Here is a 72089-nt window from a genome sequence, read left to right as displayed (position 1 = left end):
AAACTATTTTAAGATGCTTATGTCGACTGTCTCTGATTTATAGTGAACAAGCATTTTGCATTTATAGATAGAACTAAGCTAATGCTAGGCAATATATGTGACAATCTCAGTGCTGTATGTAGAACAGAATGTCTGCTGTTCATTTGTATTTAAATACTTTACATTACATACAGTTATGGCCGAAAGTGTTGGCACCCTTGAAATTGTTCCACAAAATGATGTATTTCTCCCAGAAAATTGTTGCAATTACACATGTTTTGTTATGCAAATGTTTATTTCCTTTGTGTGTGTTCGAACAACACAAAAATACAGAGATAAAATGTGAATTGGTCATAATTTCACACTAAACCCCAAAAATGGGCCGAACAATATTGTTGGCACCCTCAACTTAATATTTGGTTGCACACTCTTTAAATCTTGGCTTACTCACTTACATTTTGACAAACTGCAGTCCAACTTTTTTTTTCTCTGTGTCAGCAGTGGGGTCCTTCTGCCATAGAGTTTCATTACATTCAAATATCAACGGATAGTTCGCGCTGACACTGATGCACCCTGAACCTGCAGGACAGCTTGAATTTCTTTGGAACTTGAATGGGGCTGCTCATCCACCATTCAGACTACTCTGCATTTCAACTTTTCATTAATTTTTTTTCTGACGTCTACATCCAGGGAGATTAGCTACAGTGCCATGGGTTGTAAACTTCTTGATTATGTTGCGCACCGTGGAACATCATGATCTCCTGAAATGGGCTTGTAACCTGGAGATTGTTGATATTTTTCAACAATTTTGGTTCTCAAGTCCTCAGACAGCTGTCTTCTCCTCTTTCTGTTCTCAATGATTAGTGTGGCACACACAGACACTCAATGCAAAGATTGAGTCTTCTCCCCTTTTTATCTAGTTTCAGGTGTGATTTTCATATAGCCCACACCTTTTACTTGCCCAACGTGAGTTTGAACGAGCATCACATGCTTGAAAAAAAGTTGTTTCCTTTCTGGAAAGGTGGCAACAATTTTGGCACATTTTTGTAGTTTTGTGTAAAATTATGCCCAATTTACCTTTTTTTTCACTTTTTTTTGTGTTGTTCAAATATGCACAAAGGAAATAAACATGTGTTTAAACAAGTGTGTAATTGCAATAATTTTCAGGGAGAAATTCTTCATTTTCTGGAAAAATTTCAAGGGTGCAACACTTTCGGCCATGACTATATGTATGTTGGTAAAGACTTTGTATGCTATGGTAATTTTAATTTTCAAAATTGTTGTACAATAATTGAAGTAAATAAAAACATAAATCCATTTATTATTGTTTACCTCAATAGCATTTATTATTATTTATGTATTATGTTTACTTATATAGCGCCTTCACATTTCACAGTGCTTTACAGATATTGTCATTTCTATCTCCATCTTTATTCCCTGTCAGTATGTCTTAGGAATGTGAGAGTAAACCAGAGGAAGACCATACAAAAACTGGACGAACATACAAACTCCTTGCAGATGTTGTCCGTGGTGGGATTTGAACACTGGACTCAGAGCTGCAAAGCAACAGTGCTAAGCACTGAGCCACCATGCTGCCCATACTGCAGATTTCAGGAGACAGTTTGCAGCAACCTACAAGCAATTATTTTCTCTTTTGACAGCTTTAGGTGAAATGACCTAATAAATAGTGATGGGCGAGCATACTCGCAAGTACTCGGTACTCGCCCAAGCATCTCAGTACTCAAGATGCTCAGAGCTCGCCAAGTACTTGCGAGATGATAGGACAGATGCTCGGATCCCCTCCCTGCATGTTTGGCGCTCTTTAGTGCGCCAATCAACATGCAGGGATTGCTTGCCATTCATTGTAATGCCGCCGTCATGATGGTTGTGGCATTACAGTGATTGGCTGGCCGCACAGCATCATCAGGTCTATATCAGACCTGGCGCTGCCGTGCTCGTCACAGTCATTCCGAAATCAGGCAGAGTAGGGAGAGGTGCTGCTGGGCTAGGGATAGATTTGCTTGTGTATTAGGTAGTATAGGGAGAAAACACTTTCATTACACATATCCATCTCAACAAACAGTCCTTCTGATGACTAATCCATCTGCAGCGATATCAGGCACACAGTGTATATAGGCAGTCAGTGTATATAGCAGACTGCAGTGCAAATGGCACAAGAGGCTCCATTCCAGTTCTGCCTTCTGCTGCTGTTAGATATTTCTAGACAAAGGCCCAGGTCTCAGGGACCAGGAATAATTTGTTTTTATCTTAATTCTCATTATTTGCTTAAAAAGCAATCCAGAGACGTTTTTCTGCGCCATTTGCTTGTTGGCACTGCAGAATACAGCCAGGTCCTTTCCATATTACAGCGCTAAAAACAAAGCTATTTAAAACCATGTTTTCTCCGTCACACGGATCACATATACGTTTTCAGAAAATACTGCCATTTTTGGCCTCCATTCACATTTTTTTTCAGTTTGTCAGCCAAGTTTTTGACACCAGTTTGCTGTTCAAAATAGTTACCTGCAGGCCAGGTATTTAAAACTGTGTTTTCTCTGTCACACGGATCACATATACATTTTCAGAAAATACAGAGATTTCTGATCTCCATTAAAAATTTGTTTCAGTGTGTCAGTGAAGCAATTGACACCAGATTGATGTTCAAAATAGTTACCTACAGGCCAGGTATTTAAAACTGTGGTTTCTCCATCACACGGATCACATATAAGTCGCTCCAAATTCTGTCATTTGTAGTGAGCGTGGAAAATATTGTTCTCCATTTAAAATGGGCAAGACACGTGGCAAGGGACGGGGAACTGGACGTGATGGTGATGGTGCATACAGAGGCGGAGGCCAAGGCCGTGGGCAAGCTGAAATTGTGCCACAACAAATACCCACATCTCCTCGCCCGACCTTCCTGTCCCAATTCCTAGGGGACCGCAGCACACCACTATTGAACCCAGAGCAGTGTCAAAAGGTTGTTGGTTGGATAGCGGATAATGCTTCCAGTCACTTAGCCACCACCACTACCATCACCCTGTCTTCCACACGGACAAGTCTCAGTAGCCGTGAGTCTGGACCACATTTTCCTCACCCTGATCCTCCTTCCTCCCACCATGCCGAGTGCCTGGAGACAAATTATCCCACACTTGGACACTCTGAAGAGCTGTTCACTTTTCCATTTATAGATTCGGGCCTCTCGCCCAGTCCACTTGAAGCGAGGCAAGAGGAGATCGCATGTAGCGATGCCCAAATATTTGAGCAGCCACGGTCGCACGAAGGCAACTGTGGGAAAGTGTCACAAGAGGTGAACTATAATGAGACACAATTGCCAGAAAGTCAGGAGGAGGTCAAGGGTGCGGAAGTGGAAGACGAGGTGGTGGATGATGTAGTAACTGACCCAACCTGGCAGGAGGACATGCAGAGCGAGGAGAGCAGCACACAGAGGGAGGGAGGCAGATCAGCCCAACAGGCAGGAAGAAGCAATGTGGTGGCCACAGACAGAAGGCAGGAAACCGTTCCCCGTAACATTAACACGAAGGAAGTTGCCAGTACAACTGTTAGGTCTTCCCAAGACTGGTTGTTTTTTAAAGACTCTGCCGATAACCCCAAAAAGGCCATTTGCACCACCTGCCAGGCCAGCATCAGCAGGAGTGGCAAAACGACCAGCCTGACCACCACCAGCATGATCAGGCACATGGCAGCAAAGCACCCGACTTTGTGGGCCAAACCCCAGGGTCGAGGAACAGTGTCTGCGGGTTGTACCATTGATTCTTCCACTATTGTGCATGCAAGCCAATCCCCTGTCCATGGTGCATGCGAAGATGCCTCCTGCCTTGCACCTGTCATTGCACACTCTCAAGTAGCAGCATCAGGAAGCACGTCCACGTCCTCGTCCCAGCGCAGCGTTCAGTTCTCCATACCCGAGTCCTTGGAACGCAAGCGCAAATATGCAGCCAACGCCCCACAAACCACACTATTAAATTCTCACATTTCACGACTGCTTGCACTCTAAATGCTGCCTCGTGGAGACGGAAGCATTCCGCAACCTGATGGCGGTGGTCGTCCCTCGGTACTCAGTCCCAGCCGCCACTATTTCTCCCCATGTGCTGTCCCCGCATTACACAAGCAAGTGTCCCAAAACATTAGCCGTGCCCTCAAAAATGCAGTTAGCGGGAAAGTCCACCTAACCATGGAAACGTGGACAAGTGTATGTGGGCAGAGATGGTACATCTCGCTGATGGCACACTGGGTTAACATAGTGGAAGTCGGAACCCAGTCGGACCTTGGGACAGAACACATCCTCCTGACGCCAAGGATTGCAGGCCCTAGGTCAATCAGGTTTGCCCCCACGGTGTACAGCTCCTGCACCTCATCCTCCTCAGCCTCCTCCTCCTCTTCAGCCTCCATCTCCGAAATGACCACATCAGTCCCAAGCTGGAAGCACTGCAGCACTGCCTCGGCCAAGCGGCAACAGGCTGTGTTGAAGCTAATATGTTTAGGTGAAAAATCGCACAATGCTGAAGAGTTGTGGACTGCTCTGAAAGAGCAGGCAGATCTGTGGCTCACACCGCTGAACCTACAGCCAGGCATGGTTGTATGTGACAATGGCCTGAACCTGGTGGCGGATCTGTGGCGAGGCGAGCTCCCACACGTACCATGCCTGGCCCATGTGCTTAACCTCATGGTTCAGCGGTATCTCAAATCCTACCTGGAGCTGCCAGATTTGCTTGTTAAAGTACGCCACCTGTGTGCCCATTTTAGAAAGTCACCTACAGCTTTTGCTGCCTTAGCCGTGCTTCAGCAACGTTTGCAGCTTCCGGATCACAGACTGGTGTGTGATGTCCCCACGCTTTGGAACTCTACATTGCAGATGTTGGGAAGGATTTGTGAGCAGAAGAGGGCAGTTGTTGAGTACCAGCATCAACAAGGTTGTCGGTATTCAGTTCAGACCCAACACATAAGACCTCAGGAGTGGACATGGATGTCAGACATATGTACCATCCTCCAAAACTTTGAGGACTCCACTAAGATGGTGAGCGGCAATGACGCCATAATTAGCATCACCATTCTGCTTCTCTGTCTTCTGAAATGCTCTCTGCTCGCAATCAAAGACATTGCATTGCAGGCGGAGCATGATGAGATGGAGCAAGGTACCATACAGGGTGATTACACACAGCCCAGCCTCATCTCATCCCAATGTGGATTGGGGGATAATGAAGAAGAGGAGGAGGAGAAAGAACAGGAGCTAGTTTAATGCGCTATAGACGGTACTACCTGCACAGCTGTCATACCATCTGTTCAGCGTGGATGGCCTGAGGACAGGGAGGAGGAGGAGAGCATGGTCAGTCATCCTCTTGGTGATGACACGAAAGTCTTGCCTGTTAGTAGTCTGGCACGCATGGCTTAGTTTATGTTACACTGCCTTTTCCATAACCCTCGCGTTCTCAAACTTTTTGGTGACAGTCATTACTGGTTGGGGAAACTTCTAGACCCACGCTACAAGGAGAGCTTTACATCTTTTATTCCTGAGGCGGACAGGTCTACGAAAATGGGGCTGTACCAGAATGCCCTTGTTGCGGAACTATTACAAAAATTCCCATCTGAAAACACTGGCAGCAGAGATCACACTTCGTTGGACAACCAAGGAGTACAGGCGAGAGAGACACAACTCCAATCCAGCAGAGGCAGGGGAACACTGTCAAAGTTCTGGGAGAATTTTCTCAGTCCCTCATATCGCACAAGCCCTGAGGCGCGGGGTACTCTCACAAGGAGTGCAAAGTTTGGGAAGAAGCTGAGGGAGTACCTTGCTGACCGTACCAATGTCCTCCGTGATTCCTCTGTGCCTTATAATTATTGGGTATCCAAGCTGGATACGTGGAATGAACTGGCTCTCTACGCCTTGGAGGTCCTGGCCTGCCTTGCCACCGGCGTTTTATCAGAGCGGCTTTTTAGTGCCGCTGGTGGAATTATAACTGATAAGCACATCCGCCTGTCAACTGAAAATGCTGACAGGCTGACTCTTATAAAAATGAACAAGGGCTGGATTGGGCCAGACTTCTCAACACCACCGAATGATAGCAGAGTAACATAAACTCAAATCCAGTGTCTTTTCTTGAGAGGTGTATTCCCATGCACCTTTTCACACCCACACATGGGTATAAACTTCCTGATTTTGGCTATTTGCTGTTGTCCTCCTGCTTCTCCTCATCCTCCGCCACCATATCACCAGGGTGACCGTGGTCTGTGATCCAACACCCATATAATTTTTTTAAAGGGTGTTTATGATGCCCGTAAAAAAAAATTCTTTATACAGTATGTTCATGTATACCCCCCAGGGGTAAATGTTTCTCAGCCCATATACTTAGTGCATGGGCATTACAAGTATAGGAGACCCGCTCCTTTCTAATGGGAACATTTTTTCATGAGGCCCAACTTCACGTCTCTTCCAAGGGGTTTTGGAGTGCCTCCAAATTTTTGGCAACCCTTGCATTCACTGCATAGGTCAACACTATGGGAGACCCACTTCCTAATAATGGTAACAATTTTTCATGAGGCCCTCTACGTCTCTTCCAAGGGGCATTGGAGTGCCTCCAAATTTTTGGAAACCCATGCATTGACTGCATAGGCAAACACAATGGGAGACCTACTTCCTAATAATGGGAACATTGTTTTCAGAAGGCCCTCCTCTAAGTCTCTTCAAAGTGGTATTGGGGTGCGTCCAAATATTGGGCAGCCCTGCCACTCACTGCATACGCAATAACAGTATAGGAGACCCACTCTTTAGTAATGGGAACAATAAAACATAGTCGGCTGATGGCTATCTAAGAAAAGTGAGGGCCGATTGCTGGCCCTTTAAGAATAGTAAAGGCCGCCTGATGGCCCTATAAAAATAGGCTTTGTGACTTTCAGAGTCCCTCCTTCATAAATGAAACACGATGTGTCTGATGGTATCTCACAGACCACATGGCCAGATAAGGTTGTAAAATGTTAAAATGACATTTCCTGGTGAATGCATTTGTCACGGTTGAAAGCAATGCAAAAGTGAAAAAACGTATCAGAAACGTTACGTGTGAACATAGTCCTAGGTGTGGAGCAGCATTTTTGTTTTTGGTTATTTATTTTGCTTTATATACAAGTCAGTACCCTGGAAAGGATGTTCCTTAACATATTTCAAAGGAAAACCCATTTTGGTTTTATTTTGGTATGTTTTATTGTGAGTCCGTAAAAGTGGCATAATACCCCTGACAACGTTGTTGACAGAAGTGACCTGGGAGTCAGAAATGCTTCCAGGGGTCTTCCCCATGCTGTCCCCATGTCATTTGAGCACTATTCACATCGATTTGGGCAATGTTTAGGCCCTCTGCAGACCACGGGGGTGAGCCGCCAGGAAAATGTTCCAGTTTCCCATAGACTTACATTAGGCTCATTGCTCGGGTTGAGCACCCGAGCATTCCAATGTGCTCGACCCGTGCACCCAAGCATTTTAGTGCTCGCTCATCACTACAAATAAAGTGTATATAAAGTATAACAAGTTATAAAACAAGTATAAAGACACCAGTGATCAATCAGAGGTAGGCACAGACAGCAGAGCCAGACTGTGCATGTACAAATCTGAGCCTCTTGCTCTTGAGTAGTACTACATTAAGAATGATTGAAACAATGAAGTGTTAGCTTTAATCCACATAACACAAATATTGTTTTTATTCTCCTGGTAACAACCTAAAGATGCTTTAAATGTAATTTGTCAGCTCATAATAATCCCCCGGAACACCCCTCTGGTTACTAGTGTGTGTAGTTTAAAAGAACAGAAGTAGATCTATGTCTTTATTAAGCAACAATACTGCTGTTTTGCAGAGAAATTCACTTTAGAAGTAATATACAAATGAGGCTGCAAGTGCTCTGGCAGGAAAGACAATTTACACTCCTCGGATGCTAGCTTCATTTTCATCTTAATTCTGCCCTCCACTAGGTGACTGACATGCTGCAGCAGTGCCACGTAACTGATAATCACCCAGTGGTGGGCAGAAAATGAAGCTGGGAATCGAGGCAGTGGAACTGCTCCTGATATTAAAATTTTCCTAGACAACTGAAAGAAAAAATTAATGGATGGTAAAATGTTTATGCACATTTGCCACGCTCCTCAATAAACCACGCTCCCAACAAGCCCACATTCCTTAAGTAAACCACGCCCTTTGAGATGTCCAAAATAATACAGAGGTAAGAGAACATACTGAGAAGTACACACAGCATAAAGGGTTCAGAGAAATTGCAATGTGCAGTGTATCTATATATAAACACATACACAGATACTGGTAATTACACCCAGTATACAGGACAGGTGAAAGAGGATGTGTGGGGGGAGTCTTTATTCAAATAAACTTTTTTTTTATGTATGTGCGTCTTTTTATCTTTAAATAATGGGTTAGTAATGGGGGTGTTTAATAGACACCTCTCCATTACTAACCCCAGGGCTTGATGCAAGCAGTGAGTTTTGAAAAATCACAGCTGAGATCAACTCCAACTACCATTACCCCGATTGCCACTGCACCAGGGCAATTTGGAAGAGCAAAGACAAAGTGTAAGAATTAGTGCATCTTATGTGATGCGCCACTTCTGGGAAGGCAAAGAGCTGGTACTTTTAGGATGAGAAGGACCCAATTACCATGGGCCTGCACAGCCTGATAATATCAGCCCACAGTTCTCTGCTTTACCTTTGCTGGTTATCAAATGTAGGTTGGATCCCACATAGTTTTTTTTTTATTTATTAGGTTAAACAAAGCTAAACACCCTTGAGTGCCACATTAAAGGCAGGGGGCTTACATAGGGGGGCTTACTGAAATTATATATCGACAGGATATCTATCTATTCTATCTATCAATTCTATTTATGTATTCTATCTATTTTATCTATCTATTCTGAGGGTTGTGGCTGTGAATTACTGTACTTTGCTGATGAAATTTCTGGTTTCCTTTGTGATGTGTGCATAAAAATTGCATAGCATACACATGGTCCGTGTGCTGTCCAATTTTTTTCTCACACACATTGACTAGCATTGGCAAGTCTCATCCGATATACTCAGTCAATCGCAGCAAGCTGTGATTTTTTCCTCAGTCCGATTAGCGCTGAGGAAAAACTTGCAGATGAGCACTGTCCCATTGAATACCATTGGTCAGAGTGCAATGAAATGTTTTATCGCATTGCACTTGTCCGATTTATACACTCGTGTGAGCGAACCCTTACACCCAGTATACAGGACAGGAGAAGTGGTACTGTACAGTGTGTATATACAGAATAATACTGGTACTGAGAATTACACATAGTATATCGGAACGGAGAAGTGGTACTGTACAGAGTTTAATTACACCCAGTGCATACAACTCCCTACTATATACTGTAATTTAGACCAAACTCTATATACTGTATACATAGCTTCATTTAATATACTATACTACACTATATAGAGTAGAGCTGTATGTATATATTACAGTGAGAAGCTGTGCATATGTATATAATTTATGGTGCGGACTAGTGTTGAGCCACCCCCGTAGTGTTCGAGTTCGGTTCGGTTCGTCGAACACCCGTGTGTTCGCCGAACTGTTCGTCGAACACCTTCGAACACCGTTAAAACCAATGGCAGGCAAACAAAAACACATAGAAACACATAGAAAACACCTTCAAAGGTGTCCAAAAGCTGACAAACTGCTCAGAAGACACAACTAACACATGGAAAAGTGACAAGTACATATAGTCAAGCGAAAAGAAAAGAGGTGGAGGAGTAAAAGGAGGGGGAGACACAGATATAGGCATGTCATGCCCTTCTAAAATCCAAAAAGTGAGAAGCCGACACGTTCAGTCCGCTCCTGCCCGTGCCACCTCCGTGTCGCCGGGTTTGTGCCAGAGCCGCGGTGAACCCTGACGGCCAGCCCCCCTCTCCCAATACTGGTGCCTGTCCGCTGGTGGGTCGAGCGAGCCCCCCTGTGGTGGAGGCAGCTCTAAGCTTTTTAATTTAAATTGTCTCTCTAATTTGAATAAATACACTTTAAATCCATTTACAAGGATCTATTGGAGGGCAAGTCTCATGCCAGCAGCCGCGTAATTCCAGCTCCAGTAGCGTCCACTAAAGCTGCTGCAGTTAAAAAGCTTTTATAAGGATCGAGCTCGGCTGTCCACCGCAAGGCATCCTACTGCCAGTCCGAGCCCCTATGCCTTGGGGTGCCTCCTGATGCTCTTCACTGAGTATCCCGTGGTCCCGAAGCATTTCCTTTGAAAAAATGAAGTGTCCAAACTACAGGTGGCGTAGCTTGCTTAACAGCTGGGATAATCCGCTGACTAGCAGACCCTGCTACTAGGCACAAAGTATTTCCTGGGCTAGATGCAGTTAAAAATTTGTAATTAGATACTCTCGTTGGATGCTGAGAAAGCATTCCATAGAGTCTCCTGGCACGCCATATATGATTCTCTTAAAAAGCTTGGGGTAGGGGTCTAGGGGACCCTTTTATAGCCAAAATCACGGCCCTGTATCGCAATACGTCACCTAGGCTGAAGATAAATGGAACTGTAGCACCCTGAGGGCTCGGTTGCTACAGAGGTATTGCACCTCACCCAGAGGTGTGATATCTCACTCTCAGGTAAGGATGTAGTGTCGATCAGGACCCGACACCTGCATGCATTACACCACATTGCCGTGGGGCAGGGCGACCAATATGCCCCTGAGATGGGCACGACAGTCCCTGTCCCTGGCTGGAGTGGGGGGAGGGAATACTGAGGAAGGGGAACCCTGTAGTGCAGGAGCAGGGAGGAAGCCGTTACTGGGTGCATTGAGAAGGGAGTATAAAAGGTGGGCACCATCTTAGTTCAGTGCAGAGAAGTCTGAGCAGAAGTGGCAGGGAGCAGGGGCTCTGCATGAGCTCTGCTCCGGAGGCGGGCCTAGTAACAGAGGCCCAGGCCTGGAAGAGGGAGAAGGAAGGAAGAGGAGCGGAGAAGGCACCAGGAACGAGGAACGAAGGGATCTCAGGGGTGCGGACGGGCGAGTCGCCACCGCACGCCCGAATCCACCTGCGTGGAGGGGTCAGGCCAAAGGGGGAGACCGGTCCCCGAAACTAGTGGAGGCAGGAAACGACCCTCAGCTAGAAACAGGAGGCTGTGACATTTTATGTGGCGCAGCCCCTCGCTACACCCGCTAGGAAGGCACCACATAGGGTCAGGGAAACTGGCGCCAAGTTTACCAAGAGGAGGCCCGAGGCAGCCGGACAGAAGGGTTGGTAAGAAAGGCCAGACAAAGGACACACAAAGGGGGTCCTGTGAAGCACTCCAAAGTTATCTGGGAGTTGTCTGAGCCCCTCACCTGGTGAGCACAGTACGACGTGGGCAGCCGTTACCTGCAGACGTGGTCTGGATAATAAGAACTGTGAGTAAAGGCCCTGGACTGCATCAGTGACTCCGTGTCATTACTGCTGCTGCCCTGCACCATCACCCCCATCCTCCGCATACACTGCCCTGAGGCTATACTCCTCCCGTGGGGAGTTATGCTACGCTCTGCTGCACCCACAACACCAGCCTCAGTGGTCTGCCCTGGAGCGGCGGTTCACTCTGACCGCAATCCACGGGTGGCGTAGTCGGACATTTAAACATCAAAACCACATAAATAGTTCCGCCACTGGTTTGACCGCCCTGAGCCATGGAACCGGGTTGCCGCCACGGAGACTACAACCACCAGCATCCACCAAAAAGGGTCCGGCTCCGGGTGTCCCAAGGCCCAGGGGGCGCCTCAGAACATTTTCATCACCTTTCACAATCACCAATGGGACAAGGCAGGGATGTTCTCTGTCCCCTCTCTTATACATCCTAGTGACGGAGCACCTGCTCTCATCAATTCGCCATAACCCCAATATTAGGTGGATTGAGGTGGGAGGCACCGAGTACAAGTGCTATCTATTTGCTGATGATGTCCTAGTATATATCACTCAATCACATATATCCATCCATGCTGTTATGGCTGAAATAGATCACTTTGTTAGATGGTCAAATTTTAAAATCAATGCAGCGAAGTCTGAGGCCCTCGATGTCTCCCTCCCCAAATCCATATAGGATCCCATCCAGTCCAACTTTCCCTTTGCCTGGCCCTCACAGGGTATCAAATACTTAGGAATTCCTATTCATAGAGACCTCTCCCATCTATGTTATCTTAATTTTGGGCCCTTTATTGAACAACTCCATACAGACCACGGTTGGCAAGTTAGAACTGTAAGATTCACTACGTGAACCACTGGTGTTTTGTGGAAAAGCACATGTACACTGTGGTCCAAATTATTATGCAAAAAGTGTTTAGGAGTGATAAGGGAAGAATTTGTTTGTTTGTCAGTTAAACTCATTGATGGTGATGTGTGTCATAGAATCATAGAATCATAGAAGCATAGAATGGTAGAGTTGGAAGGGACCTCCTGGGTCATCTGGTCCAACCCCCTGCTCAAAGCAGGATTCACTAGATCATCTCAGACAGATGTCTGTCCAGCCTCTGTTTGAAGACGTCCATTGAAGGGGAACTCACCACCTCTTGTGGCAGCCTGTTCCACTCATTAATCACCCTAACTGTCAAAAAGTTTTTTCTAATATCTAATCTGTGTCTCCTCCCATTTAGTTTCATTCCATTGCTTCTAGTCTTTCCTTGTGCAAATGAGAATAAAGATGATCCTTCTACAATGTGACAGCCCTTGACATATTTGTAGACAGCTATTAAGTCTCCTCTCAGTCTTCTTTTTTGCAAGCTAAACATTCCCAAATCCTGCAACCGTTCCTCATAGGACATGGTTTGCAGACCAGTCACCATTCTGGTCGCTCTTCTCTGAACTTGCTCCAGTTTGTCTATGTCTTTTTTAAAATGTGGTGCCCAAAACTGTACACAGTATTCCAGATGAGGTCTGACCAAAGAGGAGTAAAGACCGATAATGACTTCACGTGATCTAGACTGTATGCTTCTGTTAATACATCCCAGAATTGTATTTGCCTTTTTTGCTGCTGCATCACACTGTTGACTCATGTTCAGTCTATGATCTATTAGTATACCTAAGTCTTTTTCACATGTAATGTTGCTTAGCTCTATTCCTCCCATTCTGTATATGTTTTTTTCATTTTTATTGCCCAGATGTAGTACTTTGCATTTTTCCCTTAGCTCTATTCCTCCCATTCTGTATATGTTTTTTTCATTTTTATTGCCCAGATGTAGTACTTTGCATTTTTTGTGTCAGGGCTCTTTATATCACTGTAAGCAATTGCAGACACCTGTGCTAATTAGTTTGGCAGGTGTGTCCAATGAAAGGCAAGACTACTTAAGAAGGCTGTCTCACATTATTAAGCAGCCTACATTTTCTGCCAAAATGGGAAAGAAAAAGGATGTGTCGGCTGCTGAGAAGCAACAAATTGTGGAGTGTTTAGGTCAAGGCATGACTACAATCAACATTGTGCGATGATCAGGATGAAGTGTCTTGGCAATCAAGAAGTATGTAGCTGATTCACAGTACACACGTGTGCGTGCTGATAAGGGCAAATTGAGGACTCTTTCCTACAGGCAATTACGTCAGGTTGAAAGAGCAGTGGCAAAAAAGCCTTGTCATAGCAGCAGATAAGTTTTTGAAGCTGCTGGTGCCTCCAACGTCCCCCGAACAACAAGATGCAGGGTCCTTCAGAGGTTTGCAGCTGTGCATACGCCATCCTGTCGAGCTCCTCTATCCACTTCACACAAGCAGAAACGGCTCCAGTGGGCCAAACATTACATGAAGACTGATTTCAAAACTGTTTTGTTCACGGATGAGTGCCGTGCAGCGCTCGATGGTCCAGATGGATGGAGTGGAGGATGGCTGGTTGATGGACACCCCACGCAAACTCGGCTACAGCGCCAACAAGGAGGAGGTGGAGTAATGTTTTGGGCTGGAATCATGGGGAGAGAGATTGTCGGCCCCTTTAGGATCCCTGAAGGTGCTAAAGATGAACTCCATAATGTATGTGGATTTTCTCAAACAGCACTTCCTGCCATGGTTCAAGAAGAAGAACCGTGTATTTCACAGCAAGATCATTTTTCTGCATGATAATGCACCATCTCATGCTGCACATAAAACATCTGCATCTCTGGCTGATATGGGCATAAAAGGGGACAAACTTATGGTGTGACCCCCATGCTCCCCTGACCTCTACCCCATTCAAAACCTTTGGAGCATCATTAAAAGGAGTGTCTATGATGGCGGGAGGCAGTTCAAATCTAAGCAACAGCTCTGGGAGGGTATTCTGTCCTCATGCAAAACAATTGAAGCAGAAACCATCCAAAACCTGACAAATTCAATGGACGAGAGAGTTCAGAAGCTCCTTTCGAACAAGGGGTCCTATGTGAAAATGTAACATCACCTAGAATAAAGTTTTGAGTTGAAAACTGCTTGATTTCAGTTTCTAACAACCTGCTAATGCTTATAATTTCAAAAATGACAATTTTTTTGGTCTTTATTAAAATGAAAAGGTTGATCGAAAAGTTTGGGGGATCTAAGAGTGTGGCAACCCAGTAGTCATGATTACTTCGAATTCTGACAATATGAGGGTCATGCTGCAGGTAGTGCAGCAAGAAGGCACTTATGTGTCTTGCGCATCTCGGAGCCCCAAAATTATTTTCCGGGCTAGATGCAGCTAAAAATTATTATTAATTTTAAATCTGGAGAAGCTTTAGTATAGATGGCCTAATAGGATCAGTGCTGCACACTGCTACAAAGCCCAAATTATTTTCCAGTCAAGATACAGATAAACATGATTAGTAATTTTAAATCTGGTGGAGCTTATTATAGATGGCCTAATAGAATCAGTGCTGCACACTGCTACAAAGCCCAAATTATTTTCCAGCCAAGATACAGATAAACATGATTAGTAATTTGAAAGCTTAAAACGGTTGGTAGGGTGATTTTAACCAATCATCAAGCTTTTACTCTCCCCAGGATGACACAGGGGTAGAAAAGTCGTTTCGGATCCATGATTTGTTCATCTTTATGAACGTGAGTCTGTCTACATTATCAGTGGAGAGCCGCGTGCGCTTATCTGTCAGCACACCACCAGCAGGGCTGAACACACGTTCAGACAGAACGCTGGCTGCGGGGCATGACAAGATCTCCAAGGCGTAAGTGGCTAGCTCCGGCCATTTATCCAGATTGGAAGCCCAAAAAGAGCAAGGGTCCAGTGACACAGTCATGGCTTCAATGTTTACTTGGAGATACTCCTGTACCATCGTCTCTAGGCGTTGACTATGTGTCAGACTTCTTGTCTCCTGTGGCCTTGCAAAGGATGGGCTAAAAAAGTGGTGAAATGATTCCGCAAAATTGATGTTACCAGCAGATACTGTGTTTCTGTTACGGTTTGAGTGCTGAACACTTGACGGTCCCACGGTTGGCAAGTTGCAACTGTGAGATTCACTACGTGAACCACTGGTATTTTGTGGAAAAGCACATGTAAGATTCTGCAACAGTCTCTGCTGATACTCCTGCATGCGTGCATCCCTTTCTATGGCAGGAATAATTTCTGCAAATTTACTTTTGTACCGGGGATCTAACAGTGTGGCAACCCAGTAGTCAGGATTATTTCTAATTCTCAAAATTCGAGGGTCATGTTGCAGGTAGTGCAGCAAGAAGGCACTCATGTGTGTTGCGCATCAAGGAGCACCAAGTCCCTGTTGTGTTGGTGGCGAGGTAACAATCATGCTTCCTTCCTCTGTCCTCTCCCCCCAACCTCGCACAACAGAAATGTGATCAAGGTCTCCCTCATCTGATGAGTCTTCCATCAGTTCGTCCTCCACTTCTTCCTGGGCTCCTGCACCTTCCTCACTAGTTTGGCTGCTACCATGCACCCTGGTAAAACCATCTCCCCCACCCTCACATGCCTGCCGCCTTGGTGCTGCCGACCGTCTGGACCTTGCAGATGTTAGCCCTTCCGCATATAACTCCTCCTCCTCTACTTCCTCCACCTCCTCTTGTGCCACCACCTGACTCCGAATTCTGTTTAACATGTGCTCCAGCATGTAAATCACCGGAATAGTCATGCTGATAATGGCATCGTCAGCACTAAACATCTTCGTCGCCATTTCAAAACTGTGCAGAAGGGTGCATAGGTCCCTGATCTGAGACCACTCCTCCAGCGTGATTTGCCCCACCTCTGGATCTCGTTGGCCCAGGCTATACGTCAGAACGTATTGCACCAGGGCTTGTCGGTGCTGCCACAGTCGCTGCAACATGTGCAGAGTTGAATTCCACCAGGTAGGCACATCGAATTTTAGCCGGTGAAGTGGCAGGCCCAACAACTTCTGTAGAGATGTAAGTCGCTGAGCTGCGGGATGCGAACGGCGAAAGTGAGCACACAGCGACCGTGCCCTCTGCAGAAGGCCATCTAATCTGGGATAGTGGGCTAAAAATTGCTGGACAACCAGGTTCAACACGTGAGCCATACAAGGCACGTGTGTGACATTGCCCCGGCGAAGGGCCCCACCCAGGTTTGCAGCATTGTCGCACACGGCCTTCCCTTGTTTCAGGTCCAGTGGAGACAACCATTCATGAAATTGGTTCTCCAGAGCTGACCACAACTCCTCAGCTGTGTGACTCACATTTCCCAGACATTTCAATGTAAAAACCGCCTGATGACGTTGAGCCCTACTGCCAGCATAGTAAGGAGGTGTGCAGGATCCCTTCTGCGCAGTTAGAAAGCTTGTGGCATGACCAGACAGGCTTTGGGTGCAGGTGGAAGACCGAGAGGAGGTTGAGGAGGCAGAAGCAGTGGAGGAACTTTGACATAAAGAGGATTGACGCACAACTCGTGGGGACGGCAAGACTTGGACAGCAGCCCCTTGTCCTGCTGTCACCATAGTTACCCAGTGCCCAGTCAGCGACATGTAACGCCCCTGTCCATGCCTACTCGTCCAAGTGTCTCTGGTGAAATGCACCCTGTCACACACAGAGTTACTCAAAGAAGCGGTGATGTTGTGTGCGACATGCTGGTGGAGCGCAGGCACACCTTTCTTTGAGAAGTAGTGCCGACTGGGCATCTGGTACTGGGGCACTGCGACGGACATAAGATCTCGAAAATCCTCTGTGTCCACCAGGCGGAAAGGCAGCATTTCTGTAGCCAAGAACTTGCAGATGGTGAAATTCAACCTCTTAGCTTTCTCATGGGTAGGAGGAAATGGTCTTTTACTTGTCCACATCTGAGGGACCGAGGGCTGGCTATTGTGCTTAGACGGGGTTGATAAGGGTGTCCCCGGCAAACTGCCGGTCTGTGAGGAAGATGCAGGCGGACATGTTAGGTTGCCTTGATCCAAAGGTGGTGCTATCGATGTCGGACAGCGCTCAACACCAGCTGGTGTTACCACCTCCAAAGAAAATGATGACCTGCCAATCACGCTGGCTGTTGCGGGTAAAGAGGTGGCAGGTCTGCGCCCCAAAACAGGTGTGACTGCTGTCCCCCCAGTCACAGAGGATGAAGAGGCCGCGGATGCACAAGATATGGCAGACGGTGGTTGGCCCGGCCGGCTAGGCCGCATTGTAGCACACTGAGCTTCCCACTGCAACTTATGCTTCATGTCCATGTGAGGGTTCATGCATGAAGTACTCAAACTATGTATTTTTTGGCCTCTACTTAGCTTTTGCTGACAAATGTTACAGATAACACGAGTTGGGTCATCTTTATCGATCTGAAAAAATGCCCAGGCTATGCAAGGCTTAGCACCCATGGGACCTGAAGAGCCACCACGACTTGTGGTGAGAGGCAGAGTTGTGTTTGAGGATGCAGTTGTTGACGTGCTTCCAGTACTACGTCTCTGTCCAGGAAGGCGCAACCTGACCTCGTCGTCACTAGCATCTTCCTCCACCTCCTCTGCTGACCTCATCTCTTGGCTGACTGTGGGTTGACAGTAAGTGGGATCTTCAACCTCATCATCATCACCCTGTGCGTTATCACACACGTCGTCCTCAGAGCCAACCTGTTCCTGCCCTGACAAAAAACTAAAGTTGTCGCTCCAATCAGGTATTTGAGTCTTTTCATCGTCTTCCTCATTGTCTCCACCAACAGGAGTTACAGTTTGGGAATGAGGGTCTACATTATGGTCAGAACCTTCTGCGTCTGGTCCTGGATCCGACTCATAAAGATTTTGGGCATCAGTGCAGATCATTTCCTCGTCTGGATTCACAGAAGCGCTGGAGTCGACCTCTGATTCCCAGGCTATAGTATGAGTAAACAGCTCTGCAGACTCAACCATCTGTTCTACCTCATACTCAGACAGGCAGCTGGAGATTTGGGAGCTGTGAGGAAGCAAGTGCGATTGGGGTGACACCTTTGAGGACTGGAGTATTTGTGATGTTGAAGTTGATGTGGAGGAGAGCCCACTTAAATGAGCACTTGATATCCGTTGAAGCACCTGCTGTTTTTGTGCCTCATCTGGAATTTGTAGCGATTGGCGTGGCCGTAAGAAAGGGATCTTATCACATTGTCCGCTAAAAGAAGTAGACATTTTAGTTTGGCTGGAAGATGGTCTTTCTTCTGCAGATGTTACTGTTGCTTTAACACCTACCCCACGGACACAACCTTTTTTCCCCTTCCCAACACGCCTATTCCCCTTTCCACCAGCAGCAGGCCTTTTTCCACTCATTTTGGTGGTTAACTAATTAACAACTCTGGAGTTGTTTGCACAAAAAAACAATGGATGGGAACCGAGCAGAGCTGAGTGGCCAAACTGTGGTATTAAGCCAAAACTATTGGCTGGGTTAGATGCAGAAAAAAATTATATTCAATTTGCAACCTGATGGAGGTCAGTATAGATGGACTAATAGAGAAAGTCCCACACACTGCTAGAAGGCCAAATATTTTTTCAGAGCTAGATGCAGATAAAAATTATTTTTAATTTGAAACCTGATGGAGGTCAGTATAGATGGACTAATAGAGAAAGTCCCACACACTGCTAGAAGGCCAAATATTTTTTCAGAGGTAGATGCAGAAAAAAATATATTCAGTTTGCAACCTGATGGAGGTCAGTATAGATGGACTAATACAACAAGTCCCACACACAGCTAGAAGCCCAATATTTTTTCAGAGGTAGATGCAGAAAAAAATATATTCAGTTTGCAACCTGATGGAGTTCTGTATAGATGGATTAATAGAACAAGTCCCACACACAGCTAGAAGCCCAATATTTTTTCAGAGGTAAATGCAGAAAAAAATATTTTCAGTTTGCAACCTGATGGAGGTCAGTATAGATGGACTAATACAGCAAGTCCCACACACAGCTAGAAGCCCAATATTTTTTCAGAGGTAGATGCAGAAAAAAATATATTCAGTTTGCAACCTGATGGAGGTCTGTATAGATGGATTAATAGAACAAGTCCCACACACAGCTAGAAGCCCAATATTTTTTCAGAGGTAGATGCAGAAAAAAATATATTCAGTTTGCAACCTGATGGAGGTCAGTATAGATGGACTAATACAACAAGTCCCACACACAGCTAGAAGCCCAATATTTTTTCAGAGGTAGATGCAGAAAAAAATATATTCAGTTTGCAACCTGATGGAGGTCTGTATAGATGGATTAATAGAACAAGTCCCACACACAGCTAGAAGCCCAATATTTTTTCAGAGGTAGATGCAGAAAAAAATATATTCAGTTTGCAACCTGATGGAGGTCAGTATAGATGGACTAATACAACAAGTCCCACACACAGCTAGAAGCCCAATATTTTTTCAGAGGTAGATGCAGAAAAAAATATATTCAGTTTGCAACCTGATGGAGGTCAGTATAGATGGATTAATAGAACAAGTCCCACACACAGCTAGAAGTCCAATATTTTTTCAGAGGTAGATGCAGAAAAAAATATATTCAGTTTGCAACCTGATGGAGGTCAGTATAGATGGACTGATACAACAAGTCCCACACACAGCTAGAAGCCCAATATTTTTTCAGAGGTAGATGCAGAAAAAAATATATTCAGTTTGCAACCTGATGGAGGTCAGTATAGATGGACTAATACAACAAGTCCCACACACAGCTAGAAGCCCAATATTTTTTCAGAGGTAGATGCAGAAAAAAATATATTCAGTTTGCAACCTGATGGAGGTCTGTATAGATGGATTAATAGAACAAGTCCCACACACAGCTAGAAGCCCAATATTTTTTCAGAGGTAGATGCAGAAAAAAATATATTCAGTTTGCAACCTGATGGAGGTCAGTATAGATGGACTAATACAACAAGTCCCACACACAGCTAGAAGTCCAATATTTTTTCAGAGGTAGATGCAGAAAAAAATATATTCAGTTTGCAACCTGATGGAGGTCAGTATAGATGGACTGATACAACAAGTCCCACATACAGCTAGAAGCCCAATATTTTTTCAGAGGTAGATGCAGAAAAAAATATATTCAGTTTGCAACCTGATGGAGGTCTGTATAGATGGATTAATAGAACAAGTCCCACACACATCTAGAAGCCCAATATTTTTTCAGAGGTAGATGCAGAAAAAAATATATTCAGTTTGCAACCTGATGGAGGTCAGTATAGATGGATAAATAGAACAAGTCCCACACACAGCTAGAAGCCCAATATTTTTTCAGAGGTAGATGAAGAAAAAAATATATGCAGTTTGCAACCTGATGTAGGTCAGTATAGATGGACTAATACAACAAGTCCCACACACAGCTAGAAGCCCAATATTTTTTCAGAGCTAGATGCAGAAAAAAATTATATTCAATTTGCAACCTGATGGAGGTCAGTATAGATGGACTAATAGAATGATGCTATGCCCAAAAGATTTTACTTCACTAGGTGCAGTAAAAAAATTGGTATTCTATACACAGGTGGTATATCTTGCAACACAGATAGGCTACTCCACTGACTAACATACTCTGCAATAGGCCAAAAAGGATTATCTTTGCTAGATTCAGCGAAATGCTGTGAAAAAAACTTGCACAGCACTGGCACAGACCTGCCTGGCAAAAACTGATAGGAACTGATGTAACCTAGTCCTGAAAAGGACTCCAATTACAATTAGTCTTTACTCCCACAATCTATCTATTTAAGAGCACAGACCTGCCTGATAAAAGTCGTAGGAAATACTGTAACCTAGTCCTTAAAAGGACTGCAATCACAACTATTCCCTACTCCCAAGCTATCTGTAGATTTGTGCGAAAATTGGCTTGAAATTAACAAGGTATAGCGCACACAGCAACAGCGGTGCCGTCTAACACGCAGCTGCAGCAGTGAGAAAATGGTGGCGACGGGGAAAATGGCTTGGTCTTATAGGGCAAGGACATGTGACATACACTGCCAATGACACATGCCCTTGCTTGTGTGAAAAAAACCACTTCGCTCTGTGTGTGCGCTGCTGATAGGCTGACAGATTGCACCTCCCCACTGTAAATGAGGGAAAGAGAAAAAAAAAATGGAGATCTTCATTGTTCCTGCAGAGATCCATCCCCTGCCCCTCCCCCCACCCCGCTGTACACTCAAACTGCGTATTAACATTAGTTTTCATCATTACTGAGAAAAAATCCAGTTATGATTTTGGTGCACGAACAGTTATCGAACATAACCTCGAACAGCCGAATTTTTCTCAAATCGTTCGTGTTCGCCGAACGGCTCGAACACCGCCCAAAACAGCTCGAATTTGAGATTGGCGAACAGTTCGAGTAGAACAACGCTCATCTCTAGTGCGGACTCCACAAAATGCACTATATCACAGCTCTCATTTTACTACGCTCCACAATTTTGAAATTGCAACACTGGGCATAATTGAGTTTCAGCTCCCTCCAAAGATTATTTATTGGGTTTAGGTCTGGAAACTGGCTAGGCCACTTCGGGACCTGGAAATGCTTCTTACAGAGACAGTCCTTAGTTACCCTGGCTGTATGTTTCAGGTCATTGTCATGGTTGAAGAACCAGCCACGACCCATCATCAATGCTCTTACTGAGGGAAGGAGCTTGGCCAAAATCTCTCTATACATGACCCCATCCATCCTCCCTTCAATACGGTGCAGTCGTTCTGTGTCCCCTTTGCAGAAAACCACCACAAAGTAGGATGTTTCCCCCACCATCCTTCATGGTTGGGACAGTGTTTTTGGGGTTGTACTCATCCTTCTTCTTCCTTCAAACACGGCAAGTCGAGTTGATGCCAAAAAGTTCTATTTTGGTCTCATCTCACCACATAATCTTCTCCCATGCCTCCTCTAGAAAATCCAGATGGTCATGGGTAAACCTCAAACGGTCCTGGACATGTTCTAGCGTGAGCAGGAGGCTCTTGCGTGCCCTGCAGGATTTTAATCCAAGTATTGTGTTACTAACGGTAATGTTTGAGACTGTTGTCCCAGCTCTCTTCAGGTCATTGACCAGGTCCTCCCATGTTGTTCTGGGCTGATTCATGACCTTTATCAGAATCATCTTTACCCAACAAGGCGAGATCTTACATGGAGCCCCAGACCAAGAAAGATTCACAGTCATCTTCTGTTCTTTCCATTTTCTAATAATTGCGCTTACAGTTGTTGCCTTCTGAACCAGCTGCTTGACTATTGTCCTGTAGCCCATCCAAGCCAAGCAGGTCTACAATTTTGTCCCTGGTGTCCTTAGACTATTCTTGACCATGGTGGAGAGGTTGGAGTGTGATTGAGTGTGTGGACAGGTATAATTTATACAGGTAACAGGTGCAATTAATACAGGTAATCAGTGCAGAGTAGGAGGGCTTTATGAAGAAAAACTAACAGATCTGGGAGAGCCAAGAATGTTGCTGCTTGGCAGGTTGCTATCAGCCAGTCCTGTCTCCTGCCTCTGGTCTTTGCTACCTCTAACTGCTGCTGGGAACAGTCTCCGAGTAGTCAGTGAATCCAGCTCTTCAGTTTACTTCTTGAGAAGTTCTTACAGCTGCCTGGTCCATGTTAACATCAGCCATCACATCAATCCTCCCCTCCCCACCTGTAGCCACTTACCATCTTCTGTATTGAGGGGGCTTTATGGGGGAACCGTTGCAATCTTTTTCATGGCCTATTCAGACTCAGCAGCGATCAGGCAAAATTCAGACTGCAGCTACTGCTTTTGAATAGGCCAGTGGAGTGGTCCCCAAAAAGCTCCCTCACTACAGGGTGTGGTACGTGGCTACAGGGGGACAGAGGAGGATTGATGTGCTAGCTGATCAGTCAATCAGGTATCAGACTGCTCAGAATGGAGGAGGAGAGGTGTCAGATGTACTGACTGCTCGGATGCTATTCTGAGCGGCAGTGAGAGGTAGTGAAGAGGGAGACAGGATTCCATGACATCAGCCATGCTACTAGCCATGTGAACTGTACCAGCCTGTCATCCGCCCGGGCCCGAACACTAAGAAGAACCAGGGGCATGGCCAGCAATCCCACACTCTGCAGTAAGTTGTATAGTGCACTCTAGTCACTTTTCTGTTTGCACATTGCATGTCAGTGTTTTTCACGCATGCGAAGTACAAACTGCGGCAATATTTGAAAAAATTCACTTACAGTGCTTTTTTCTGCCGGACTCTATGGACGGCAGAGAAAAACAGTGGGTTTTTATGGACTGTCCATAAATTTACAGACAGTTGGCAACCCAGCTACCAGAGCACTTGCAGCCTCAATTGCATTTCACTTTTACAGTGGGTTTTAAAGCAGATTAGGTTTACAAAAAAATGGATAGATTCTAGTGATGAGCGAACATGCTCGCCACTACTCGGTACTCACCTGAACATCACCGTGCTCGACAAGCTCGGCGAGTATCTCCGGGTCCCCGCCCTGCATGTTTGGCGCTCTTTAGAGAGCCAATGAACATGCAGGGATTGCTTACCACGCACTGTAATGCCGTAGCCATGTTGGTTTTGGGCATTACAGTGTTTGGCTGGCCGCACAGCATCATCAGGTCTATGTAGGGAGATGCTGCTGAGTCAGGGAGACATTTGCTTGTTTATAGCTAGTATAGATATTCCACAACATATATACAGTATATATAGATATATATATCTATATATATAGATATATATATATCTGAACTAACAGTCCTTCTGAGGACTAATCCAGCAGCATATATTCAGTGGTGATAGCAGGAGTTAGGCAGGGAGGCAGGGTATGTGGCGGACTGCAGTGCATACAGCACAAGAGGGTCCATAGCACGTTCTGACTGATTCTGCTGTGACAGATATTTGTAGATATAGCCACAGATATAAGGGGCCAGGGTTAATTTTTTTTTATCTTAATCCTGGTTATTTGCTTAAAAAGCAAGGCAAGCAGGGTATGTGACAGATTGCAGTGCATAATACATCACAAGAGTGTCGATTGCAAATTCTGACTGCTGCCATTACAGATATTTGTAGACATAGCCTCAGGTATCAGGGGCAAGGGCTATTTTTTGTTTATCTTAATCCTGATTATTTGCTCAAAAATGAATCCAGAGTACACAATTTTTCTTCTCCATTTGATTGTTAGCACTGCAGAATACAGCCAAATCTTTTCCCTATTACAGCGATAAAAGTCCAGAAATTTGTAGCGAATATGGAAAATATTGGCCTCCATTTCCATTTTGTTGCAGTGTGTTGGCGAAGCTATTTACAATAGGTTGCTGTGAAGAATAGTATTAGTAAACTATAGGCCTGCAATTGCAATTTAAAACCGTGGTTCTCCGTCATACATATCACATATAACTGCATTCCAAATTCTGCCATTTCTGGCCTCCATTTCCCTTTTGTTGCAATGTGTCAGCAAGGCTATTCACATGAGGTCACTGTGAAGATTAGTATTAGTTAACTATAGGCCTGCAATTTAAAACAGTGGTTTTCCGTCAGACGCATCACATACAACTGCGTTTAAAATCCAGCCATTTGTACTGAATGTGGAAAATATTGTCCTCCATTTAAATTGGGCAAGGTGCATGGCAAGGGTTAGGGAAGTGGACGTGATGGTGCATGCAGAGGCTGGAATTGTGCCACAACAAACACCCACATCTTGTCGCTCGATCTTCCTGTCCCAATTACTAGGGGACCGCAGAACACCACTATTGAACCCAGAGCAGTGTCAAAAGGTTGTTAGTTTGACATCAGATAATGCTTCCAGTCATTTTGCCACCACCACCACCACCCTGTCTTTGACACGGTCAAGTCTAAGTAGCCGTGAGTCTGGACCGCATATTCCTCACCCTGATCCTCCTTCCTCCCACCATGCCGAGTGCCCGGAGACAACTGATTCCACATTTGGACACTCAGAAGAGCTGTTCTCTTTTACATTTGTAGATTTGGGCCTCTCGCCCGGCCAGCTTCAAGCGAGTCAAGAGGAGAACGCGTGTAGCGATGCTCAAATATTTGAGCAGCCACAGTCACACAAAGGCAATGGTGGGAAAGTGCAATTACTGTCGCAAGACGTGAATGATGATGAGATATAATTGCCAGAAAGTCAGTAGGAGGACCAAGGTGCGGAAGTGGAAGACGAGGTGGTGGAGATATAGTAACTGACTCAACCTGGCAGGGGGACATGCTGAGCAAAGACAGCAGCACACAGGGGGAGGGAGGTGTAGCACATCCTTGTGCCAGTGCAGCATTCAGTTCTCCCTACCCCAGTCCTTGGAACAAATGCTTGCGCTCTAAATGTTATAGGCTTGTATACACAGAAGCTTTCAGCAACCTGATAGCGGCAGCCACCAGTTGGTACTCGGTCCCCAAAAACCACTATTTCTCCCGGTGTGCCTTCCCCGCATTACACGAGCAAGTGTTCCACAACATTAGCCGTGCCCTCAACAACGCAGTTACTTGGAAAGTCCACCTAACCACGGACACGTGTACAAGTGCTTATGGGCAGGGACGATACATCTCGCTGATGGCACACTGGGTTAATATAGTGGAAGCCGAGACTAAGTTGGTCCTTGGGATGGAACAGGTCATCCCGACGCTGAGGATTGCGCACCCTGGGTCAATCTGGGATGCCCCAACATTCTACAGCTCCTGCACCTCCTCCTCCTCCTCTTCAGCCATCTCAGAAATGAGCACATCAGTTGCAAGCTGGAAGCACTGCAGCACTGCCTCGGCCAAGAGGCAACAGGCTGTGCCGAAGCTAATATGCTTAGGTGACAAACTGCACAATGCTGAAGAGTTGTGGATAGCTCTGAAAGAGCAGGCAGATCTGTGGCTGACATCGTTGACCCTTCAGCCAGGCATAGTCATGTGTGACAATGGCTGGAACCTGGTGGTGGCTCTGAAATAAGGAGATCTGACAGGCATACCATGTCTGGCCCATGTGCTTAACCTCGTGGTTCATCGGTTTCTCAAAACCTACCTGTAACATACCTGGCGGCGTCCTTGCATGGTGGTCCATCTCCCACTGTGCAAGAGCGCGCACTTGATCTCCAGTCCAGAATGTCTCTCTGGCTTCCCTCCATGCTGTCTGTTTGTGTCTGTTTCTGCTGCTTAAGGGCGGCGCCCGATCACTTCCTGCTTTTTGTACCTGCTGTGGGTCACACCCCTTGTGCGTCCTCAGCCTATTGCTGTCTGTCACCTGGTATATAGCTCAGCTGCTCCCATCTATCCCTGCCTGAGCATAGTGTTTCATTCAGTGTGTGCCTTCACTCTGAAGATGCCAGGTCCCGTTCTTTGTCTCCTGTCTTGCGGTATCAGTTCCCGTGTCTGAACTGAGTCCTGTCTATGTCTCCTGCCTTGCGGTATCAGTTCCCGTGTCTGAACTGAGTCCTGTCTGTGTACTCTTGCCTGCTGCCTTTCCTGGAGGCTGTATTTCCAGGCCTGTCTGAACATGCTCCTAGCCTGTTCCTCCCGCCTTCTAGGGGCCGATTACCTAGATCCGTTCCTGTATCTTGTCTGTCCTGTCTGAACACGCTCCTAGCCTGTTCCTCCCGCCTTCTAGGGGCCGATTACCTAGATCCGTTCCTGTATCTTGTCTGTCCTGTCTGAACACGCTCCTTGCCTGTTTGTCCCGCCTCTCTGGGGGCCGATTACCCAGACCTGCTCCTGTATCTTGTCTGTTCTGTCTGAACACGCTCCTTGCCTGTTCGTCCTGCGTCTCTGGGGGCCGTATTCCCAGACCCGCTCCTGTGTCGGTCTCGTCCGTACACTCAGTTCCAGTCTGTACTCTCTCCTATCTTTCATCTGTCTTTTCTCTATGTCCGTTCCTTTCCTTTTTCTGCAGAGTCTGAACTCGTACCTAACTCCTGCCTGTTGTCTCTGTACTCCCGTTTGTGAGTTTGTGGTCCACTCGCTACTTCACTGCAAGTACCCTGTGGGTGTCTGGCTCTGCCTTTCCCTTCCTGTCTGTTCCGTGTGAACAGAGCCCTGTCCCCCCTACTCAGCCTTGCCTCCTCTGACTCCTTTGCTCACTGCTCCGGCGGTTCTAGCCTGCTCTGACTCCTTTGCTCACCGCTCCGGCGGTTCTAGTCTGCTCTGACTCCTTTGCTCACCTCTCCGGCGGTTCTAGTCTGCTCTGACTCCTTTGCTCACCGCTCCGGCGGTTCTAGTCTGCTCTGACTCCTTTGCTCACCGCTCCGGCGGTTCTAGTCTGCTCTGACTCCTTTGCTTACCGCTCCGGCGGTTCTAGCCTGCTCTGACTCCTTTGCTTGCTGCTCCGGCAGCCTTGCTCCGCTCTGACCCTTTTGCTCGCTGCTCCGGCAGTCTCGCTCCACTCTTGCTCACCGCTCCAGACGGCCTCGTCCTGCTTTACTCTTGCTCACTGCTCCAGCAGTCTCGCTCAGCTTTGATCCTTTGTTCACCGCTCCTGGCGGCCTTGTCCTGCTCTACTCTTGCTCACCGCTCCAGGCGGCCTTGTCCTGCCCTGTTCTCGCTCACCTCTCTGGGCGGCCTCACTCTGCTGTGTTTGTCCGCCACATCTGTGGCTCTGTTCCTGAGTCCCAGTGTGTACTGGGTCCTATCCCGCCAGTGTCCCTACCTGCTAGTGCCTCCCTGTCTGCACTCTAGCTGTGCTTGCCTGTACCCCTCTGCCTGTATTGTTCCTGAGTCCCAGTGTGTACTGGGTCCTATCCCGCCTGTGTTCCTGCCTGCTAGTGCCTCCCTGTCTGCACTCTAGCTGTGCTTGCCTGTCCCCCCCTGCCTGCTTACCAGTCGTGCCTGCCTATACCCACCAGTATGTGTGCCAGCCTACCAGTCTGTTCCTGTATTCCCCTGTGTGGGTCAACAGCCGTGTCCGGGGTCTGTCCTGGAGTAGCACCTGGTCCCTTTGCTCGGTTCCTCCTTGGTGCACTGGCGTCGTATGCCGTCGTGCGACCCTGGTCGGATCGGGTGAATACCTAGTTAAGCCCCTCCAGGCATTCACTCTCCGGCACGTTCCAGTGGAATCACTACAATCACACGCACACGCCGCTCAGCCCGGGCGTGTGCATAACAGCATGCTCAGGCCATGGTTCCCATTGAGCCCCACGGCCTTCGCTCTCTGAGAAGTTTTCCAGCGAATACATGCATTAAAATAAATAAATAATTTTTTTTTTCCTTAGCTGATTTCCAGGCGAATTACGCACCGTCCAGATGGATCTATCAGCTCTCGTTCCTGCGGATCCGCCACGTTACTATGGGGATCCAAGACAGTGTCGTGCATTTGTGGAGCAATGCATGCTACACTTTAAGGCCTACCCTCTCTATTTTCCTTCCGATTGGGCTAAAGTGGCCTTTATGATTGACTACTTAGCGGGTGATGCCTTGAAATGGGTCACCCCCCTATGGGAAGCATGGGATCCTGTCGTCCTTGACCTGCAGGCCTTCCTGGTGGCCTTTCGTATGGTCTTCGAGGACCCTAACCCTGAAGCCCCTGCTGAAGCTTCACTTCCCAATATCCCGGAGCAGCCTCGACGGGTAATGTGTGTGGGTAGCGCAATAGTCCTCCAGCCCAATGAGACTACTGCCCACCCAGAATCCTCACAGGGTGACTACGCTTTCCGGAATACTTCTCCCAACCTCAAGAGGCAGTCCAGACGTGCTAGACGTAGAGGCAAGCCGTCACGCCAGGGTCTGTCCTCCCTGAGACCTCCTGACCCCAACCTTGAAGTCCCTACTGAAGCTTCATCTCCCTGTATCCCGGAGAAGCCCCAACGGGTAATGTGCGTGGGTAGTGCACCAGTTCTCCTGCCCGAAGAGACTTCTGCCCATCCAGACTCCACACAGGAGAACTTCCTGCACCCGGCATCAGATGCTTCACCCACTTTAACCGGTGTGCATGTCCAAGGATGCTCCAAAGCTGTGGTTACCTCAGAGTCTGTGCACCTCTACTACCTGGTGGAGGACCCCCTGTTGCCTCCTGAATCCTCCGGGATACCACTCGATGACAAATGGAGAGAGACTTCTCTACACCCGGTACTCGATACTTTGTCCGCTTCGTCCTGTGAGCCTGACAATGGGTACCCCAAAGTGGTAGTTACCCCCGAGTCTCTACACCCCTCCGACCAGGCGGAGGACCTCCAGTTGTCTCCTGAACCGTTCGGGGTGCTACCTGGTAGCGAAAGGACAGAGACTCTCCTATACTCTGTACCTGATACCTCGCTCGCTTCGTCCACTGAGTCCAACCTAGTGTACCCCGAAGCAGTGGTTACTCCCGAGTTCCTACACCCCTCCGACCAGGCGGAGGACCTCCAGTTGTCCCCAGAACCCTTCGGGGTGCTACCTGGTAGCGAAAGGACAGAGACTCTCCTATACTCTGTACCTGATACCTCGCTCGCTTCGTCCACTGAGTCCAACCTAGTGTACCCCGAAGCAGTGGTTACTCCCGAGTCTCTACACCCCTCCGACCAGGCGGAGGACCTCCAGTTGTCTCCTGAACCCTTCGGGGTGCTACCTGGTAGCGAAAGGACAGAGACTCTCCTATACTCTGTACCTGATACCTCGCTCGCTTCGTCCACTGAGTCCAACCGAGTGTACCCCGAAGCAGTGGTTACTCCCGAGTTCCTACACCCCTCCGACCAGGCGGAGGACCTCCAGTTGTCCCCAGAACCCTTCGGGGTGCTACCTGGTAGCGAAAGGACAGAGACTCTCCTATGCTCTGTACCTGATACCTCGCTCGCTTCGTCCACTGAGTCCAACCTAGTGTACCCCGAAGCAGTGGTTACTCCCGAGTCTCTACACCCCTCCGACCAGGCGGAGGACCTCCAGTTGTCTCCTGAACCCTTCGGGGTGCTACCTGGTAGCGAAAGGACAGAGACTCTCCTATACTCTGTACCTGATACCTCGCTCGCTTCGTCCACTGAGTCCAACCTAGTGTACCCCGAAGCAGTGGTTACTCCCGAGTCTCTACACCCCTCCGACTAGGCGGAGGACCTCCAGTTGTCTCCAGAACCCTTCTGGGTGCCACCTGGTGGTGAATGGACAGAGACTCTCCTATATCCTAGATCTGATACCTCGCTTGCTTCGTCCAGTGAGTCCGACCTAGTGTACTCTGAAGCAGAGGTTACCCGTGAGTCTCTACACCCCTCTGACCAGGCGGAGGACCGCCAGTTGTCTCCAGAACCCTTCGGGGTGCCACCTGGTGGTGAATGGACAGAAACTTTCCTATACTCGGTACCCGATACCTCGCCTGCTTCGTCCAGTGAGTCCGACCTAGTGTACTCTGAAGCAGATGTTTTCTCTGAGCCTCTGCACTCTTCTGACCCGGCGGAGGACCTCCAGTTGTTTCCTGAATCCTCCGGGGTACCACCAGATAACAAAGAGACAGTGACTTTTCCTCATTATGTACCTGATAACCCGTCTATTTCTTCCCGTGAGCTTGACAAGATGTACCTCGTAGCAGAGATTACCCCCAAGTCTCTGTCCCCCTCCAACCCGGTGAAGGACTTCCAGTTGTCTCCTGTACCCTCTGGGGTGCCACCTGAAAATATGTGGAGAGAGACTTCCTTGTGTGCTGTTCCTGGTACTCCACCCGTTTCGTCTGTTGCTGAGGATGGCTGGATAGGAGGTAGCATCCTAGCTAACCAGATGAGATCAGTTTTTCCTGTGGACAGTGGAAGTGATCTCCTTGAAGTGAACGACTGGTCCTCGAATTCCCTGTGGAAGATTCTGGCAGGCCTGAAGAAGAGGGGGCGTAAGGGGGGGGGTACTGTAACATACCTGGCGGCGTCCTTGCATGGTGGTCCATCTCCCACTGTGCAAGAGCGCGCACTTGATCTCCAGTCCAGAATGTCTCTCTGGCTTCCCTCCATGCTGTCTGTTTGTGTCTGTTTCTGCTGCTTAAGGGCGGCGCCCGAACACTTCCTGCTTTTTGTACCTGCTGTGGGTCACACCCCTTGTGCGTCCTCAGCCTATTGCTGTCTGTCACCTGGTATATAGCTCAGCTGCTCCCATCTATCCCTGCCTGAGCATAGTGTTTCATTCAGTGTGTGCCTTCACTCTGAAGATGCCAGGTCCCGTTCTTTGTCTCCTGTCTTGCGGTATCAGTTCCCGTGTCTGAACTGAGTCCTGTCTATGTCTCCTGCCTTGCGGTATCAGTTCCCGTGTCTGAACTGAGTCCTGTCTGTGTACTCTTGCCTGCTGCCTTTCCTGGAGGCTGTATTTCCAGGCCTGTCTGAACATGCTCCTAGCCTGTTCCTCCCGCCTTCTAGGGGCCGATTACCTAGATCCGTTCCTGTATCTTGTCTGTCCTGTCTGAACACGCTCCTAGCCTGTTCCTCCCGCCTTCTAGGGGCCGATTACCTATATCCGTTCCTGTATCTTGTCTGTCCTGTCTGAACACGCTCCTTGCCTGTTTGTCCCGCCTCTCTGGGGGCCGATTACCCAGACCTGCTCCTGTATCTTGTCTGTTCTGTCTGAACACGCTCCTTGCCTGTTCGTCCTGCGTCTCTGGGGGCCGTATTCCCAGACCCGCTCCTGTGTCGGTCTCGTCCGTACACTCAGTTCCAGTCTGTACTCTCTCCTATCTTTCATCTGTTTTTTCTTTATGTCCGTTCCTTTCCTTTTTCTGCAGAGTCTGAACTCGTACCTAACTCCTGCCTGTTGTCTCTGTACTCCCGTTTGTGAGTTTGTGGTCCACTCGCTACTTCACTGCAAGTACCCTGTGGGTGTCTGGCTCTGCCTTTCCCTTCCTGTCTGTTCCGTGTGAACAGAGCCCTGTCCCCCCTACTCAGCCTTGCCTGCTCTGACTCCTTTGCTCACTGCTCCGGCGGTTCTAGCCTGCTCTGACTCCTTTGCTCACCGCTCCGGCGGTTCTAGTCTGCTCTGACTCCTTTGCTCACCGCTCCGGCGGTTCTAGTCTGCTCTGACTCCTTTGCTCACCGCTCCGGCGGTTCTAGTCTGCTCTGACTCATTTGCTCACCGCTCCGGCGGTTCTAGTCTGCTCTGACTCCTTTGCTTACCGCTCCGGCGGTTCTAGCCTGCTCTGACTCCTTTGCTCGCTGCTCCGGCAGCCTTGCTCCGCTCTGACCCTTTTGCTCGCTGCTCCGGCAGTCTCGCTCCACTCTTGCTCACCGCTCCAGGCGGCCTCGTCCTGCTTTACTCTTGCTCACTGCTCCAGCAGTCTCGCTCAGCTTTGATCCTTTGTTCACCGCTCCTGGCGGCCTTGTCCTGCTCTACTCTTGCTCACCGCTCCAGGCGGCCTTGTCCTGCCCTGTTCTCGCTCACCTCTCTGGGCGGCCTCACTCTGCTGTGTTTGTCCGCCACATCTGTGGCTCTGTTCCTGAGTCCCAGTGTGTACTGGGTCCTATCCCGCATGTGTACCTACCTGCTAGTGCCTCCCTGTCTGCACTCTAGCTGTGCTTGCCTGTCCCCCCCTGCCTGCTTACCAGTCGTGCCTGCCTATACCCACCAGTCTGTGTGCCAGCCTACCAGTCTGTTCCTGTATTCCCCTGTGTGGGTCAACAGCCGTGTCCGGGGTCTGTCCTGGAGTAGCACCTGGTCCCTTTGCTCGGTTCCTCCTTGGTGCACTGGCGTCGTATGCCGTCGTGCGACCCTGGTCGGATCGGGTGAATACCTAGTTAAGCCCCTCCAGGCATTCACTCTCCGGCACGGTCCAGTGGAATCACTACAATCACACGCACACGCCGCTCAGCCCGGGCGTGTGCATAACACTACCCAGATCTTCCGGATCGACTTGTCAAAGTATGTAGCGTGTGTGCCTATTTTAGAAAAACAGCTACAGCTTCCGCCGCCCTTGCCGTGCTTCAGCAGCGTTTGCAGCTTCCAGCTCACCGTCTGGTGTGCGATGTGCCCATGCATTGGAACTCTACATTGCAGATGTTGGGAAGAATTTGTTAGAAGAAGAGGGCAGTTGTTGACTACCAGCATCAACAAGGTCGTCGGTATTCAGGTCAGAGTCCACACATAAGACCTCAGGAGTGGACATGGATGTCAGACATCTGTACCATCCTCCAAAACTTCTCTGCCTTCTGAATGCTCTCTGCTCACAATTAAAGAGGATACATTGCAGGTGGAGCATGATGAGATGGAGCAAGGAACCATACAGGGTGATTCCACACAGCCCAGCCTTATCTCATCCGATAAGGGATTGGGTGACAATGAGGAAGAGGAGGAGGAAAAACAGGAGCCAGTTTCTTGCACTATAGATGGTACAACCTGCACAACTGTCACACCGCCTGTTCAGCGTGGATGGCCTGAGGACAGGGAGGAAGAGGATAAGGATGAGGAGGAAAGCATGGTCAGCCGTCCTCTTGGTGAGGACACGGAAGGTTTGCCTCTTTGCAGTCTGGCACACATGGCTGAGTTTATGTTTTGCTGCCTTTCCCGTGACCCTCACATTGTCCAAATTTTGGGTGACAGTCATTATTGGTTGGTGACTCTTCTAGACCAACGCTACAAGGAAAACTTTCTGTCTCTTATTCCCATGCCGAACAGGCCTAATAAAATGGGGCAGTGCGAAAAGGACCTTGCTGCGGAATTTTTTAAAAATTCCCATCTGAAAATGCTGGTGTCAGAGGTCACAGTTCCTTGGACAACCAAGGAGTACAGGCAAGAGAGAAAAATTCAATCTAGCAGAGGCAGGGGAACACTGTCAAAGTTCTGGGAGAGTTTTCTCAGACCCTCCCATCGCACTAGCCCTGAGGCGTGGGGTACTATCACAAGGAGGGAAAAGTTTAGGAAGATGGTGAAGGAGTACCTTGCCGACTGTACCAACATCCTCCATGATTCCTCTGTGCCTTATAATTATTGGGTATCCAAGCCCGACACGTGGCATGAACTGGCTCTCTAATCCTTGGAAGTCCTGACCTGCCCTGCCGCTAGTGTTTTGTCAGAGCTGGTTTTTATTGCCGCTGGTGGAATTATATAACCAATCCGCCTGTCAACTAAAAATGGTGATAGGCTGACTCTAGTAAAAATGAACAAGGGCTGCATTGGGCCAGACTTCTCAACACAACCGAATGATAGCAGCGTAACATAAACTCAAATACAGTGACTTTTTTTGGAAGCTCTTACTGTATTCCCATGCACATCTGTCTTCACCCCCAGATATGGGTATGCGCTTCCTGATTTTGTCTATTTGCTCTTGTCCTCCTCCTTCTCCTCATCCTCTTCCTCCACCACCATATCACCACCATATCTACTATATCACCATATCTACATCTCTTGCAAGTGGCATTGGAGTTCCTCCAAATTTTTGGCAGCCGTTGCATTCACTGCATAAGCAAACAGTATGGGAAACCCACTTTCTAATAATAGGAACATTATTTTTAGGAGGCCCTACTTTATGTCTTTTGCAAGGGGCATTTGAGTGCCTCCAAATTTTTGGCAGCCATTGCTTCACTGCATAGGCAAACAGTATAGGAGACTAACTTCCTTATAATGGGAACATTGTTTTCAGGAGGTCCTCCGACCTCTAGGTCTCTTGCAAGGTGCATTGGAGTTCCTTCAAATTTTTGGCAGTCGTTGCATTCACTGCATAGGCAAACAGTTTGGGAGACCCATTTCCTAATAATGGGAACATTTTTTTCAGCAGACCCTCCTGTACGCCTCTTGTAAGGACCATTGGAATGCCTCCAAATTTTTGGCAGCTGTTGCATTCACTGCATACGCAAGAACAGTATGGGAGACTTGCTGCTTTCTAATGGGAGCTTGTCATTACTGTGGCCCCCCTCTATGTGTCTTTAAATTAGTTTTGAGGTTTTCCACAAATTTTGGCAGCCGTTGGACTCACTGCATACCCTATAACTGTATAGCAGATCCGCTCCTTTCTAATGGGAACATGTCGTTACTGTGGCCCAGCTCTATGTGTCTTTAAATTGTTATTGGGGTTTTTCCTAAATTTTGGCAGCCGCTGTACTCACTTCATACCCTATAACTGTTTAGCAGATCCGCTCTTTTCTAATGGGAACATGTCGTTACTGTGGTCCAGCTCTATGTGTCTTTAAATTGTTATTGGGGTTTTTCCTAAATTTTGGCAGCTGTTTTATTCACTTCATACCCTATAACTGTATAGCAGACCTGCTCCTTTCTAATGGGAACATATCGTTACTGTGGCCCAGCTCTATGTGTCTTTAAATTGTAATTGGGTTTTTTTACTAAATTTTGGCAGCCGCTGTACTCACTGCAAACCCTTTAACTGTATAGCAGACCCGCTCCTTTCTAAAGAGAACATGTCGCTACTGTGGCCCAGCTCTATGTGTCTTTAAATTGTTATTGCGATTTTTCCTAAATTTTGGCAGCCACAATAGTCACTGCAAACCCTATAACTGTATAGCAGACCCGCTCCTTTCTACTGGGAACATGACGCTACTGTGGCCCAGCTCTTTGTGTCTTTAAATTGTTATTGGGGTTTTTCCTAAATTTTGGCAGCCGCTGTACTCTCTGCATATCCCATTACTGTATAGCAGACCAGCTCCTTTATAAAGGGTACATGTTGTTTTTCCAAAATTTTCGCAGCCCTGGCAGTCACGGCATGGGCATTACCACTAGAGGAGACCCACTCCTTTATAATAGGAACATTTTTTTTTTACTGAGGCCCTCCTCTATGTCTCTTTAAATGGGGTACTAGGGTGTGTCCAAATTTTTAGCAGCCCTTGCAGTCACTGTATATGCAATAACAGTATAGGAGACCCACTCTTTAATAATGGAAACAACAAAGCATAGCCGACTGCTGCCCTTTAAGAATAGTAAGGGCTGCCTGATGGCCCTATAAAGATAGTCTTTGTGACTGAGTCCCTCCTTCATAAATGAAACAGGATGTGTCTGAACATGTCTCACACACCACATGGCCAGATAAGGTAGTAAAATGTTAAAATTACATTTCCCGGTGAATACAGATGAAAGCAATGCAAAAATGCATCAAAAACGCTATGTGTGAACATAAGCCAAGGTGTGGGGGAGCATTTTTATTTTTCTATATATTTATTTTGCTTTATATACAAGTCATTACCCTGGAAAGGATGTTCCTTAACATTTTTCCCAGAAAAGGCCATTTTGGTTTCGTTTTTGTATGTTTTATTGTGAGTCCATAAAAGTGGCGTAATACCTCTGACAACATTGTTGACAGCAGTGACCTGGGAGTCAGTTTTACTTCCAGGAGTGTTCCCCATGCTGTTCCCATGTCATTTGAGCACTGTTCCCATTGATTTGGGAAATTTTTAGTCCCTCTGAAGACCACTGGGGGGGGCCACTGGAAAAATGCTTGAGTTTCCCATAGTCTTACATTGGACTCGTTACTCGGACTGAGCACTCGAGCATTCCAATTTACTCAACTCGAGCAACGAGTACCAGAGCATTTTAGTGCTCACTCATCACTAGATGGTATCTGCGTGACAGCGTGGCAAATTAGGGATGTTCATGGATGGAGTCGATTTTTTGGCGCGAACAAGCCGGAACCCCGAACACGAACCCGAATTTGAAATGCGGAACAAATTCGCTAAACACTACTCATCACTAATAGATTCTCTTGTGTTTATGAAACCTATATAACTATATAATCGGCTTTGGATACAGAATGAACTGATAGATTGCCTTTAATATGTTGACACAGCACACATTATTGACATGCATTTCACCCAATTTGATGACGTGGGAACTAGTGATTGCCTCTTCAGAATATAGAAGACTTCAGAGATGATCAGAGGAACAGTAGTGACATGACAGGAATGGGGAGGTCAGAGGAAAATTGAGAATAATAGTTTTATAATTATTTCCTTCTAATTTAATTCATATTAAAGGGACTCTGTCACCAGGTTTTTACTACACTTTCTGATAGCTGTATGATGTAGAGGCATAAAACCTGATTCCAATTATGTATTGGGCTGCTTGCTCCAGTTTTAATAAAATCACATTTTTTTCTGCTACAAATCTACCAGTTCTCTGATTGCTGAGATCGGTATAACCCTGTCCATACTGCTGATTGACTGTCCACTGTGCACAAGCAGAAAGCTGAGGGGGATGGGGTAGTACAGAGCTCATGAATATGGAGGATACATGGCAGTAGGTGACAGTGACTTTATCAAAACTACAGTAAGTATCCCAGCAAGTAACACATTGCTGGAATCAGGATCACTGCCCCTATATCATGCTACTTTCTGTTTAGGTGTTGAAAACCTTGTGACAGTTTCCCTTTACATTTATTCAATGAGTAAATATGTGTCAAGAAATTTGTTCAACTCTTAACTTTAATCCATTACACGGAGTGATAGATATTTTTTCGAAAATTGCTATAATAGGAGAAACATCTAATGGCTTGTACCTGTGGGGTTGTAAATAATATGAAAGCCAATCATTCACATGGGCTGTAATTTGGCAAATGTCATAACCCGCTAAATGCTATTTTATAAAGTGATATTAGAAAATTAATTTTAAACATTTTTCTCTCATTTTTTATATATCAAGAACAGTGTCTACTCTGAGTTTTTCAGAAGGGCCAAAGTGTCTTTTAAAAAAGTGCCCAATTTTTGCTTTGATAAGTTGCATCTTGCTATACACATTCATTTAATTTGGCTCCATATTTTGTCAACCCAGAAGGTTTTCTGCAGCTGAAGCTAATCTTTATACCTCACTTAATAATCATCTCATTGCGTCCAGAGAGACATCTACCAGTGATCCTGTTTCATTTTGGCAGAAGTACATGTATTTGAGGCCAGCTCCATGTTGGCAAGGGACTGCCTGGCAAAGACAGCTAGACTTCATCTAAAAGAATCTTTAAGCATTAAGGTGGTTTTATTTTTCAACAAGCAATACAAATGATTTAAATAGAAAATGTTATTTCTTTAAACACATTTTAAGACAATACACATAGCAATATAAGTTTACATGCTTGGCTGCCTTTTCCTAGGACCATCTAGTAAAACCGTCTTGACTTGGTGACTTGTTAAATTGTGGGGCTGAATATTGGTAGGATAAATGTGCTAGGTTGAATTGACATTTCCCAGAAAAAAAATACCTTTTTGTGATTATGAGATAAAGCCAACAGGAAAAATGGCTGTTAGTTTTTCAGCTGTGCCCTTAAAGGTTGAACCTGTCTTTCAGCCTGTCTTGTAGTCTTAATTTACCTGACTTGTCTATCTTTTTAACACTTCTACAAATAAACAGCAGTTTTCTGTGGAACCTTTAGGGTCTCATCTTATTTCTATATCAACTATAACAAACACATACCTCAGAATCTATTGACATAAAAGTCCTTGTTTGCGAAGGCTTAATATTTAAAAGAAGATGGAAGAATGACTTCTTACCAAGTTCAGGATGAACTTCATGCCAAGAGCTGGGAGGCAATAAATATTTAGAGCTTTAAATGGAGTGAATTTAACTTAAATTTAATGTCATGATAGCTTGTCAATAGAACCTGTATTATTTAGTAAATGTTTTTTATGGGCAATTTCATATCACTCATAGAACTATTTTATTACTCCTAAAAATGCACACAGATTTATGTGTAGACAAAACACAGTAGTCTTGGAACAAGCAATGGAGCAATTGACGATAAATCCCTCTGTTGCCAGTCAGTGGTGCATTAAGCAGAGGTTTGTGCTGAAGAGTTCTGGTAGCATCTGGTTTTTACCTCCTTTGGGATTTCCTTTAACTGTAAATTGTTATTTTAATAGCACATTTATTTTTAGTTGTACAACACAGTAATGAATGCTCAAATAATGCTGAAATAGAAAATAATAAGCTTAATAATAATAATTTTATTGTCAAAAAACAAGAAAAAATGAATTCAGTCTGATTCCAGAAAATATAATTTTTTTATGGCCAATAAAAACAGTATAATAAATAAGTCCATGTAAAAAGAAAAAACCCGTTGAAGCGCCGGAGGCACAAAACAGCCATGGTCCGACTTTGATCCACTTCGTTCCCCTGCCTGCATGTTTTTAGCTGCAATGCAATAAAGGACTTTAAAAGGGACGGGGAGTGCAACCTTTTATTTCTTTTTTACATGGACTTGGCTGGCAACTATTTTCTCCAGGTTTGCCCCCGAGATCCCGGAATACCGTTTGCAATATACTGTGTGGCAGGTAATTATATACCAGTGCTTTTGAGATTTTTGGTGCTGATTTGTTTCTTTTTTTTCTGCTCTTGGGAGTATATTAAATAACTCTATTAAGTATTAATATTTAATTGTCATGATTTTATTATTTCAAAATAGGGACCTTTAAAAGATTATTTCTATATTTTTTAAAGAATCCTCTTTCTTAAACCAATTGGTAGTAACTATGATTTCTTGGATTTAAGTTTCGTACCTACCTACTATATACCATAGTAATAAAGCTACTTATGGAAAGTTAACACCTTGGGGAATATAAATGTAGTGTTACCTCAAGATATATTATTAATTAGTTTTGCAATTGTATGTTAAAAATATTTACATAAATGTTAAAACCAAAAGTAAAAGCTAGTTACCCCAATGTGCCCTCAAAAAGAAGGACTGAAAATCAACACATAAATCATACAGGTAATTCCATTTTCTACATATAACATATACATACATGATGCATCAGCGCACTGAGATTAATGAAAACATGAACTCCAATGGTACTATACACATTAAAAACATAAGGCACTTTGATAATATTGTTTAATCAAAAAGCGCAAAAGCCATCCAACCACGTCAAGTTGTAACTTTAATATAGATGGTCCCTATCACTAATTATCACCTCTCTATGTGACAAGGGAAGTGAAAAGAAAAAAGGCTTATCTTGTAAGTAGTGATGAGCATATATTTTCGAATTTGCAGAATTCTTCCCTAAAATTTGATTTGCAGCGAAAATATTTGTGCAAATCTCAATGCTATGACCATAATAGTGGGGATAAGCGGACCCGTGGATGTCTGGGTTCATCAGGTTCGACCAAACTTTAGTCCAAAGTTCATAGATGACAGGAGACAGCTGATTTAACCCCTTTCTGATGTGAGACATATCCATACGTCCCTGTGGCCTGGTACTTACTGACATGGGACGTATGGATACTTCTTGGTGATTTGCATGCAGGCTGCCGGATGTCAGTTGATTCTTACTGCTGACACCCGGCACTAAGTGCCAGGAATGGTGCGATCGGAGCATTTAGTGTGCAGGCAGAGGGAAGAAAGTTCCTCTGCTTTTGGATCGGAGACCCCACAACATCATGGTGTGGTCCTGATCGTTGTCATGGTGACATGGCATGAAAATTCAAACTTTGCAAATTGCGAAATTTTCAATTTTTTCACAAATAAACACCAGTCATATCAAATAAATTTTACCACTATCATGAAGTACAATATGTCATGAAAAAATAATCTCAGAATCAGTGGGATCCGTTGAAGCTTTTATAGAGTTATTACCTCATAAAGTGACACTGGTCAGAATTGTAAAAATTGGCCTGGTCATTAATGTGCAAACAACCTTCAGGAATAAAGGGGTTAAATAAAGAACTAGGAGAGCCATATTCTACAAAAAACAGTTTCTGGAGTAACTCATGTATCAATGATGCTGGCTGGTGCTTGTGCTCCCTGGTGTTTCAGTTCAAACCTGCTGTTAGGAATAAAATAGAAACAATCTGTGTTGCAACAGGGACAGTTAAATTTGTAAAAAAAAATCTGAATAAAGATAGGTCTTCACAACAACAAAGATCTATCAAGGTATGTGCTGCACACTGACAGCACAATTGTAAGCTGAAAATACATTTGTAAACCAGTTTATTTATAGTCAAATAGTCCACAATAAGATGAATAACTCTGTTACTTAATTAAAAGTTATCTACTATCAATAGAATAGGTGATAAGTTAACTTAGCGATTGACATAAATAAGAACAGTGGGACCTCAGTAATCCAGAGAACAGGGCTCTAGATCCAAAGAGCAGGGCTTAAAAAGAGGGTAGGTGCACATTCTCGGCTTCATCTTCATTCTTTGTTTGTGGGACTGCCAGGGAAAGCCAAGTGCAGCACTCTAAAATCTTAAACAGTCCCAAAGACAATCAGTAGAGTTGAAGTTGAGCATGTGCACTTCTGCAAAGCCCAGTTCTCAGAATATAGAGCCCCATTCTTTGGATAGCTGTGGGTCTTAGTAGTCAGACATCAAGCAATCACTAAGCTATAACCTATCTGATAACTTTCATCTATGGGAATAGCTCTTCAGTACATTGCTTCACATGTAGAGTAGAGATCCTGAGATGTATCCTGTATTATATTTCAGAAGTTTAATTACAATTATGTTGATTGTCATTGGAAACCGTAGTAAATCTTTTTGTCATACTCATTTTTTATGGCTTAGTTTAGCCAGGTAATTTTTCTTAAATCAGATTATTATAAAGTGAATGACGTAAACAGGACAGTTTCCAGAACGCATATCACCGAAGCAAGCTCTGTGCAGACATTGAGCAAGCAAGATTGTTGAAATATTTATCCTCTAAATTTGTGTTTGGACTATAATGCAAGTACAAGATGTATAATTCAATGTGCTAATAAAGTGACAACATTAGAGTATATACAAGTTAATCAATTTAAATTATTCAGAAGTTGGCATATGCTTTAAATTGATTATAAACAACCTCACCTAAATCAACGTATAATGAGGTTGCTAACTATTCTCATATTTGAAATGACTATTCATTAATTTGTATACTAATATTAATGTTTTTTAAATTCATCCATGTTTTCTTCCAGTGTAACATGATATATTAGCTCTCAACTTTGGACATACAGTTCAAAAAATTATTTTTGTAAATTGAAAAAGTAGTTACATAGATGAGTGCATCTTATTACTTAAAGTCAGAGTAAAACTACAAAGTGAGGCACTTAAAAAGTTATTTTCTTAAGTAATAGTTAGTGTTGAGTGAGCACTAAAATGCTCGGGTGCTCGAAGCTCGGGCCGAGCTCGCCGTGATACTCGGGTACTCGACCCGAGCAACGAGCCCAATATTAGTCTATGGAAGACCCGAGCATTTTTGTGGCGGCACCCCTGGCAGTCTTTTAAAAGCCTAACAAGTGCCCAAAACGATAGTGACAGTGCTCAAATGACATGGGGACAGCATGGGGATTGCCCCAGGAAGCATTTCTGACCCCCAGGTCACTGCTGTCAACAACGTGGTCAGAGGTATTAAGCAACTTTTAAGGGCTCACAATAAAACGTTCAAAAACAAAACTGAAACTGCTTTCCTGTGAAATATGTTAAGGAAATTCCTTTCCAGGGTAAAGACTTGTGTATAAGGTAAAATAAATAACCAAAAAAAAATACTCCTCCACACCTTGGGCTATGTTCACAAGTAGCATTTTTATGCATTTTTGCACTTTTGTATTGCTTTCAACCGTGACAAATGCATTCACCGGGAAATGTCTTTTTAACATTTTACAACCTTATCTGGCCATGTGCTGTGTGACACATGCATACAGTGCTGAAAAGACATGGGAAGAGCATGGGGAAGACCCCTGGAAGCATCTCTGACACCCAGGTCACTGCCTAAAAGTGTGTCCATCAGAAGTGATCCTTGCCACATCAGAAGATGCAGACTTGCAACTATCCCCGTGCAAGTCCTTCTCCCAGAGCACTGTTCAATTGTACGTCCCCCACAAGTATGCAGCCTGCCACCCACCCACCCCCAGGCTGCAATAGCATATTCCTAGCTTGCTTAGGCATGTGGAGGCAGACGCCGGCCACCATGTCATGGCTGCGTCGGCAGCCTGGTATCCATACTCAGTCCCCAGCCGCCCTGCGGCTGGGTGTCCACACACGGTCCCCAGCCACCTGGGGGCGGCCGGGTGTCCATAATCGGTCCCCAGCTGCCCCTATTTCTCCGCTGAACTTCCCCCACACTTTTCTTAGCCTGGCCTGCTTTAGGGCAGCATTGGACGAGCCCACCAGAGAACCAGACTCCTCCAGTGGGCCCTGGCTTCTCCATCAGGGGAGTTGAGAGTGCCAAGGTGAGGAGCATGATGATGATGATAGAAGTTAGCATCTGCTTTGTTTTCTTGGAATGCAAGCGTAAGTGTGCAGCCTGCCACCCACCCTCCCCCAGGCAGCAATACCATACTGCTAGCTTTCTTGCACTCGAAATTGGGCCTTTTAGGCATGTAGAGGCAGAATCTGGCCACCACGTCATGGCTGCATCGGCGTCCTGGTATCTATACTCAGTCCCCAGCCGCCCGGCGGCCGGGTGCCCACGCTCGGTCCCCAGCCGCCTGGGGGCGGCCGGGTGTCCATAAATGGTCCCCAGCCGCCCCTATTTGAAGGACAGCCTAACCACAAACACGTGGACAAGTGAACGTGGCCAGGAATGGTCCATCTCATGCCTTTACACTCGGTTAATATCGTGGAAGCTGGGACACAGTTGGACACTGGGATGCAACACGTCCTCCAGACATAGAGGATTGCGGGTCCTAGGTCAATCAGTCTTCAACACAAAGTTCAAAAGGTAGACAGCAACAGTGGTCAGCCTCCTACACAACGAGTAAATTAATCATGATCATGAGGCCATCCATCTCCTTAGCTTTCTGTTCCTTGGAATGCAAGCGCATGTATGTAGTAGCGGCTAGGCCTGAGGTGGTCAGCGTTTTGGCGCATATCCTACCTCCTCCGAGGATTGCTGGATGTTTTCCTGCTACTATCCCAGTTCTATGAATCCTGTTAAAACAAAGCTTCAGGTGATGAATGATGGTTCAGGTGGTGGCAGAGGAGAAAGAGCAGGAGGAACAGAGACCATTCACATCAATATCAGGCCAGTCAACCACACATGTCTTGTAGGATATGTTTCTGTACCAAAAGGAGCGGTTCGGCTACACAGTTATAGGGTATACAGTGAGTGCAATGCCTACCAAAAATTTCAAGGCACTCAAATGCCCCTTAGAAGTGATATGGAGGTCAGAGGGCCTTAACTAAACCGTTTTTTCCATTTATAGCAACTGGGTCTCCTGTGCACTGTTGGCCTAAGCAGTGAATGGAAGGCTTTCCAAAAATTATGAGGAACTGCAATGGCCCTTGAAACAGACGTGGATTACTGCATACTAAAAACCTTCTACCCATTATTGGGGAGTGGGTCTCCCTTAGTGTTCGCCTATGCATTGAAAAGCAAAAGCTGACTAAAATTTGGAGGAAATGCAATGCCCGTTGGAGGAGTCATTGAGGTTAGAGTTAATGAAAAACAACATTTCAATGCCCATTGGAAGAGCTGTGGAGTTCAGAATGGTTTAACCAGACAGTTTTAATGCCCCTTGGAAGAGACGTGGAAGTCACAGTAGCTTAACAAGACGGTTTTAATGCCCCTTGGAGGAGACGTGGAGGTCACAATAGCTTAACAAGACGGTTTTAATGCCCCTTGGAAGAGCTGTGGAGTTCAGAGTGATTTAACAAGACGGTTTTAATGCCCCTTGGAAGAGTGGTGGAGGTCGCAGTGGAATAAAAAGACAACATCAATGCCCCTTGAAAGAGACGTGGAGATCACAGTAGCTTAACAAGATGGTTTTAATGCACCTTGGAAGAGACGTGGAGGTCACAGTAGCTTAACAAGATTGTTTTAATGCCCCTTGGAAGAGTGGTGGAGGGCGCAGTGGAATAAAAAGACAATATCAATGCCCCTTGGAAGAGACGTGGAGGTCACAGTAGCTTAACAAGACGGTTTTAATGCCCCTTGGAAGAGACATGGAGGTCACAGTAGCTTAACAAGAGGGTTTTAATGCCCCTTGGAAGAGACGTGGAGGTTGCAGTGGAATAAAAAGACAATATCAATGCCCCCTGGAAGAGACGTGGAGGTCACAGCAGCTTAACAAGACGGTTTTAATGCCCCTTGGAAGAGTGGTGGAGGTCGCATTGGAATAAAAAGACAATATCAATGCCCCTTGAAAGAGACGTGGAGGTCACAGTAGCTTAACAACACGGTTTTAATGCCCCTTGGAAGAGTGGTGGAGGTCGCAGTGGAATAAAAAGACAATATCAATGACCCTTGGAAGAGACGTGGAGGTCACAGTAGCTTAAAAAGACAGGTTTAATGGCCCTTGGAAGAGTGGTGGAGGTCGCAGTGGAATAAAAAGACAATATCAATGCCACTTGAAAGAGACGTGGAGGTCACAGCAGCTTAACAAGATGGTTTTAATGCCCCTAGGAAGAGACTTGGAGGTCACAGTAGCTTAACAAGACGGTTTTAATGCCCCTTGGAAGAGTGGTGGAGGGCACATTGGAATAAAAAGACAACATCAATGCCCCTTGGAAGAGACGTGGAGGTCACAGTAGCTTAACAAGACAGTTTTAATGCCCCTTGGAAGAGCTGTGGAGTTCAGATTGGTTTAACAAGACTGTTTTAATGCCCCTTGGAAGAGTGGTGGAGGTCGCAGTGGAATAAAAAGACAATATAAATGCCCCTTGGAAGAGTGGCGGAGGTCCCAGTGGAATAAAAAGACAATATCAATGCCCATTGAAAGAGACGTGGAGGTCACAGTAGCTTAACAAGATGGTTTTAATGCCCCTTGAATGAGACGTGGAGGTCACAGTAGCTTAACAACACGGTTTTAATGCCCCTTGGAAGAGTGGTGGAGGTCGCAGTGTAATAAAAAGACAATATCAATGACCCTTGGAAGAGACGTGGAGGTCACAGTAGCTTAAAAAGACAGGTTTAATGGCCCTTGGAAGAGTGGTGGAGGTCGCAGTGGAATAAAAAGACAATATCAATGCCACTTGAAAGAGACGTGGAGGTCACAGCAGCTTAACAAGACGGTTTTAATGCCCCTAGGAAGAGACTTGGAGGTCACAGTAGCTTAACAAGACGGTTTTAATGCCCCTTGGAAGAGTGGTGGAGGGCACAGTGGAATAAAAAGACAACATCAATGCCCCTTGGAAGAGACGTGGAGGTCACAGTAGCTTAACAAGTTGTAAAGAGAGGAGAGAACAAGGCGCAATGGGTGACTCAGTATTGCAATTTGTAGAGGGGTGTGTGAATGGCTACTAACCTTATGAAGTTGTGCACCTCTGCACAACCCCAGTGTAAAGCTCCACAAGCTCCGCTCTGTTGGTGACTGTCATCTATTTCCAGCGGCGTTCACAGATCCTGATCTCTTGGTGGTATATCACGTGGTCAGGTTAGTAGCATGTATTGCCGAGATAGACGCCCAGCTTCACCAACACCCCCGGCAGCGTTCCGGAGGGGTTAAGGCAGCGCAGCTTGGAAAACCAGGGTAGTAATTTTAATTAAATTGCTCCCACAGGTGAAAAAACAATAGATTAAAGGCAGCTCTACCGCACCCCAACAGGGGGAAAAGGACAATCAGTGAATATGAATAGCGGTACCAGAGCGCCAATAACAGGGCAAAAATATTAAAAGGACTGATTTATTAATACACACACCGCGTTTCGGTAGACACATCCACCTTCATCAGGTTTTAATGCCCCTTGGAAGAGCTGTGGAGTTCAGATTGGTTTAACAAGACTGTTTTAATGCCCCTTGGAAGAGTGGTGGAGGTCGCAGTGGAATAAAAAGACAATATAAATGCCCCTTGGAAGAGTGGCGGAGGTCCCAGTGGAATAAAAAGACAATATCAATGCCCATTGAAAGAGACGTGGAGGTCACAGTAGCTTAACAAGATGGTTTTAATGCCCCTTGGAAGAGACGTGGAGGTAACAGTAGCTTAACAAGATGGTTTTAATGCCCCTTGGAAGAGACGTGGAGGTAACAGTAGCTTAACAAGACGGTTTTAATGCCCCTCGGAAGAGACGTGGAGGTCACAGTAGCTTAGCAAGACAGTTTTAATGCCCCTTGGAAGAGTGGTGGATGGCGCAGTGGAACAAAAAGACAATATCAATGCCCCTTGGAAGAGACGTGGAGGTCACAGTAGCTTAACAAGATGGTTTTAATGCCCCTTGGAAGAGACATGGAGGTCACAGTAGCTTAACAAGACGGTTTTAATGCCCCTTGGAAGAGTGGTGGCGGGCACATTGGAATAAAAAGACAACATCAATGCCCCTTGGAAGAGACGTGGAGGTCACAGTAGCTTAACAAGACAGTTTTAATGCCCCTTGGAAGAGCTGTGGAGTTCAGATTGGTTTAACAAGACTGTTTTAATGCCCCTTGGAAGAGTGGTGGAGGTCGCAGTGGAATAAAAAGACAATATAAATGCCCCTTGGAAGAGTGGCGGAGGTCCCAGTGGAATAAAAAGACAATATCAATGCCCATTGAAAGAGACGTGGAGGTCACAGTAGCTTAACAAGATGGTTTTAATGCCCCTTGAAAGAGACGTGGAGGTCACAGTAGCTTAACAACACGGTTTTAATGCCCCTTGGAAGAGTGGTGGAGGTCGCAGTGGAATAAAAAGACAATATCAATGACCCTTGGAAGAGACGTGGAGGTCACAGTAGCTTAAAAAGACAGGTTTAATGGCCCTTGGAAGAGTGGTGGAGGTCGCAGTGGAATAAAAAGACAATATCAATGCCACTTGAAAGAGACGTGGAGGTCACAGCAGCTTAACAAGACGGTTTTAATGCCCCTAGGAAGAGACTTGGAGGTCACAGTAGCTTAACAAGACGGTTTTAATGCCCCTTGGAAGAGTGGTGGAGGGCACAGTGGAATAAAAAGACAACATCAATGCCCCTTGGAAGAGACGTGGAGGTCACAGTAGCTTAACAAGTTGTAAAGAGAGGAGAGAACAAGGCGCAATGGGTGACTCAGTATTGCAATTTGTAGAGGGGTGTGTGAATGGCTACTAACCTTATGAAGTTGTGCACCTCTGCACAACCCCAGTGTAAAGCTCCACAAGCTCCGCTCTGTTGGTGACTGTCATCTATTTCCAGCGGCGTTCACAGATCCTGATCTCTTGGTGGTATATCACGTGGTCAGGTTAGTAGCATGTATTGCCGAGATAGACGCCCAGCTTCACCAACACCCCCGGCAGCGTTCCGGAGGGGTTAAGGCAGCGCAGCTTGGAAAACCAGGGTAGTAATTTTAATTAAATTGCTCCCACAGGTGAAAAAACAATAGATTAAAGGCAGCTCTACCGCACCCCAACAGGGGGAAAAGGACAATCAGTGAATATGAATAGCGGTACCAGAGCGCCAATAACAGGGCAAAAATATTAAAAGGACTGATTTATTAATACACACACCGCGTTTCGGTGGACACATCCACCTTCATCAGGTTTTAATGCCCCTTGGAAGAGCTGTGGAGTTCAGATTGGTTTAACAAGACTGTTTTAATGCCCCTTGGAAGAGTGGTGGAGGTCGCAGTGGAATAAAAAGACAATATAAATGCCCCTTGGAAGAGTGGCGGAGGTCCCAGTGGAATAAAAAGACAATATCAATGCCCATTGAAAGAGACGTGGAGGTCACAGTAGCTTAACAAGATGGTTTTGATGCCCCTTGGAAGAGACGTGGAGGTAACAGTAGCTTAACAAGATGGTTTTAATGCCCCTTGGAAGAGACGTGGAGGTAACAGTAGCTTAACAAGACGGTTTTAATGCCCCTCGGAAGAGACGTGGAGGTCACAGTAGCTTAGCAAGACAGTTTTAATGCCCCTTGGAAGAGTGGTGGATGGCGCAGTGGAACAAAAAGACAATATCAATGCCCCTTGGAAGAGACGTGGAGGTCACAGTAGCTTAACAAGATGGTTTTAATGCCCCTTGGAAGAGACATGGAGGTCACAGTAGCTTAACAAGACGGTTTAATGCCCCTTGGAAGAGTCGTGGTGGTTGCAGGGAATAAAAAGACAATATCAGTGCCCCTTGAAAGAGACGTGGAGGTCATAGTAGCTTAACAAGATGGTTTTAATGCCCCCTGAAAGAGACGTGGAGGTCACAGTAGCTTAACAAGACGGTTTTAATGCCCCTCTGAAGAGACGTGGAGGATGCAGTAGCTTAACAAGACGGTTTTAATGCCCCTTGGAAAAGTGGTGGAAGTCACAGTAGCTTAACAAGATGGTTTTCATGCCCCTTGGAAAAGTGGTGGAGGTCACAGTAGCTTAATAAGATGGTTTTAATGCCCATTGGATAAGTGGTGGAGGTCACAGTAGGTTAACAAGACGGTTTTAATGCCCCTTGGAAATGTGGTGGCGGTCGCAGTAGCTTAACAAGACAGTTTTAATGCCCCTTGGAAAAGTTCTGGAGGTCACAGTAGCTTAACAATATGGTTTTAATGCCCCATACAAGAGTCATACAGTACAGCATCTTAAAAATATTATTCCCATTATTGGGGAGTGGGTCTGCCACAGTCTTTGCTTATGCCTTCCAAGCAAAAGCTGACAAAAATAAAGACGGAGGAACTTTCAATAATGGCAACACGGACCACGGTCACCCTGGTGGTATAGTGGTGGTGGAGGCTGAGGATAAGGAGAAGAACATAAAACAGCCGAAATGAGGAAGAGCATACCCATGTGTGGGTGTGAAGCGGTGCATGTGAATACACCTCCCGAAATAACACAGTGGATTTGACTTTATGTTACTCTGCTGTCATTTGGTGATGATGAGAAGTCTGGCCCAATCCACCCCTTCTTCATTTTGATAAGGGTCAGCTTGTCAGCATTGTCAATTGACAGGCGAGTGCGCTTATCAGTTATAATTCCCCCAGCGGCACTAAAAACACGCTCCGATAACACGCTAGCGGCAGGGCAGGCCAGGATCTCCAAGGTGTACAGAGCGAGTTCATTCCAAGTGTCCAGCTTGGATACCCAATAATTAAAAGGCACAGAGAAATCACGGAGGATGCTGGTACGGTCGGCAAGGTACTCCCTCACCATCTTTTGAAACTTTCCACTCCTTGTGAGAGTACCCCGCGCCTCAGGGTCTGTCCGAAGGGAGGGTCTGAGAAAACTGTCCCAGAACATTGACAGTGTTCCCCTGCCTCTGATGGATTGGAGTTGCGTCTCTCTCGCATGTACGCCTTGGTTGGGCAGCGAACTGTGACCTCTGCTGCTAGCGTGTTCAGATGGGAATTTTTTTAACAGTTCTGCAGCAAGGCCCTTCTGGTACTGCCCCATTTTTGTAGACCTCTCCACCTCAGGAATAAGAGAGTGAAAGTTCTCCTTTTAGCGGGGGTCTAAAAGTGTCACCAACCAGTAATGACTGTCACCCAACATTTTGACAACGTGAGGGTCACTGTTAAGGCAGTGTAACATAAAGTCAGCCATGCGTGCCAGACTGGTAACGGGTAGTGTTGAGCGAACATGCTCGACACTGCTCGGTACTCGCCCGAGCATCATGCTACTCGGGATGTTCGGCAAGCACCGAGCATTTCCGGGTTACTCAGGCCGGAGCTCGGGTCTCCGCTCTGCATGTTTGGCGCTCTTTACAGAGCCAATGAACATGCAGGGATTGCCAGCCAGTCACTGTAATGCCGCAGCCATGTTGTTTGTGGGCATTACAGTGATTGGCTGGCCGCAGAGCGTCACCTCGAGTATTTAAAACCGGGCGCCGCCATCTTGGACACAGTCGCTCCGGATCAGACAGTGTAGGGACAGCGCTGCTGATTTAGGGAGAGATATATCCTGCAAAATAGTTAGTGTAGGGTCTGTAAAGGCTGCCAGATCAAACAAACAGTCCTTCTCAGGACTAATATCCATCCCAGGTATATCAGGCAGGCAGGCAGGCAGGCTGTATAGGAGATGCAGTGGTTATACCAGCAAACGCTGCATTACAGTCCTGTGTGCTGCTCCTGTTGCTGAAATTGCTGGACTTAGCTCCAAGTCCCGGGGGCCAGGAAAAATCATTTTTTTTTATCTAAATCCTCTTTTTTTTTTCCTCCTTCACAATGTACAAATACCCATCTTATTAACCTTTTGGTGCCCCCCCCCCAAAAAAAAAGTGTGCCTCTGATTTTTCAGACACAAATATATCTGTTGAAAATAGTCTGGTGTAGACCAGAGAAATAGAAGTGTGGTTTTGCAGTTCTATGGGCCATTTGTATCTAAAAAAAACAGTTTGAGTGTGTCGCTCACTGTTCAGCCGCAAATATATATATATTTTAAAAAGCCTGGTATACACCAGTAAATTATTACTGTGGCTTTGATGTTCCACGGTAAAACATCTCTATTATCCTGTTTTTGGCATTTTTTGCTGTATAAAAATAATAAGTGTCTCCCTGATTTTTCAGACACAAATATATCTGTTGAAAATAGTCTGGTGTAGGCCAGAGAGACAGAAGTGTGCTTTTGCTGTTCCACGGTTAAAAATCTCTATTATCCTGCTTTTTGCATTTTTTGCTGTAAAAAAAAAAAATAGTGTCTCCTTGATTTTTCAGACACAAATATATCTGTTGAAAATAGTCTGGTGTAGGCCCGAGAAATACAAGTGTGGTTTTGCAGTTCCACGGTACAAACCTCTGTATTATCCACTTTTGGGCCATTTGTATCGAAAAAAAAACAGTTTGAGTGTGTCGCTCACTGTTCAGCCGCAAATATATATATATTTTAAAAAGCCAGGTATACACCAGTAAATTATAACTGTGGTTTTGCTGTTCCACGGTAAAAAGTCTCTATTATTCAGGTTTTGGTAATTTTTTCCGTAAAGAAAAACAGTAGTGTCTCCTGACTGTTGTGACACAAAAATATATCTGTTGAAAATAGTTTTGTGTAGGCCCGACATCCCAGTGTGGTTTCGCAGTTCCACGGGTCAAGTCGCTGTACTATCCAGTTTTGGGCCTTTGGTATCTAAAAAAAAAGCAGTTTGAGTGTGTCGCTCACTGTTCAGCCGCAAATATCTCTATTTCTAAAAAGTGTGGTATACCCCAGTAAACAATAACTGTGGTTTTCCACTTCCACGGTTCTAATCTATTCTTTATTACCCTTTTTCCATTGATAGTGCAAGTGTTAGCTATTTTACTTCATTTACAATGGGCAAGGCGCGTGGCAAGGGACGTGGAAGTGGACGTTCTGGTGATGGTTCGTGCAGAGGACGGGGCCGTGGCCAAGGTGAAAATGTGCCACAACCAACAGCCACATCTTCTCGCTCCCACTTCTTGACCGAATTACTAGGGAAGCACAGAACAACACCAGTATTGAGAACTGATCAGTGTGAACAGGTTATTAATTGGATAGCAGACAATACTTCCAGTTACCTGGGCACCACCACCTCCGGTCTGTCTTCCACATGGTCAACTCTTAGTAGCCGTGAGTCTCGACCGCATACTCCTCCTCACCCTGATGCTCCTTCCTCCCACCATGCCGAGTGTCGTCAGACAGCAAGTGATCCCACACTTGGACACTCTGAAGAGCTGTTCACTGGTCCATTTCCATATTTGGGCCCCTCGCCTGACACGCTTGAAGTGGTGGAAGAGGAGATCCCATGTTGCGATGCCCAAATATTTGAACAGCCACGGCCACAGGAAGTCGACGTTGGCAATCTGTCACAAGAGGTGGACGATGACGAGACACAATTGCCAGGAAGTGAGGAGGAGGATCGTGGTGCGCAAGTGGAAGAGGAGGAGGTGGTGGATGATCTAGTAACTGACCCAACGTGGAAGGAGGACATGCAGAGTGAGGCCAGCAGCACACAGGGGGAGGGAGGCAGAGTACCCCAACAGGCAGGAAGAAGCAGTGTGGTGGCCGCAGACAGAAGGCAGGCAACCGTTCCCCGTAACACCAACACGAGGGACATTGCCAGTACAAGCGGTAGGTCTTCCAGAGTCTGGAATTTTTTTAAAGACTCTGCTGATAACCCCAAAAAGGCCATATGTTCCACCTGCCATGCCAGCATCAGCAGGGGTGACAAAACTACCAGCCTGACCACCACCAGCATGATCAGGCACATGGCAGCAAAGCACCCGACTTTGTGGGGCGAAACCCAGGGTCCACGACCAGTGTCAGCGGGTGTCACCACTGCTTCTTCCACTGTTGTGCGTGCAATAGAACCCCCTGTTGTGTGTGCAAGGCAATCCCCTGTCCATACTGCATGTAAAGATGCCCCCTCCTCTCAGTCTTCACTTGTTATGGCAGTTTCTCAAGAAACAGCATCAATGTCCACGTCCACGTCCCACCGCAGCGTTCAATTGTCCATATCCCAGACCTTTGAACGAAAGCGGAAATTCGCAGCTAACGCCCCACAGGCCACAGTCCTAAATTCGCACATTTCACAACTGCTTGCATTGGAAATGCTGCCTTTTAGGCTGGTGGAGACGGAATCCTTCCGCAATCTTATGGCGGTGGCCGTCCCTCGGTACTCGGTCCCCAGCTGACACTATTTTGCCCGGTGTGCCATCCCCGCACTACACAAGCACGTGTCCCAAAGCATCTGCCGTGCCCTCAACAACGCAGTTACTGGGAGAGTCCACCTGACAACGGACACGTGGACAAGTGCTTGTGGCCAGGGACGGTACATCTCTCTGACGGCACACTGGGTAAACATAGTGGAAGCCGGGACCCAGTCGGACCTTGGGACGGAACACATCCTCCCACACCGAGGATTGCGGGCCCTATGTCAGTCAGAGTTGCCCCCACAGTGTACAGCTCCTGCGCATCCTCCTCCTCCTCCTCCTCATGTTCAGCCTCCATCTCAGATATCACCACATCAGTTACAAGCTGGAAGCATTGCAGTACTGCCTCCGCCAAGCGGCAACAGGCTGTGCTGAAACTCATAAGCTTAGGTGATAAACCTCACACTGCTTGTGAGTTGTGGACAGCTGTGAAAGAGCAGGCAGATCTGTGGCTGAGACCGCTGAACCTACATCCCGGCATGGTCATGTGTGACAATGGTCGTAACCTGGTGGCGGCTCTGAGGCGAGGTGAGATCACACACGTACCATGCCTGGCTCATGTGCTTAACCTCGTGGTTCAGCGGTTTCTTAAATCGTACCCCGAGTTGCCAGATCTGCTCGTGAAAGTACGCCGCCTGTCAGCTCATTTTCACAAGTCGGCTACAGCTTCTGCCGCCCTTGCTGTGTTGCAGCAGCGTTTGCAGCTTCCGGCACACCGACTGTGTCCTCACACGTTGGAACTCTACCCTCCACATGTTGCAAAGGATTTGTGAGCAGAAGAGAGCAGTTGTGGAGTACCAGCCGCAACAAGGCCGTCGATATTCAGGTCAGACTCTACACATAAGACCTCAGGAGTGGACCTGGATGTCTGACATATGTACCATCCTGACAAACTTTGAGGAGGCCACCAAGATGGTGAGTGGCGATGACGCCATCATTAATGTCAGCATCCCACTTGTCTGTCTTTTGCAACGCTCTCTGCAGAGAATTAAAGAGGAGGCATTGCAGCCAGAGTATGATGAGATGGATCAAGAAGCCGTAGCGGGCGATTACACACAGCCCAGCCTCATCTCATCCCAACGTGCATTGGGGGACAATGAGGGAGAGGAGGAGGAGGAGGAGGAAGAACAGGAGCTGCTATCATGCGTTGTAGACGGTAGTACCTGTACAAGTGTCATACCGTCAGTTCAGCGTGGGTGGCCTGAGGACAGGGGGGAGGAGGAAGAGGAGGAGGAGGAGGAGAGCATGGTCAGTCATCATCTTGGTGAGGACACGGAAATCTTGCCCGTTACCAGTCTGGCACGCATGGCTGACTTTATGTTACGCTGCCTTAACCGTGACCCTCGCGTTTTCAAAATGTTGGGTGACAGTCATTACTGGTTGGTGACACTTGTAGACCCCCGCTACAAGGAGAACTATCACTCTCTTATTCCTGAGGTGGAGAGGTCTACAAAAATGGGGCAATACCAGAAGGCCCTTGCTGCAGAACTCTTAAAAAAATTCCCATCTGAACACGCTAGTGGCAGAGGTCACAGTTCGTTGCCCAACCAAGGCGTACAGGCGAGAGAAATGCAACTCCAATCCAGCAGAGGCAGGGGAACACTGTCAACGTTCTGGGACAGTTTCTGACACCCGCCCAGCTTACAGGCCCTGAGGCGCGGGGTACTCTCACAAGGAGTGGAAAGTTTCAAAAGATGGTGAGGGAGTACCTTGCCGATCGTACCAGCGTCCTCCGTGATTCCTCTGTGCCTTTTAATTATTGGGTATCCAAGCTGGACACTTGGAATGAACTCACTCTGTACGCCTTGGAGGTCCTGGCCTGCCCTGCCACTAGCGTGTTATCGGAGCGTGTTTTTAGTGCCGCTGGGGGAATTATAACTGATAAGCGCACTTGCCTGTCAACTGACAATGCTGACAAGCTGACCCTTATCAAAATGAACAAGGGCTGGATTGGGCCAGACTTCTCATCACCACCAAATGACAGCAGAGTCACATAAAGTCAAATCCACTGTGTTATTTCGGGAGGTGTATTCACATGCACCGCTTCACACCCACACATGGGTATACGCTTTCTCGTTTCGGCTGTTTAATCTTCTTCTCCTTATCCTCAGCCTCCACCACCACTATACCACCAGGGTGCCAGCATTGCAAGTTCCTCCGTCCTAATTTTTGTCAGCTTTTGCTGGGAAAGCATAAGCAAATACCATGGGACACCCACTCCCCAATAATGGGACTTATGTTTATAATATGTTGTACTGCATGGCTCTTGTAAGGGGCATTGCAAGTTGCTCCGTCCTAATTTTTGGCAGCTTTTGCTGGGAAAGCATAAGCAAATACTATGGGAGACCCACTCCCCAATAATGGGACTTATGTTTGTAATATGCTGTACTGCATGGCTCTTGTAAGGAACATTGCAAGTTGCTCCGTCCTAATTTTTGGCAGCTTTTGCTGGGAAAGCATAAGCAAATACTATGGGAGTCCCACTCCCCAATAATGGGACTTATGTTTGTAATATGCTGTACTGCATGGCTCTTGTAAGGGGCATTGCAAGTTGCTCGGTCCTAATTTTTGGCTGCTTTTGCTTGCAAGGCATCAGCAAAGACTATGGGACACCCACTCCCCAATAAAGGGACTTATGTTTGTAATATACCCGGTGCCGGGTCTCTGGGGTCTGTAGTCTCCGTGGCGGTGACCCTGTCCAGTGGCTCAGGCTGGTCAAACCAGTGGCAATCTTTCTTAGGTTTTGAGGTTAATTGTCCGACTGCGCCACCCGTGGATTGCGGTCAGGGAGTACCACCGCTGTGAGGCAGACCGCTGAGGCTGGTGTTGTGTGCACAGCATAAAATGGGATAACTCCCCTCGGGAGGAGTATAGCCTCAGGGCAGTGAGTGTGGATGATGGGGTTGATGGTGCACGAGCGCAGCAGGAACGACTCAGAGTCTTTGCAGTGCAGTTCAGGGTCTTTACTGATGATTATAAGGTAGACCCTCCCGGGAGTACTGGCTAGCATAAGAGGCCTGGTCAGTCTGTGAGCAAGCAGGAGTTCCCCTGGCCAGGTGGAGTTGTAGGCCTCCCCGTCTGTCTGCACTCTTCCTGGCTACCTTGCTGTAAGCGGGTAGAAGTAGCCCACGTCCCTGAGTGTACCGTGTAGTGCTCACCCGTATGGCTGGTGACTTGGGGCCTTCTGTTAGCCTCCGCTCCATGACGGCGGTGCTGGTCCCTTGCTTGTGACTGAGCCTCCGGGCTTCTATGGCCAGAGGACCTGAAATCCCCTGCCGGCTGGTTTCTGCTGCTGGATATATAAGTCCTCACAGCTTCGGACTCCTGTGTTCGGTTCCTATTGTCTTCTGCCAGGGCGAGCTCTGCTCAGCTTCCAGCCCCTGGTCTTTAGCTCCTAGCTCCTACAGAGCTCCTTGCTGTTACTTTCCCTTGCTCTCACTCTGACTCTGACTGTTCTCTGACTCACTCAACCCCGCCCCAGATCCAGTTTATAAGGGCAGAATTCTTCCCTCCCAGGACTGGGGCAGGAGGATGTTGCATGTTTAAGGGATCCTGACCAGGAAACCTCCCACTTGCTCTCCGACGTAATCTCTATTACTGTGGTGACCAGACCCCTGGGGTGCCACACATGGCTCTTGTAAGGGGCATTGCAGTACCTCATAATTTTTGGAAAGCATTCCATTCACTGCTTAGGCCAACAGTGCACAGGAGACCCAGTTGCTATAAATGGAAAAAAAGGTTTAGTTAACGCCCTCTGACCTCCATGTCATTTCCAAGGGGCATTGGAGTGCCTCGAAATTTTTGGTAGGCATTGCACTCACTGTATGCCCTATAACTGTGTAGCCGAACCGCTCCTTTTGTTACAGAAACATATCCTACAAGACATATCTGGTTGACTGGCCTGATATTGATGTGAATGGTCCCTGTTCCTCCTGCTCTTTCTCCTTTGTCACTACCTCATCCATCATTTATCACCTGAAGCTTTGTTTTAACGGGAGTCATAGAACTTGGATAGTAGCAGGAAAACATCCAGCAATCCTCAGAGGAGGTAGGATATGCGCCAAAACGCTGACCTCCTCAGGCCTAGCCGCTACTACATACATGCGCTTGCATTACAACAAAACAAAGCAGATGCTAACTTCTATCATCCTCATCATGCTCCTCACCTTGGCACTCTCAACTCCCCTGATGGAGAAGCCAGGGCCCATCGGAGGAGTCTGATAGTCCGTTGGGCTCGGCCAATGCTGCCCTAAAGCAGGCCAGGCTAAGAAAAGTGTGGGAAAGGTTATCGGTACAAATAGGGGTGGCTGGGGACCGAGTATGGACACCCGGCCACCCCCTGGAGGCTGGGGAGCAAGCGGGGACACCCGGCCACCAGGCAGCTGGGGACTGAGTATGGATACCAGGCCGCCGACACAGCCATGGCGTGGTGGCCAGATTCCGCCTCCACATGCCTAAAAGGCCCAATTTAAAGTGCAAGCAAGCAAGCAGTATGGTATTTCAGCCTGGGCGTGGGTGGGTGGCTGGCTGCATACTTGCGCTTGCATTGCAAGGAATGGGAGAGGTACAATTGAACACTGCCCTGGGACAAGGACTTGAATGGGGATAGTTGCAAGTCTGCAACGACAGGTGCAAGATGGGAGGCATCTTCGCATGTTCCATGAACAGGGGTTTGGCATGCACACACTACAGCGGAATAGGCTCTCCTTCCCACTAAATGCACTGGGGAGGGCACAGGTAATGTTTTTGTATACGCGCTTAATCTTATGTATAAGGCACACCAGGACAAATAGGGGCGGCTGGGGACTGAGTATGGATACCTCGCTGCCGAAGCAGCCATGAGGTAGTGGCCAGCTTCGGCCTCCTCTAAACTAAAAGGCCCCATTTCAAGTGCAAGCTAGCAGTATGAATTGCAGTCTGGGGGTGGGTGGGTGGCAGGCTGCACACTTACACTTGCATTAAAAGAAAACATAGCAGATGCTAACTTCTGTCATCATCATCATGCTCCTCACCTTGGCACTCTCAACTCCACCGATGGAGAAGTCAGGGCCCACCGGAGGAGTCTGGTTCTCTGGTGGGCTCGTCCAATGCTGCCTAAAGCAGGCCGGGCTAAGAAAAGTGTGTGGGGGGATGTTCCAAGGAGAAATGGGGGCGGCTGGGGACCGTTTATGGACACCTGACAGTCCCCAGGCGGCTGGGGACCGTGTGGACACTCGGACGCGGGGCGGCTGGGGACTGAGTATGGACACCCGGCCGCCGGGCGGCTGGGGACTGAGTATGGATTCCAGGCCGCCAACACAGCCATGACGTGGTGGCCAGATTCCACCTCCACATGCCTAAAAGGCCCAATTTCAAGTTCAAGCAAGCAAGCAGTATGGTATTGCAGCCTGGGGGTGGGTGGCAGGCTGCATACTTGCGCTTGTATTGCAATTAATGGGGGAGGTACAATTGAACACTGCCCTGGGACTAGAACTTGCATGGGGATAGTTGCAAGTCTGCATCTTCTGATGCGGCAAGGATCACTTATGATGGGCACACTTTTAGACAGTGACCTGGGAGTCAGAGATGCTTCCAGGGGTCTTCCCCATGCTGTTCCCATGTCTTTTCAGCACTTTATGCATGTGTCACACAGCACATGGCCAGATAAGGTTGTAAAATGTTAAAATGACATTTCCCGGTGAATACATTTGTCATAGTTGAAAGCAATACAAAAGTGCAAAAACGCATAAAAAATGCTAATTGTGAACATAGCCGAAGGTGTGGAGGAGTATTTTTGTTTTTGGTCATTTATTTTAACTTATACACAAGTCTTTTCCCTGGAAAGGATGTTCCTTAACATATTTCACAGGAAAAAAGTTTCACTATCGTTTTATTGTGAGCCTGTAAAAGTGGCTTAATACCTCTAACCACGTTGTTGACAGCAGTGACCTGGGGGTCAGAAATGCTTCCTGGGGCGATCCCCATGCTGTCCCCATGTCATTTGAGCACTGTCACTATCGTTTTGGGCACTTGTTAGGCTTTTAAAAGACTGCCGGAGGTGCCACCGCAAAAATGCTCGAGTCTCCCATAGACTAACATTGGGCTCGTTGCTCGGGTCGAGCACCCGAGTATCACGGCGAGCTCGGCCCGAGCTTCGAGCACCCGAGCATTTTAGTGCTCGCTCAACACTAGTAACGGGCAAGACTTCCGTGTCCTCACCAAGATGACGACTGACCATGCTCTCCTCCTCCTCCTCCCTGTCCTCAGGCCACCCACGCTGAACCGACGGTATGACAGTTGTACAGGTACTACCGTCTACAGCGCATGATACAAGCTGCTGTTCTTCCTCCTCTGCCTCATTGTCCCCCAATGCACGTTGTGATGAGATGAGGCTGGGCTGTGTGTAATCGACCGCTTTGGCTTCTTGATTCATCTCATCATACTCTGGCTGCAATGCCTCCTCTTTAATTCTCTTCAGAGAGCTTTGCTAAAGACAGACAAGTGGAATGCTGACGCTAATGATGGCGTCATCGCCACTCACCATCTTGGTGGACTCCTCAAAGTTTGTCAAGATGGTACATATGTCAGACATCCAGGTCCACTCCTGAGGTCTTATGTGTGGAGTCTGACCTGAATATCGACGGCCTTGTTGCAGCTGGTACTCCACAACTGCTCTCTTCTGCTCACAAATCCTTTGCAACATGTGGAGGGTAGAGTTCCAACCTGTGGGGACATCACACACCAGTCGGTGTGACGGAAGCTGCAAACGCTGCTGCAACATAGCATGGGCGGCGGAATCTGTAGCCGACTTGCGAAAATGAGCTGACAGGTGGCGTACTTTGACGAGCAGATCTGGCAACTCGGTGTACGATTTAAGAAACCACTGAACCACGAGGTTAAGCACATGAGCCAGGCATGGTACGTGTATGATCTTGCCTCGCCTCAGAGCCACCGCCAGGTTACGGCCATTGTCACACACGACCATGCTAGGATGTAGGTTCAGCGGTCTCAGCCACAGATCTGCCTGCTATTTCACAGCTGTCCACAACTCACAAGCAGTGTGAGGTTTCTCACCTAGCTTATGAGTTTCAGCACAGCCTGTTGCCACTTGGCGGAGGCAGTACTGCAGTGCTTCCAGCTTGTAACTGATGTGGTGATATCTGAGATGGAGGCTGAACATGAGGAGGAGGATGATGCGCAGGAGCTGTACACTGTGGGGGCAAGTCTGACTGTCATTGGGCCCGCAATCCTCGGTGTGGGGAGGGTGTGTTCTGTCCCAAAGTCCAACTGGGTCCCGGCTTCCACTATGTTTACCCAGTGTGCCGTCAGGGAGATGTACCATCCCTGGCCACAAGCACTTGACCACGTGTCCGTTGTCAGGTGGACTCTCCCAGTAACTGCGTTGTTGAGGGCATGGCAGATGTTTTGGGACATGTGCTTGTGTAGTGCGGAGATGGCACACCGGGCAAAATAGTGTTGGCTGGGACCGAGTACCGACGGACAGCCACCGCCATAAGGTTGCGGAAGGATTTCGTCTCCACCAGCCTAATGTTACAACTCTCCTGTTAGGTTTTTTCTAGTTTGCTGGTCACATGACCTTTTTTGCCTATTTAATCCTGCTCCGCCCTCCTGTCCTTGCTGGACTTCATTGTAATTTCTACTCTTGAGCTAGCTTGGTGCTCTGTTACCTTTCTCAGTCAGTTTTGCTAGGTCTTCGGACCTCTATGTTCTATGTTGTTTGTTTGTCTTATTTCTGCTACAATTTCTGCTAGGAGGTGTCCATCTTTCTCCCAGTCCCTAGTTCTTGTAGGGATCCCTTCCTCACATCTATAGGTCTTCGTTCAGACTAGCCGAGGACTTTAGCGGGTCTGATCGCAGGATCAGGTTCCCCGTTACATCGTAGGGATCCAGCTTAGTTCTATTGTAGGGACAGATCTCTTGTCTTTCCTTAGTGCTTGTAGCAGATCATAACAGTAAGTCCAGCCCAAAAATTTCTCTAAGGAAAGACCTCCATTTTCCATCATGGTCTCGGTTCAGGATTTGGCTCAACGCTTGCAGGGACTCTCTCTGGAGGTGGCCAAGCTCCAACAACATGTGAGTAGCTGTTCTGGAGCACATTTTGTAGAGCCAAAGGTACATCTGCCTGATCTATTTTTTGGTGAACAACAAGATTTTTTTTCCTTTAAAAATGCTTGTTTATTGTATTTTTGTTTAAGACCCGGATCCTCTGGTGATGAATCACAGCGCATTGGGTTCATAATGTCACTTTTGCACAAAGAACCTCAGGGATGGGCCTTTTCTCTCCAACCTAGTGATCCGTGCTTTAGATCAGTGGATAGTTTTTTTTCTGCTATGGGGTTGTTGTATGATGATCCTGATCGTGTCTCATCTGCTGAGTCTGAATTAAGACGTTTGAGGCAGGGATCAGGTAATGTGGAAAATTATAGTACTCGCTTCCGTCGGTGGTCTGCTCAGGTGGGGTGGAACGATTCAGCTTTGAAAAGTTTGTTTCTTGCGGGGCTAGGTGAAAGGGTTAAGGATCTGCTGATTGCTTATCCTTCACCAGGAAACTTGCAGGAGGCAATGCAATTAGCTATACGGGTGGACAGGAGACTGTGTGCAAGGTTTAATGAGAGTAAATCCTCTGCCATGTCAGCTCCGAGTCTTGAGAGGGTCTGTACTGACATTGGAGAGCCGATGGAGATTGGGGCAATGTCACCCCGCTCTCAGGAAAAAGACCGCAGATTTTCTGAAGGTTTGTGCTTTTATTGCGGTGGATCTGATCATTTCATTAAGAACTGTGTGCTTCGTATGAACAAAGAAAAAAACAATGTCAGTTACGCCCGTATAGCCTGTTTAAATACTAAGGGTGTACTTCTTTCTGCTACTACAACTGCTCAGGAAGAATTAATTGAATTTTGGGTATTTGTGGATTGTGGTTCTACTCTGAATGTGATTGATGGGGGATTCTTGGAAAAACTTAAATTAAAACCCAAACTTTTGTCATCCCCTATTGCCGTGGTTTCTGTCGATGGCTCTCCCTTAAAGAGTGTTACTCACAAGGTCTGTGAATTTCCCCTCACTATTAATGGTATTCAAGAGAATTTGGATTTGGTAGTATTAAATAATTTGCCTTCTCCAGTAGTGTTGGGGTTACCCTGGTTAAAATTGCACAATCCTGTACTGGATTGGTCTACCAATGAAATTAAGTCCTGGAGCCCTAAGTGTTATGACAAGTGTTGTAACGGGCGCATTGCTGCTGTGGATAAAGGGGAATTACCTGTACCTATTCAGGATTTTTGGAAAGATTTTTCTGAGAAGGAATCGCAAATTTTGCCTCCCCATAGAGACTATGATTGTACCATTGAATTTGTCCCTGGAGCGACTCTCCCTAAAAGTCGTTTATTTAATCTTACTATTCCTGAGAGAAAGGCTTTGGAGGAATACATACAGACAAGCTTGGCCGCCGGTCACATTAGGCCTTCCAAGTCTCCTGTGGCTGTTGGATTTTTTTTGTTAAAAAAAAGGACGGCGGTTTACGTCCTTGTCTGGATTTTGGTGAGATTAATAAAATTACTGTACGCAATCCTTACCCACTGCCATTGATTCCTGATTTGTTTAAACAGTTAGTGGGGGCCAAGTGGTTCTCTAAAATTGATCTCCGGGGGGCATACCATTTGTTGCACATGAAGGAGGGTGATGAATGGAAGACTGCTTTTAACACTCCTGTGGGTCATTTTGAGAATCTGGTTATGCCTTTTGGTCTTACCAATGCTCCAGCATTTTTTCAGAATCTTATTAATGACATCCTTAGACATTTCATCGGCAAAAATATGGTTGTCTATTTGGATGACATTTTGATTTATTCGCCGGATCTGGAGTCTCATTGGCGGAGCATGCGTGAGGTATTACAGTTATTGAATGACAATTCGCTTTTTGCTAAGCTGGAGAAATGTGAGTTCGCTGTACAGAGGATTAGTTTTTTGGGCTACATTATCTCCAGTGAAGGTTTTGAGATGGATCCGGTTAAAGTTCAAGCTGTGCAGGAATGGCCTAGGCCTAATGGTTTGAAATCGATACAGAGGTTTTTGGGTTTCGCCAATTATTACAGAAAATTCATCAAAAATTTTCTATTATTGTCAAACCACTGACCGATCTCACCAGGAAAGGTGCTAAAGCGGTTCAGTGGACTTCTGAGGCCATTGAAGCTTTTGTGTTTCTAAAGGAGAGGTTCACCTCTGCTCCCATCCTTATGCAGCCTGATGTGACTAAGCCGTTTTTGGTTGAGGTTGATGCTTCTTCTGTGGGGGTCGGTGCGGTGTTGTCTCAGGAAAACAAGGATGGAGTACATCCCTGTGCCTTTTTTTCAAAAAAATTTTATGAGACTGAACTTAATTACGATATTGGTAATCGGGAAATGCTGGCTATTAAACTTGCATTTGAACACTGGCGTCATCTCTTGGAAGGTGCTGAATTTCCCATTCAGGTTTTCACTGATCATAAAAATCTGATCTATCTTGATGCTGCCAAGCGCTTGAATGCCCGTCAGGCTAGGTGGGCACTTTTTTTATCGCGGTTTAATTTTTCCGTTACTTACACCCCGGGTACCAAGAATGTTAAAGCTGATGCTTTGTCTCGCAGCTTTTCTCCCATGGTCGGTGCTGAGGAGGAGGAGAGCATTTTACAAGAAGGTGTTGTGATTGCTGCTTTGGACTCCGTTTTGGAGGATGAGATTCTTAAAGCTCAGGAGAATGCCCCATCTAACACTCCCCATGGGAGGTTGTTTGTGCCTAGGACCTTTAGGAGAGATTTGTTTGTTGAGTGTCATGAGTCTCGGTTGGCAGGTCATCCAGGAATTTCTGAGACCAAGAGACTTGTGGGTCGCAGTTTTTGGTGGCCTGGATGGCAGAAGGAAGTCATTAAGTGGGTGCGTCAATGTACTGTGTGTGCTAGATCTAAGTCTTCGCATGCTCCTGCTGCGGGGTTGCTTTGCCCTCTGGAGGTTCCTAGTGCACCTTGGACACATCTGGCTATGGACTTTATTACTGACCTTCCCCCCTCTGCGGGTTTCACGGTCATCTGGGTTGTCGTGGACCGTTTTAGCAAGATGTGTCACTTGGTTCCCTTCATCAAACTGCCCTGCGCTAAGACACCCGCTAAGGCCTTTGTCAAGGAAATTGTCAGACTACATAGCATTCCTACTGACATTGTTTCTGATAGGGGACCTCAGTTCGTGGCTCGTTTTTGGCGTGCCTTTTGTGACAGGTTGGGAGTTCATTTGTCGTTTTCATCCGGATATCATCCTGAGTCTAATGGCCAGACAGAAAGAAAGAACCAGGATGTTGAGCAGTTCTTGCATTGTTTTGTGGCAGGCAATCAAGAGGGGTGGTCTGAGTTTCTGCCGCTTGCTGAATTTGCTCTTAACAATCATACATCCTCTTCTGCTGGGTGTTTGCCTTTTTTTTGTTGTTCTGGGAGACATCCGTCTTTTGAGTCATTCTCCAAATTGGTATCGGCTGTGCCTGAGGAGGAGAGTTTTTCCGGTGATTTGGAGAGAGTTTGGACGGATGTGCGTGGTAATCTTCAGGAGGCTAACAAAAAATCTAAGAGGTACTTTGATAGGAAACGGCAAGAGGTTTTGTTTGCTATTGGTGACATGGTTTGGTTGTCCTCTAAGAATCTGCGATTGAGGATTCCTTCTAAAAATTTGGGTCCCAAGTTTGTAGGGCCCTTTAAGGTGCTTCAGATAGTTAACCAATCTGCTGTTAGGTTGGAGGTTCCTACCTCCTGGAAGATTAATCCGGTGTTTCATGTTTCTCTGTTGAAAAGAGCTGAGGTGTCGGATGGTGACGCCTCTGCCACTGTTCCTCCAGTGGTGGAGGATGGGGAATATGAAATTTCCCGCATCCTAAATTCTAGACGATATAGAGGGAGTTTGCAGTATCTCGTCGCTTGTAAGGGTTTCGGACCAGAGGATAACTCATGGGTGAGGGAGGATGATGTTTCTGCTTCCAGACTTGACAGAGAGTTTCACAGGAGGTTTCCTGATAAGCCCGGGCCTAGGGGATCCAGAGGATCCTCTTAGAAGAGGGGGTACTGTTAGAACTCTCCTGTTAGTTTTTTTTCTAGTTTGCTGGTCACATGACCTTTTTTGCCTATTTAATCCTGCTCCGCCCTCCTGGCTTTGCTGGACTTCATTGTCATTTCTACTCTTGAGCTAGCTTGGTGCTCTGTTACCTTTCTTAGTCAGTTTTGCTAGGTCTTCGGACCTCTATGTTCTATATTGTTTGTTTGTCTTATTTCTGCTACAATTTCTGCTAGGAGGTGTCCATCTTTCTCCCAGTCCCTAGTTCTTGTAGGGATCCCTTCCTCACATCTATAGGTCTTCGTTCAGACTAGCCGAGGACTTTAGCGGGTCTGATCGCAGGATCAAGTTCCCCGTTACATCGTAGGGATCCAGCTTAGTTCTATTGTTTGAACAGACCTCCTGTCTTTTCTTACTGCTTGTAGCAGATCATAACACCTAAAAGGAAGCATTTCCAATGCAAGCAGTCGTGAAATGTGCAAATTTAGGACTGTGGCCTGTGGGGTTGCGAATTTCCGCTTTCGTTCTAAGGTCTGGGATATGAACAATCGAACCCTGAGGTGGGACGTGGACGTTGATGCTGTTTCTTGAGAAACTGCCATAACAAGTGAAGACTGAGAGGAGGGGGCATCTTTGCATGCATTTTTGGCAGGGGATTGCCTTGCACACACAACAGGGGGTTCTATTGCACGCACAACAGCGTAAGAAGCAGTGGTGACACCCGCTGACACTGGTCGTGGACCCTGGGGTTCACCCCACAAAGTCGGGTGCTTTGCTGACATGTGCCTGATCATGTTGGTGGTGGTCAGGCTGGTAGTTTTGTCACCCCTGTTGATGGTGGCATAGCAGGTGGTACAAATGGCCTTTTGGGGTTATCAGCAGAGTCTTTAAAAAAATTCCAGACTCTGGAAGACCTACAGGTTGCACTGGCAACGTCCCTCGTGTTGCTGTTACGGGAATCTGTTGCCTGCCTTCTGTGTGCGGCCACCACACTGCTTCTTCCTGCCTGTTGGGGTACTCTGCCTCCCTCACCCTGTGTGCTGCTGGCCTCGCTCTGCGTGTCCTCCTGCCACGTTGGGTCAGTTACTAGATCATCCACAACCTCCTCCTTTTCCACTTGCGCACCACGATCCTTCTCCTCACTTCCTGGCAATTGTGTCTCGTCATCGTCCACCTCTTGTGATAAATTGCCAGCGCCGACTTTCTGTGGCCGTGGCTGTTCAAATATTTGGACATCGCTACATAGGATCTCCTCTTCCACCACTTCAAGTGGAGCAGGCGAGGGGCACAAATCTGGAAATGGACCAGTGAACAGCTCTTCAGAGTGTCCAAATGTGGGATCACTTGCTGTCTGATGACACTCGGCATGGTGGGAGGAAGGAGCATCAGGGTGAGGAGGAGTATGCGGTTGAGACTCACGGCTACTAAGAGTTGACCGTGTGGAAGCCAGACCAGAGGTGGTGGTGCAGAGGTAATTGGAAGTATTATCTGCTATCCAATTAATAACCTGTTCACACTGATCAGTTCGCAATACTGGTGTTGTTCTGTGCTACCCTAGTAATTCGGTCAAGAAGTGGGAGCGAGAAGATGTGGCTGTTGGTTGTGGCACATTTTCACCTTGGCCACGGCCCCATCCTCTGCACGCACCATCACCAGAACATCCAGTTCCACGTCCCTTGCCACGTGCTTTGCCCATTGTAAAGGAAGTAAAATAGCTTACACTCGCACTATCAATGGAAAAAGGGTAATATAAAGTAGATTAGAACTGTGGAAGAGGAAAACCACAGTTCTGTTTCTCTGGCCTACATCCGACTCTTTTAAACAATCTGAACAATCAGGGAGAAATTATTACTTTTTTTCTTTATGGAAAAAATACCAAAAGCTGAATAATAGAGATTTTTTACCGTGGAATGACAAAACCACAGTTAATGTTTTGCTAGGGTATACCAGACAATTTTAAATAGATATATTTGCGGCTGAACAGTGAGCGACACACTCAAACTGTTTTTTTTCAGGTAAAAATGGCCCAAAAGTGGATAATACAGAGGTTTGAACCGTGGAACTGCAAAACCACACTTCTATTTTCTGGCCTTCACCAGCCTATTTTCAGCAGATATATTTGTGCCTGAACAATCAGGAGACACTATTACTGTTTTTCTTTACAGCAAAAAATGTCAAAAGCAGGATAATACAGAGATTTAACCCGTGGAACTGCAAAACCACACTTCTATTTCTCGGGCCTACACCAGGCTATTTTCAACAGATATATTTGTGTCTGAACAATCAGGAGACACTATTACTGTTTTTCTTTATGGCAAAAAACGGCAAAATCAGGATAATACAGAGATTTGACCCGTGGAACTGCAAAACCATCCTTCTATTTCTCGGGCCTACACCAGACTATTTTCAACAGATATATTTGTGTCTGAACAATCAGGAGACACTATTATTTTTTTTTACGGCAAAAAATGCCAAAAGCAGGATAATAGAGATTTTTTACGGTGGAACAGCAAAACCACAGTTATAATTTACTGGTGTATACCAGACTTTCTTAAATATATATATTTGCGGCTGAACAGTGAGCGACACACTCAAACTGTTTTTTTTTAGATGCAAATGGCCCAAAAGTGGATAATACAGAGGTTTGAATCATGGAACTGTAAAACCACACTTCTGTTTCTCTGGCCTACACCAGACTATTTTCAACAGATATATTTGTGTCTGAAAAATCAGGGAGACACTATTAGGTTTTTTTTTATGGCAAAAAATGCCAAAAGCAGGATAATAGAGATTTTTTACCGTGGAACAGCAAAACCACAGTTATAATTTGCTGGTGCATACCAGTCTTTTTTAAATATATATATTTGCGGCTGAACAGTGAGCGACACACTCAAACTATTTTATTTTAGATACAAATGGCCCAAAAGTGGATAATACAGAGGTTTGAACCGTGGAACTGCAAAACCACACTTCTGTTTCTCTGGCCTACACCAGACTATTTTCAACAGATATATTTGTGTCTGAAAAATCAGGGAGTCACTATTAGTATTCTTTTTACGGCAAAAAATTACAAAAGCAGGATAATAGAGATTTTTTACCGTGGAACAGCAAAACCACAGTAATAATTTACTGGTGTATACCACACTTTTTTAAATATATATATTTGCGGCTGAACAGTGAGCGACACACTCAAACTGTTTTTTTTAAATATACAAATGGCTCAAACGTGGATAATACAGAGGTTTGAACCATGGAACTGCAAAAACACACTTCTGTTTCTCTGGCCTACACCAGACTATTTTCAACAGGTATATTTGTATCTGAAAAATCAGGGAGACACTATTAGTTTTTTTTTTACGGCAAAAAATGCCAAAAGCAGGATAATAGAGATTTTTTACAGTGGAACAGCAAAACCACAGTTATAATTTACTGGTGTATACCAGACTTTTTAAATATATATATTTGTGGCTGAACAGTGAGCGACACACTCAAACTGTTTTTTTTTTCAGATACAAAAGGCCCAAAGGTGGATAATACAGAGGTTTGAACTGTGGAACTTCAAAACCGCACTTCTGTTTCTCTGGCCTACACCAGACTATTTTCAACAGATATATTTGAGTCTGAAAAATCAGGGAGACACTATTAGTTTTATTTTTATGGCAAAAAATGCCAAAAGCAGGATAATAGAGCACTTGTCCACATGTCCGTGGTTAGGTGGACTTTTCCGGTAACTGCATTGTTGAGAGCATGGCTAATGGTTTGGGACACGTGCTTGTGTAATGCGGGGACGGCACACGGGGAGAAATAGTGGTGGCTGGGGACCGAGTACTGAGGGACATCCGCCACCATCAGGTTGCGGAATGCTTCCGTCTCCACGAGCCTAAAAGGCAACATTTCGAGTGCAAGAAGTAGTGAAATGTGAGAATTTAGTAGTGTGGTTTGTGGGGCGTTGGTTGCATATTTGCGCTTGCATTCCAAGGACTGGGGTATGGACAACTGAACACTGCGCTGGGACAAGGACTTGGACGTGCTTCCTGATGCTGCTACTTGAGAGTGTGCAATGACAGGTGCAGGGCAGGAGGCATCTTCGCATGCACCATGTACAGGGGATTGACTTGCATGCACAACAGTGGAAGAAGCAATGGTACCAACCGCAGACACTGTTCCTGGACCCTGGGGTTCGGCCCACAAAGTCGGGTGCTTTGCTGACATGTGCCTGATCATGCTGGTGGTGGTCAGGCTGGTTGGTTTGCCACCCCTGCTGATGCTTGCCTGGCAGGTGTTGCAAATGGCCTTTTTGGGGTTATCGGCAGAGTCTTTAAAAAACAACCAGACTCGGGAAGACCTAACAGTTGTACAAGCAACTTCCTTAGTGTTGGTGTTACGGGGAACTGTTGCCTGCCTTCTGTCAGCGGCCACCACACTGCTTCTTCCTGCCTGTTGGGGTGCTCTGCCTCCCTCCCCCTGTGTGCTGCTGTCCTTGCTCTGCATGTCTTCCTGCCAGGTTGGGTCAGTTACTATATCATCCACCACCTCGTCTTCCACTTCCGCACCCTGGTCCTCCTCCTCTCTTTCTGGCAATTGTGTCTCATCATTGTCCACCTCTTGTGACACTTTCCCACCGTCGCCTTCGTGTGACCGTCGCTGCTTAAGTATTTCGGCATCGCTACACGCGATCTCCTCTTACCCATCTTCAAGTGGACCGGGCGAGAGGCCCGAATCTATAAATGGAAAAGTGAAAAGCTCTTCAGAGTGTCCAAGAGTGGGATCAGTTGTCTCTGAGTACTCGGCATGGTGGGAGGAAGGAGGATCAGGGTGAGGAATATGCGGTCCAGACTCACGGCCACTGGACTTGACCGTGTGGCAGACAGGGTGGTGGTGGTGGTGGCTAAGAGACTGGAAGCATTATCCGCTATCCAACCAACATCCTTTTGACACTGCTCTGGGTTCAATAGTGGTGTGCTGCGGTCCCCTAGAAATTGGGACAGGAAGGTCAGGTGAGAAGATGTGGGTGTTTGTTGTGGCACAATTTCGGCTTGCCCACGGCCTTGTCCTCGGCCTCTGCATATACCATTACCATCACGTCCAGTTCCCCGTCCCTTGCCACGTGTCTTGCCCATTTTAAATGGAGGAAAGTATCTTCCACGCTCACTACAAATGACTACGTTTGGAGCGAATTTTTATGTGATCCGTGTGACGGAGAAAACAGAGTTTTAAATGCCTGGCCTGTAGGTAAGTAGTTTGACCAGCAAACTACTGTGAATTGCTTCACTGACACACTGAAAGAAATTTTTAATGGAGGTCAGAAATGGCAGTATTTTCTGACAACATATATGTGAGTCGTGTGACGGAGAAAACACAGTTTTGAATACCTGGCCTGTAGGTAACTATTTTGAACAGCAATCTGGTGTCAATTGCTTCACTGACACACTGAACTTTTTTTTGTAATGGAGGCCAGAAATGGAAGTATTTTCTGAAAACGTATATGTAATCCGTGTGACGGAGAAAACACAGTTTTAAATACCTGGCCTGTAGGTAACTGTTTTGAACAGCAAACCAGTGTGAAAAACTTTGCTGACACACTGAAAAAAAAATTTAATGGAGGCTAGAAATGGTAGTATTTTCTGACAACGTATATGTGAGCAGTGTGACGGAGAAAACACAGTTTTAAATACCTGGCCTGTAAGTAACTATTTTGAACAGCAATCTGGTGTCAATTGCTTCACTGACATACTGAATTTTCTTTTAATGGAGGCCAGAAATGGCAGTATTTTCTGACAACGTATATGTAATCTGTGTGACGGAGAAAACACATTTTAAATACATGGCCTGTAGGTAACTCTTTTGAATAGCAATCTGGTGTCAATTGCTTCACTGACACACTGACATTTTTTTTTAATGGAGGCCAGAAATGGCAGTATTTTCTGAAAACGTATATGCAATCCGTGTGACGGAGAAAACACAGTTTTAAATACCTGGCCTGTAGGTAACTGTTTTGAACAGTAAACCAGTGTCAAAAACTTTGCTGACACACTGAAAAAAAATTTAATGGAGGCCAGAAATGGCAGTATTTTCTGAAAACGTATATATGTAATCCGTGTGACGGAGAAAACACAGTTTTAAATACCTGACCTGTAGGTAACTGTTTTGAACAGCAAACCATTGTGAAAACTTTGCTGACACACTGAAAAAAAAATTTAATGGAGGCCAGAAATGGCAGTATTTTCTGACAACGAATATGTGAGCAGTGAGACGGAGAAAACACAGTTTTAAATACCTGGCCTGTAGGTAACTATTTTGAACAGCAATCTGGTGTCAATTGCTTCACTGACACACTGAAATTTTTTTTAATGGAGGCCAGAAATGGCAGTATTTTCTGACAACGTATATGTAATCCGTGTGACGGAGAAAACACATTTTAAATACATGGCCTGTAGGTAACTCTTTTGAACAGCAATCTGGTGTCAATTGCTTCACTGACACACTGAACATTTTTTTTTAATGGAGGCCAGAAATGGCAGTATTTTCTGAA

Source organism: Phyllobates terribilis, unplaced genomic scaffold (genome assembly GCF_046119375.1).
Source record: "Phyllobates terribilis strain yellow unplaced genomic scaffold, ASM4611937v1 Scaffold_2__4_contigs__length_985480577, whole genome shotgun sequence".
Lineage (NCBI taxonomy): Eukaryota > Metazoa > Chordata > Amphibia > Anura > Dendrobatidae > Phyllobates > Phyllobates terribilis.
The sequence above is the reverse complement of the archived record's forward strand: the minus strand, read 5'-3'. Positions refer to the sequence as shown.